A 56,601-nucleotide genomic window follows, 5' to 3' on the forward strand; every position below is an offset into this window, starting at 1 on the left:
AGATTTGAATGGCCCCCACTCTAGGACTCTCCCAGAAGGAGCTGAAAACCTGGTTCTGCCACTGGGAACCCAGAGCGGGATGGAGCACATTAAGTGGCTCATGTGCGGTGCTGTCACCATGGTAGGGGGTTATTTTATTATATTAATTTATTATATGACTCTTCTTCAATAAAAGAATAAAAGAAGAGTTTTATTGTTTTTATATGAGGTTTTATATTTTGTAAGCCGAAAACAGCCAGAGAAGGGGCTCAGCCCTGATACTTAACTCAACAGAAGTATTGAGGCAACAACAAGAGGTTTCCGATAACCACTACTAAAAGTTGTGCTTTTTTTTTATCTAAAAGATACTTGAAGAATAACATTATAGTTGTGTTTGATATTTGAAACAATATAATGAAAAACAATTAGAAATATTTCTACATGCAGAGAAGACCTTTGAGTATTTGGACTTGGAAAAAACCACAAGCAGGATTAGGGATTTGCCGTGTTCTGGTTTGCACTAGAAAGGCAATTTATGAATGCATATCTAAGAAGGTAAACAATTTATTTGAATTATTTATTTATTTTTATTTCATTTATTCAATTTATATGCCGCCTCTCTCCGAAGACCCAGGGCGGCTCACAATACACTCAAAAAATGACTATAAAAGGACTTAAAAATTAAATTACTCAAATGGTACTTGTATGAGATTTTAGACAACTATAGGTAGTCGTCGATTTACTACAGTTCATTTAGTGATTGTTCAAAGTTGCAGCAGCATGGAAAAAAGTGACTTATGACCATTTTTCACACTTTTGCAACATCCCCAAGGTCACCTGATCAAACGACAGATGCTTGGCAACAGATTTATGACATTTGCAGAGTCCCTGGATCATGTGATCACCTTTTGTGAGCTTCTAACAAGCAAATCCAATGGGGAAGCCAGATTCATTTCATAACAGTATTACTAACTTAACAACTATTGTGAGTCACTTAACAAATGTGGCAAGAAAAGTCGTCAAATGGCACAAAACGCAATAACTGTCTCGCTTAGCAACAGAAATTTTGGCCTCAATTGCAGTCATATGACGAGAACTACTTGGAGAAAAAAGAAGCTCACAAAAAGTCCTCTCCACACTGCAGATCTTTATTTGACTTCTATCTTGTGTGGATCCTCTTGTGGCGATGAAGATGACTGCTATAAGTAAAGCTCTTTCCACACTCCATGCATTTATAAGGTCTTTCTCCTGTGTGGCTCCTCTTGTGGCGATGAAGATAACTGCTATAAGTAAAGCTCTTTCCACACTCCATGCATTTATAAGGTCTTTCTCCTGTGTGGATCCTCTTGTGGCGATGAAGATGACTGTTATAAGTAAAGGTCTTTCCACACTCCATGCATTTATAAGGTCTTTCTCCTGTGTGGCTCCTCTTGTGGGAATCAAGGTTACCGCTACAAGTAAATGTCTTTCCACACTCAGTACATTTATAAGGTCTTTCTCCTGTGTGGATCCTCTTGTGGGAATTAAGGTAATGGCTACGAGTAAATGTCTTTCCACACTCACTACATTTATAAGGCTTCTCTCCTGTGTGGATCCTCTTGTGGAAATTAAGACTGCTGCTACAAGTAAATCCCTTTCCACATTCCATGCATTTATAAGGTCTTTCTCCTGTGTGGATCCTTTGATGGATTATAAGGGACTCAGAATAACAGAAGGTCTTTCCACACTCAATGCATTTATACGTTTGTTCTCTTTTGTGGATCCTCTTGTGGGAATTAAGTCTACTCATAGCAGTAAAGGTCTTTCCACACTCAATGCATTCATAAGGTCTCTCTCCTGTGTGGATCCTTTGATGGATTATAAGGGACTCAGAATAACAGAAGGTCTTTCCACACTCAATGCATTTATACGTTTGTTCTCTTTTGTGGATCCTCTTGTGGGAATTAAGTCTACTCATAGCAGTAAAGGTCTTTCCACAGTCCATGCATTCATAAGGTCTCTCTCCTGTGTGGATCCTTTGATGGATTATAAGGGACTCAGAATAACAGAAGGTCTTTCCACACTCAATGCATTTATACGTTTGATCTCTTTTGTGGATCCTCTTGTGGGAATTAAGTCTACTCATAGCAGTAAAGGTCTTTCCACACTCCATGCATTTATAAGGTCTTTCTCCTGTGTGGATCCTCTTGTGGGAATCAAGGTTACTGCTACGAGTAAATGTCTTTCCACACTCACTACATTTATAAGGTCTCTCTCCTGTGTGGATCCTCTTGTGGAAATTAAGACTGCTGCTACAAGTAAAGGTCTTTCCACACTCCATGCATTTATACGGTCTCTCTCCTGTGTGGATCTTCTTGTGGTTATAAAGATTATTGTTACAAGTAAATCCCTTTCCACACTCCATGCATTTATAAGGTCTTTCTCCTGTGTGGATCCTTTGATGGATTATAAGGGACTCAGAATAACAGAAGGTCTTTCCACACTCCATGCATTCATACGTTTGTTCTCTTTTGTGGATCCTCTTGTGGGAATTAAGATGACTGCTTAAATAAAAGGCCTTTCCGCAATCCATGCATTTATAAGGCTTCTCTCCTGCGTGGATCTTCTTGTGGTAATAAAGATTACTGCTACAAGTAAAGGTCTTTCCACACTCCATACATTTATATGTTCGTTCTCCTTTGTGGATCCTCTGGTGGGAATGAAGATGACTGCTACGATTAAAGGACTTTCCACACTCCATGCAGGTAAATCGTTTCCCTTCTGAATGTGTATTTTCATGAGAAAAGAGATTATCGGATATATTGAACCTCTTTCTACACTCCATGGATTTATATGGTCTTTCTCTCTTATTGATCACTGTATGGTTAGGAAGCCAACTGACCTGAGGAAGGCCTTTTTTAACTCCACTTTGTGATTGCTTTGTTTCATCACTCTTTGGTTTCATCTGATCTACAAATTTCCTTTTCCTCCCTTTTGAATGGATCGCTTGGTGTTCCTCCTTGCAATTCTTATTGTCTTCTCTATTACAGCCTTGAAAAAGAAAAATGAAAACTGTACCAAGAATAGGGGAACAAGCAAAACTTTTCTTCTGAATCGTCAATGTATTTCAGCTGTTTTGTTGGCAAACAAAGATAATAGCAAAGACCCATTTCCAAGTGAAATGATCCCCATATAATAGGATTGGATCACAGCCCTGATTTAATCTTTCATATGGGACAATTCCATGCTGCCAAAAACTCCCAAAGTGCACTGGAAACTGTGTCATAATGGGGCAGCAACATACCCAGCACTTCCCAACTTCAATAAAAGTCTCATCTCCACTTGTCTACAGAGCAGAATTTTTGAAAGTCAGAGGGAATTTCTGGATGGCAATACCTCCCTACCCTCAATTTAGGCTAAAGCCAATTCCAGTACACAAGTGGGCATATCTCTAAGAAGGGAACATGCCTCTCAGAGGTCATCTGGTCTTCGTTATAGCAGCTCAGGGCCATCGGGAACACAGTGACCAGGTTCAGGAGGGAATAACGAATCTTGGTAGCCAGGATCTTGCTCTGTCCATTCAGCCTCTTCCTCAGAGTCTTCCTAATATCTTTTATGAAATGAGTATTTTGTATTTCATGAGCAGAATGCTTTTTGAAAAAACAAACAATTTACTTTATGTAAAAAGCCAGGCTATGCTGTTTTTCTTTCAATATATTTCCTTCTTCCATAAAGTCAGTTTGGTCAAAAGGTTAAGACACCGGGCTAGAAACTAATAAAGTAACAGATATTTAAAAAAAAAAATACTTTGTCATTCTTGGGTACCAATAAGGAGAAAAAAATGAATTTCAACAAATATAGAATCAAGCAGTAGCATAACAAAATTGATAAAAGTGAAGGGAGTCTGAATACATTCTGAATGCATTCCATATCCTTCCTTTATTTTTTGTAAATAAAGGCAGCAGACAAACCAAATTTTTTTCTTCCTGCTCTTTTCCATACAACAATCCTGTGAAATGGATTGGAGAGAGTTTTGGCTCAAAGTCACCCAGCCAGCATTCATGCCTAAGGCAGAACAAGTACTCACTCACAGTCACCCAGTTTCTACCCTGGTGTCTTAACCCTTTGACCAAACTGATTTTATGGAAGAAGGAAATGTATTCAAAGAAAAACTGGAAATCTGCAGGTTGTGTCTATGGAGAAGATAATTTTGACTCACTTGGTGCTTTACTGTTTTATCCCATGTATAAATATTTTTCAGCAATGTAATTGCTGAAAAATATTTCATCTTATTTGTTTTGATAAAAAAATAGCATCATGCTTTTTAACACTTAAGAAAAAAAGAAAAGAAATTGTTTTCTTTAAAAAAATGCTTTCTGCTCATAAAACACAAAATAACCCCTTTCAACAACTGTTGAATCATGCTACAGCGTAACAAAATTCTACAAAGTCAGAATCCTTTCTGAATGCATTGTAAATAAATGATTTTTTTCCCCAAAAATAACATTCAAGCCCCTTCTCTACATTCCTGAGCACAGAAAGGAATTCTTACCCAGGTAAGCCAGATTCCTGGAATTCTCCAGCATGACTTCTCTGTGGAGTTCTCTTTGGTCAGGATCCAGTTGAGACCACTCCTCCTTGGAGAAATACACGGCCACTTCCTCAAAAGACACAACATCCTGAACAAGGACACAAGTTTCCTTATTAACAGATAATTCCAAGAATAATGAAATAATTTTCTTCCACCAATTCTAGGAAAGAGATCTAGTGAATAAAATGGGTATTTTCTGCAGTATTAAGAATAAGATCTCACCGCTTTTGGCTGATGGCACAACTAAATCATATTTGATCAAGCTGGAAGTGTTTGGAATGCCTTATGGTATAGGCAAAAATATTCTTGATCAATTGACAGTTGGGTCTTAAATCTACTACTTGTCAGTGACTCCCATTCTTCCTAGGATGGGAAGAGCAAAATACTGGCAAAACCCAGCTGACATGTTTTCCAATGGCTCATTTTATCCATTGAGGGACCAACGTACCCCAACTCCACACCTTCATGAAGAAGTTGGAAGAGCTTGTAATAGAACTCTATATGTCTATGGAGATTCTCAATCACCAGGTCACGGTAGTCCCAAAGATGCTTTTCAAAAGGCAAAAAAAGAATATTTTCTTTATAATGGTGTGTGTGAACAACCCTGGGAGACAGAAGGAAGAGCCCCGATGCTAACAACAGTCTGGTCAATGAAATCTGAAAATGAAGAAGGAGAGGTGGAAAAGGCATCTCACAAAGGATCCCCTCAAAACGGAGAGTGTGAATGTTCAGTGACCTGATGTCAAATTCATATTGCTTAGAAACAACAATTTTATACATTGAACTCTAGAACAAAATAAAATCTATCCAAGATTCATGGACCTTTTCTTATGTTTCTTCTCCTTACCTGAAGTAGCGGTTCAGCTAATCCTTCAACTTCATCAGAAAGAGGTGATTCTAAAAACTCCAAGGACAGCTTCCTACTCTCTGTGAGAAAGAGAAAAATACTGGAAGCAGATTTCTTAAAGAGAGACACTCCAATAAAGCAGAGCAAAAGAATCGGCTAAATATTGAACTCTCACAGTAAGAGCTTGTTACCTGGAGTGGTGTCCTGAGTTTGATCTTTGTGTAAGGTCTCCATGAACAGCAGCTCTTGAGAACATTTGAATGAACTTTTCCTGTTCTTGGGATACTCAGTCACAGCTTCCGTGCATTTCTGGACATGATGTGACACAAGAAAAAAAGGAAAAGTACACAGATAAAAATTATCATACTGCATTTTCAAACTAGCAGGCCTCAATGTCCATTGCTGAAACTCGAAAGAGAACAGAAGAATTGCCCCAAATACATCCTCTGGAAGAATAGAACAGATGCCCTTAGGAATTAATAATCCCAGAAAAATCTGCCAGAAAGAAATTGACAACTTCAGAGAGATCCTCTTTAGAGCTGCCATGATTCCATTCTCCCACCTGCAACTCTTCCTGCATGTTTTCCTCCTCCTGAGTCAGCAAGAAGCCTTCAGCCAGGGACACCGCCTGGGAACTGGTCTCTGCTCCACACTCCCGCACCCATTTTCCCATCTCTGGGGGAAGGACAGCCAGGAATTGTTCCAGGAGCACCAGGTCCAGCATCTGAGCCTTGGTGTGTTTTTCTGGTTGCAGCCACTGACGACAAAGGTAGTGAAGCTGAGTGCAAACATCTCGGGGACGGCTCCCCTCCTGAAACTGCACTTTTGTGAAGTGACAGCATTGGACCTCTGAACTGTTGGATGCCTCTTCCTGGCTCTTCTGCCCAGGACTTGCCTCATTCTTCCCACAGCTCCAAGGCTGAGCAGCTGGAGGGCCTTTTCTAACTTCTGCATCTGCTGGGTGTTGTCCCTCCATCTTCTCTCTGGTCTCTAAAAAAGCTCCAAAATGCACCCATGGGTCTCCACAGGTCTTTCTGTTCACAAGAGGTCTGGCCAAATTTTCCAAGGCTCTCTTCCCAGACAAGATTTTTAAGATTCCCGAAGAACCAGAAATTTTTTTGATGTATCTGAGATGGAAAAATGGGGAGTACGGGAGGGAAGAGAAGATTAAGTAAAGAAATTTGTATGAACCCACCAAGGTTTGAGGGAAAATCTTATTAGCCAGCTTGCTCTCTCTACATATCGGAAAATTTGCCTTCAGGATCAATGTCTATCAAAATATTGGAAAAATACATTTAAATATGTTTTTGATTTCTACTTCCTAGTTTCTATTAAAAATTTAGTTTTTATTCTTATGTCTTCTGTATTACTTTTGTAAATTACTCTAGGCAGAGATTATACATAATGCTCCTTCTTACTCTTTTCCCCCCAACAACAGCCCTGTGAAGTAGATTGGGCTGAGACTGGGATGGGCTGAAGGCTTTCATGCCAAAGGTTGGACTAGAAGTTACTCTCCTGTGTCAGGGCATTGATTAATCCCATAATTGGCTCTGGGACAAATCACCCTGATTAGAGGATGGATCGAGGCTTTATCCAAGTTGCAATACTCTGAAAAGAAAACCCGAAGAAAAGTTCTCTAATAAAACTCATTTATTTGTTATAAAGAAAATAAAACACCTCACTAACTAAGAAAGATAATTCTTACATTTTGAAATAGTTCGGGCCAGCTGCTTTCCAGCAACGGGCACCCGTGGCAAGAGAACAAAGGAAAAAAAGTGTGTGAAGGAATGTGGGTGGATGGACATGCCTAGTAGCTTTTGATAACAATTCTTGGCAAGGTACGGAAAGTCTGATAGTCCAGAAATGATGAAGCTCAGCTGGTAAATAAAATAACGCACTGACATCCTGGTTTCAAAGCCTTGTGCTTTCATCACTGAGCCAAATGGTCTCTCTGGCTAATCATAATGTAATACAGTATAATTTAAAAGACAGTTTAATAGCATTTCTATGGCTGCATAGTTAAGAACAAGTCCTTGCACCCCTTGCACCCAACTCCTTACACACGGAGTTGAAGCCTTGCATGCAAAGCCAGCAGGAGGGACTCACTCAGCTCGCTTCTCTCGGCCCTTATAAAAAGGGGAAGGCGAGGGAAACCCCTTCTGAAAACGGGGCCATGAAATATGCAGGAAACTGTCCAGGAGTCACGACTGACTTGGAGGCAGAAATCTCTGTTTTGCAGAGACGACTTCTCCTCCTCTCCCTCCATGCAAAGCTTTTCCCGTCGAAATGGATTGTAAATCCTCTTTTCTGCGACCCTGGTTTTTTTTTTCCCCCTGGGGGCAAATGGAAGGGCGCGAAGCTTTGCTTTCTCCCCTGCCTGGCCCTTGTATGCATAGCGACGGCAGGGGAACATGGGACCCCTGGCTCTTCCACCCTCTTTCCACGACTCCAAGCCTGATGTGAGCGTCCAGCGCGGGAGAAAAGTCACCCACCCACCCAGTCACTGAACCCCCCACTCACGTCTGGATGTCCAAGTATCTCTGCAGCCTCTTCCCTTTCCTGAAATGCTCACCCAAATGCAGAATCGGAGACGGTAGAAAGAGCGGAGCAGCTTTCAAGCCTCTGCTGCAAAATGCCCCGGGAAGCACGCAGCTCTCCTGACTTGGGAAAGAGGATGGCGCATGCTCAGTTCTAGAAAGGAAGTGGCCTCTCCGGCAGGCGTCAGTTTCTAGATTTTCCCTCTTTTTAATGCCTAAGAACCGTCTGTTATCTTTTGAAGATTGAGAAAATCTCTGTGGAGACTCAAAAATCCCTTTCCTGAAGAGCAGCTTCTCTGAAGGGTCTCTAGGGATTCCCAAGAGGAGACCTCAAAAATGAGGAAAATCCTGTCAGAAATGGCAGGACGGTCAAAAGACAAGGGAGAAAAGTCTCTCTATGAAACCCAGCCTGTGTTTTGTGGCGGATGGCAAACTCAGCCTTGAAGTGAGGGGAGATCAGGGGGCTGGCAGAGACACAGGGAGGAAAGCGACAGGTTGAGGAAAATTAAGATTTGTATTGATTTTTCTATTTCAATTATTACAGCTTCCTTTCCAAATTCATGCCTCTGGGCAGCCAAGGAGGATTAGAAATCCCAAAGGCAGCCTGTAATGATGTGAATAATCTTGAAATATAGATCCTGATGAAAAAGAGGTGTAGGAAGTTAGCACCCACCCCTTTCCTAGAAGAATGAAATATTTTAGGAAATATTAAAAGACAGAATATTATGTTTCCCTGGATGAGAAATGGAGAAGCATGTTTTAAAGACAAAGCAGGTCCCACCTTCCTGCCCCCACCCTTTTGTTAATGGGCCAGAGGCAGAAACTCAATATTTGTCAATGGACCTCATCTGCAAGACAATGGGACCCATCTAGGAGAAAACTCACCACATAGCACTTGGGAAGATTACATCAGCCAGCAAGGCAGTGGTGGGTTCCTCCCGGTTCGGTCGAGCCGGTAGCAGTGATGATATGACATCACCGAACCGGTTCTCCCCCTCCCCGCCCTCCCACCCCCCCCGACCCCCCACCCACGTTATTCTTACCTTTTATTTAATTTAATTTAATTTAATTTCCAATTTATATACCGTCTTTCTCCCTGAGGACTCAGGGCGGTGTACAGCCAAGATAAGAACATAGAATACAAATATTAAAAACAGTTAAAAATATATATAAATTTGGCCCGAAAGTTAAGAAATCACAAACCGATTAAAAGAATTTAAAAATTTCTTCTTAAGCCAGCCCGGCTTGCTGGAAAAGATGGGTTTTAAGGGCATGACGGAAGGCACTGAGGTCATGGATTCTACTTATCTCAGGGGGCAACTGATTCCAGAGGGTAGGAGCCCCCACCGAGAAGGCCCTCCCCCTGGGGGTCACCAGCCTACATTGTTTGGCTGATGGCACCCTGAGGAGGCCCTCTCTGTGGGAGTGCACAGGTCGATGGGAGGTCGTCGGTAGCAGCAGGCGGTCTCGCAGATAGCTAGGCCCTATGCCATGGAGCGCTTTAAAGGTGATAACCAACACCTTGAAGCGCACCCGGAAGACCACCGGGAGCCAGTGCAGCTCGCGCAGAAGCGGTGTTACATGGGAGCGCCATGTTGCTCCCATCACTACCCGCGCTGCTGCGTTCTGGACCAGTTGGAGCCTCCGGGTGCTCTTCAAGGGGAGCCCCATGTAGAGAGCATTGCAGTAGTCAAGGCGAGAGGTGACGAGGGCGTGAGTGACTGTGCACAAGGAATCCCGATCGAGAAAGGGCCGCAACTGGCGAATCAGGCGAACCTGACAGAAGGTCCCCCTGGTAACAGCCGTCAGATGTTCCTCCAAAGACAGCTGCCTATCCAGGAGGACTCCCAGATTGCGAGACCTTTCAGTGGGGGCCAAAGACTCGCCCCCAATAGTCAGTGATGGAGTCAACTGACTATATCGGGATGCCGGGAGCCACAGCCACTCAGTCTTGGAAGAGTTGAGTTTGAGCCTGTTCCTCCCCATCTAGATCTGCACAGCCTCCAGGCACTGGGACATCACTTCAAGGGCATCATTGGCGTGGCCTGGGGTGGAGATGTACAGCTGGGTGTCATCAGCGTACTGATGGTATCTCACCCCGAAGCCACGGATGATCTCACCCAGCGGCTTCACATAAATGTTGAACAGAAGGGGCGAGAGGACCGATCCCTGCGGCACTCCACAGATGAGAGGCCTCGAGGTCGACCTCTGCCCCCCTGCCAACACAAACTGCGACCGGTCAGAGAGAAAGGAGGAGAACCACTGCAACACAGTGCCCCCCACCCCCAACTCTTCCAGTCGGTGCAGCATGATACCATGGTTGATGGTATCAAAAGCCGCTGAGAGATCTAACAGGACCAGAACAGAGGAACAACCCCTGTCCCGAGCCCTCCAGAGATCATCAACCAACGTGACCAATGCCGTTTCCGTGCTGTGCCCAGACCTGAAACCTGACTGGAACGGATCTAGATAAGATGTTTCCTCCAGGAATTGTGGAAACTGTCGTGCGACCACACTCTCAACAACCTTTGCCATAAAGCAAAGGTTGGAGACAGGACGATAGTTAGCCAATATTGCCGGATCCAGGGACGGCTTCTTGAGGAGAGGCCTCACCACCGCCTCTTTCAGGGCAGCGGGGAAGTGACCATCACTCAACGAAGCATTAATAACGCCCTGGAGCCAGCCTCGTGTAACCTCCCGGGAAGCCAGTACCAACCAGGAGGGACACGGGTCCAGTAAACATGTGGCCGCACTAAGTCTCCCCAAAATCCTGTCCACATCATTGGGAGTCACAGCATCAAACTCCTCCCAGATAGCATTCTCAAGACTATTCCTCGTCACCCTGCCCTGATCTACCCAGTCAGAGTCCAAATCCCCCCAGATCTGAGCGATTTTGTCATACAGGTATTGTCCGAAATCCTCCGCCCTGCCTTCTAAGGGATCCTCCCGCACTCCCGGATGGAGCAGGGAGCGAGTCACCCTAAACAGGGCGGCCGGACGATTCCCTGATGACGCAATAGAGGCGGAAAAGTAATTAAACTATTTGGTCCTACCCCCAATCTATTGCTGCCTCCTGAGTCCCAGCTGTTGACTAGAGGGAAAAAAAAACTATTTAAACTCTTGCCAGGGGGCTTCAAAGGGCCGTCCTACAGCTGATCAGTGTTAAAAGCAAACAAATGAGTTGGGCCGTAAGTGTGAGGACTGGTCGTAAGTGTGAGGACCTTCCAGAAATGACTCTGACCAGCTAGCCATGCCCACCTAGTCACATGACCTCCAAGCCACACCCACAAAATAAGCCACGCCCACAGAACCGGTAGTAAAAAAATTTAGAACCCACCCCTGCAGCAAGGCTAGCTATAACCCCCACCCCCTGGGAGTCTGACAACCAATCAGGATACTCTTTCTGGGCCCCAGGAAGTTCAAAGCCAGAGAGAGCATAAAACCCGAAAACTCGCTGTATCTGCCCTTTTTCTGTTCAGGAACTCAAGCCATGTGATCCTGTCCACCATTAAACCATCTTTCCAAGCAGTCTCCATGTCTCCAGTGTCTTTTTCCCCAGTTGGAGCAGAACCCAGAAGGATATTTCTTCCAACAGAGGCATCAAAAGAAAATTCCCAAAATGGAGCGAAAGCTCAAAGTTGCGGACCTTTAAAATTTTTTACCTCAAAACAAGCCACCATGATGGAGAAATGAAGATTGGGAGAATAAAGTCTCATATGTGACTAGAGAAAAAGTGGAATTACAAAATGAAGGAAGGCAAATACTGAAAAATAAATGTAAAGCTCAAATATTACAAGGCAAAAAAGAGAGAGAGAGATGAAGTTTTTTTTTTTTTTAATTTGATTTATATGCCGCCCTTCTCCGGAGACTCAGGGCGGCTTACAATGCGTTAAGCAATAGCCTTCATACTTTTGTATATTTTATACAAAGTCAGCTTATTGCCCCCACAAACTGGGTCCTCATTTTACCTACCTTAGAAAGGATGGAAGGCTGAGTCAACCTTGAGACTGGTAAGATTCGAACCTGCAGTAATTGCAGGCAGCTGTGTTAATAACAGGGTGCTTTAAACCACTGTACTACCAAGGCTCTTATTTTGGTGTTGAGTAACGAATACGCTTCAGGAAATTTTAGTAGGAACCTTAAGGCCTTTGGATTAAAAGAATATTTTTTCTAGCCAAAAGTAATGAAGATTACACTGGTTTGAAAAGATTAGTCTGGATCTGGAGGTGGACAGTGCAAGAAAAAAGAGATTTAGCTACAATTAATGAAAGAAAGATGGAGGGGAAATTGTGCTGAAGAAGAAATTTTAAAAGAATGGCCTTAACTTCTCATTCTGGCTCCATTCTTTCCCGCCCATTTCTCTACTAACCTGTCTAATTAAGTCTTCCATTATGAAAAAATTGACATAATGATTAGGAAACCATAATCAGTGCCTTTTCACCTGTTTGATGCAGAACCATCAATTAACAATATTGCAATAAATATTTTCAAAAAAGCCCGGTTAAATTAATTATATTTAATTCACATTTAGACTTTTTCCTAATCCTTGTCATATAATAGAAAGGCAAAAAGTAGTTGAAAAAGGGTTTTTGAACATGTGTTTCATGGGCTTCCCTTCATTCTGGCTTATTTGTGAGAGCAATTCTTCCCTTCATTCTGGCTTATTTTGTGAGAGGAATGAAGCTTTTTCCATTCACGATATAATGATATATGTGATGAGGCCTTTGACCAAATAAGTTTCAATCAATCACAATATTGGAGGTCTTCTAGTCCGGCCCCCTGCTCGAGCAGGCAATCCTATACCATCTCAGATAAGTGGCTGTCTAGTCCAGTGGTGAAATCCAAATTCTTTTACTACAGGTTCTGTGGGTGTGCTGTGGCTAGGTAGGTGTGGCTTGGTGGGCATGGCAGGGGAAGGATACTGCAAAATTTCCATTCCCATCCCACTCCAAGAGAAGAATACTGCAAAATCTCAATTCCCACCCAACTCGGAGGCCAGCCAGAGATGGTATTTGCCGGTTCTCCGAACTACTCAAAATTTCCACTACCGGTTCTCCGAACTGCTCAAAATTTCTGCTACTGGTTCTCCAGAACCTGTCAGAACCTGCTGGATTTCACCCCGGTCTAGTCTCTTCTTAAAGACCTCCAGTGATGAAGCACCCACAACTTCTGAAGGCAAGCTGTTTCACTAGTTAATTGTCCTCAGTCTTAGGAAGTTTCTCCTTAATTCCAGGTTGCTTCTCTCCTTGACTAATTTCCATCCATTGTTTCTTGTCTTGCCTTCTGGTGCTTTCAAAAATAAGTTGCCTCTTCTTCGTGGCAGCCCCTCAAATAGTGTAGTGCTACTATCATGTCACCCCAGTCCTTCTTTTCGCTAGACCAGGGGTCTGCAACCACAAAACCTGTGGTTTTGGGAATGGTGGGAATGGTCAACTCGATGTCAGTCACTCCAAGTCACATGACACCCCCCCCCAAACCATGCCTAGCCAGGTTTTGTGGCTCCCCGTGTTTTCTTTTCTGAGGGAAACAGGTATCTATGTGTGTGTCTTTCTCTGTCTCTATCTCACTATCTCATTCTCCCTCTCTGTCTCCGTCTCTGTCACCTGTCTCTCTTGCTCTCTGTGTCAGCCCTGGAGGCCATCTTTTTCTTTGGAACTTCAGGGCTGCCACACTTAGTGGATTGGCATGCTGTGGGAAAATGGGAGGGGGGAATGGATGGAGTTGGTGGAAATGTATCACCATAACAACATTCTTTTCTCTGGGAGTCAAGGATGTGCAGCCTGCACCTGGAGAGGTGTGACTGGGAAACATCTCCAGTTGGGACAGTGAGTTGATTGGGCCATGTGACTGACATGTGGGTGCAGGGGAAGGGACTTTGACTTTCTTTTGGGTGGGGAAAATCTGGGGGAACTTTCAGATTTGGGTTTTCCCAGATGTGCCAATATGACATCTCTAATAAAATGGAACTGTGCTTGCCTTGGAGTTTTACTTCTGTTGGGGTGTTACTTGGAACCCTGACACTGTCTCTCCTCTCTCTCTCTCTCTCTCTCTCTCTCTCTCTTCTCTCTTTCTATCCCTATCTGTCTCTCTCTCTCATGTGTCTCTCTGTGTGTTCCCTCTTGAACCATTTCCAAAAACAGGCGAGGGTTGGGCATTTTGCTTTTTGTTTTGCTAATGTCGTTCTTTCTTCTTTGGGTGCTTTTTATCATATGATTTAAATCAAGAGTCATTTCAGGTTCCCAGATAAAGGAAACTTTTTCATCCCCTTGCTGTGGCTCCCTGTCGGCTGAACCCACCACTGGCTGGCCCAGCCCCTCACCCTCCCTTCCCAGTCACTCCTCGCCTGGCCAGAGAAGGTAAGAACGACGGCGGGGAGATGGAGACTCGCTCCATATTCCAGAGCAGGAGCAAAGTGCCCCTGTACTTGCCTCCTCTCGCAGGCGCTTCTTCCGGCCCTTGTTGGCGCTGTGCGCACCTTGGTTGCTTGGGGAGAAGCGCAAGTTGCTCTCTGCCCCGAGATACTGGAACGACTGCAGGCAATGCTCTGCTTCGTAATGGACTCCAGGAGGAGGAGGGGACGCCATCTTTCCTCATTGTTAAGCGCACTAAATTTAGCTGCTGCGCAACTAGGACTCCAAGTTTCCATTCAGTTACTGTTTTTGAGCCAGGTTTTGCCTAACCTGTAACTGTATTTTTTTTTTTCTTTGCTTAAGTGTAAACCCTGGCTTTTTTCCACATTAAATTTCATTTTCTTGGATAAGGCCCATTGTTCACGTTTGTAAATATCTTTTTGGATTCTGAACTTGTCTTCTGGGGGTGTTGGCTATTCCTGCCAGCTTAGTGTCACCTGCAAATTTGATGAGTTCCCCTTCTATTTCCTCATCCAAGTCCTTTATTTATTTATTTATTTATTTATTTATTTATTTATTTATTTATTTATTTATTTATTTATTTATTATTTATTTATTATTTATTTATTTTTGAATTTGTATACCGCCCTTCTCCCTGAGGACTCAGGGCGGTGAACAGCCAGATAAAAACATCAGATACAAATATTAAAACACATTTAAAAATATATATAGATTTGGCCCCATTAATTAAAACGATAAGCAAAACAGAACAATTAAAAAACCCTTAAAAAGAAATTAAGCCAGCCCGGCTTGTTGAAAAAAGAAAGTTTTAAGGGCACGGCGGAAGGCACTGAGGTCATGGATTCTCCTTATCTCAGGGGGCAACTGATTCCAGAGGGTAGGTGCCCCCATAGAGAAGGCCCTCCCCCTGGGGGTCACCAGCCTGCATTGTTTGGCTGATGGCACCCCGAGGAGGCCCTCTCTGTGGGAGCGCACGGGTTGGTGGGAGGTCGTCGGTGGCAGTAGGCGGTCTCGAAGATAGCTAGGCCCTATGCCATGGAGCGCTTTAAAGGTGATAACCAACACCTTGAAGCGCACCCGGAAGACCACCGGGAGCCAGTGCAGTTCACGCAGGAGCGGTGTTACATGGGAGCGCCACGCTGCTCCCGTCACTACCCGCGCTGCTGCGTTCTGGACCAGTTGGAGCCTCTGGGTGCTCCTCAAGGGGAGCCCCATGTAGAGAGCATTGCAGTAATCAAGGCGAGAGGTTACGAGGGCATGAGTGACTGTGCACAAGGAATCCCGATCAAGAAAGGGCCGCAACTGGCGGATCAGGCGAACCTGATAAAAGGTCCCCCTGGTTACAGCCGTCAGATGTTCCTCCAAGGACAGCTGCGTATCCAGGAGGACTCCCAGATTGCGAACCCTCTCTGTGGGGGCCAAAGACTCGCCCCCAATGGTCAGTGATGGAGTCAACTGACCATATCGGGATGCCGGGAACCACAGCCACTCAGTCTTGGAAGGGTTGAGCTTGAGCCTGTTCCTCCCCATCCAGATCCGTACAGCCTCCAGGCACTGGGACATCACTTCAAGGGCATCATTGGCGTGGCCTGGGGTGGAGATGTACAGCTGGGTGTCGCGCGACCACACTCTCAACAACCTTCGCCAGGAAGCGAAGGTTGGAGACAGGACGGTAGTTGGCCAATATTGCTGGATCCAGGGACGGCTTCTTGAGGAGAGGCCTCACCACCGCCTCCTTCAAGGCCGCGGGGAAGTAACCCTCACTCAATGAAGCGTTGATAACACCCTGGAGCCAGCCTCGTGTAACCTCCCGGGAGGCCAGTACCAACCAGGAGGGACACGGGTCCAGTAAACATGTGGCCGCACTAAGTCTCCCCAAAATCCTGTCCACATCATCGGGAGTCACAGCATCAAACTCCTCCCAGATAACATTATCAAGACTATTCCTCGTCACCCTGCCCTGATCTACCCAGTCAGAGTCCAAGTCCCCCCGGATCTGAGCGATTTTGTCATGCAGGTATTGTCCGAAATCCTCCGCCCTGCCTTCCAAGGGATCCTCCCGCGCTCCCAGGTGGAGCAGGGAGCGGGTTACCCTGAACAGGGCGGCCGGACGATTCCCTGATGACGCAATAGAGGCAGAAAAGTAATTGAACTTTGCCGTCTTTATCGCCACTAGGTAGGTCTTAATATGCGACCTTACCAGTGTTCGGTCAGATTCAGCGCGACTGGCCCTCCAACCGCTCTCTAGGCGTCTTTTCCGGCGTTTCATCTCCCTCAGTTCCTCGGTGAACCAAGGAGCCGCGAGGGATCGACACCGGGTCAGAGGCCGCAAAGGCACGACTCGATCCAAGGCCCCACCAGCTGCCCGGTCCCAGGCAGCTACTAGGTCCTCGGCCGAGTCGTGTGCCAGATCATCAGGAATTGGCCCAAGCTCCGTCTGGAACCTATCAGGATCCATCAGGCGCCTGGGGCGGACCCATCTAATTGGGTCCGCCTCCCTGCGGCAGGGTGTAGCGGTACGAAGGTCCAGACGAAGGAGTGAGTGATCTGACCATGACAAGGGTTCCATATCTATATCCCCTATAACAAGATCACTCAACCACTGGCCAGAGACAAAAATCAAGTCTAGAGTGTGTCCCCCCCCGTGAGTGGGGCCATGAACTAACTGAGTCAGGTCCATGGCCGTCATGGAAGCCATGAACTCCCGAGCCATCCCAGACGTTTCACCAATGGATGGCAAGTTGAAATCACCCATGACCATAAGCCTGGGTGTATCAACTGCCACCGCGGCTATCACGTCGAGTAGCTCAGGCAGGGCTGCTGCCACGCGGCAGGGAGCCAGGTACGCAAGCAGCAAGCCCATCTGAACCCCATGACCCCATCTCACGAAGAGGGACTCACATCCGACAATCTGAGGCACAGTGGTCTCCCTTGAACCAAGACCTTCTTTAATAATAACCGCCACCCCCCCCGCCCCGCCCCTGGGCTCTCGGTTGATGGTATGCTCTGAAACCTGGTGGGCACATCTCGACCAGAGGGACACCTCCCTCTGGTCCCAACCAGGTCTCCGTAATACCTGCCAGGTCCGCTCCCCCCTCCTGGATAAGATCGTGAATGAGGGGGGCCTTATTTACCACAGACCTAGCGTTGCACAGCATCAATCGCAGGCCCAGGTCCTGAGTATCTAAGCCACCTAGTATCCGAGGGGAGCCTTGGGGGCCGGGGCGCGCAATTGCTCTCAGACAGCGAGTGCGCATCCCCAACACATGATGTGGCCCCCTGCTCCCGCCATATCTGCCCCTCCCAGCCACCGTGCAGATGGTATTTCCCTCCGCCCCCCCCCCCCCCATATCTTTATGAAGATATTGAAGAGTACTGGGCCTAAGACAGAACCTTATGGTACTCTACTCCTTATTTCCCTTCATGTAGATGTCGTACCATTAAGGACTACTTGTTAGTAGTGTTTGTCAGCCAATTACAAATCCATCTAGTGATGATGATGTCTATCCCACATTTTAGTGTTTACCAATAGGCTTTGGTCTATGTTGTGACTCCGGCCCCGGAGGCTGATTTATCTTCGCATGCTGAGTCGGAGAATGATATGGAGGAAGCTGGCACGAGCTATGTGCTCTATGTGCCGAAGGGGCCATCCTCAGTGGTGAGTCAGCAAGAACTGATAGTTGCTGATGTGCCTCTGGACCCCAGCCAAATTGAGGAGGAAACAGAGGCTGGTAACGAGGAGAGAGAGCCCCTATTGGATGCAAGAGAGAGACGTAGGAGACGTCGTAGAGAACAGCTATTGCCATGTCCCAAGAGGTGTGGTCAGGAGACATAGGGCCACAACCTACAAAGTATAAAAGGGGTGTGGCTGGGCCGGAAAGGCGTGATGAACAATTTGTTGGCGTTTTGGATGTAGTGGAGTTTAGAACTGCTAGTTTTGAGTTTTGAAAAGGAGTCTGCATTCCTTTATTAGCCTGCTGGCTGTCTACCAAGACCTCTGTAACATTGCCCCGTAATTACTGAACTGATATACCTTTGGAACATTGCTGGTAACTACTTAACTCATATACTTTTGAAAGAGAACTGTTTATTAAAGGGCCAGCTTCAATCTCTCCAGCCTGCGTTTGTTAGTGGCGGGCTATATGAGCTTCTGCAAGGGCACTCATGGGAGGGGACAGAACAGTCTACTTCATTTAATACCTTAATGAAGTCTAAATATACTATGTCCACGGCATTTCACTAGTCTACTAATTTTGTCACTTTGTCAAAGAATAAAATGATTGTTTTGGCATGATCTGTTTTAATAAACCTATGCAGCTTTCTGTGATTTGCGAGTGTGATGATCTACACATCCCGGAGCCAGTTCGCCTGACCTGTCTATTTGTCAGTAGAAAGTGAAGTTAGTTTCTGAATATGACCCCAGGACACTGCAACTGGCATAAATAGGAACTAGTTGTCAAGTATTTGATCACATGTTCATGGGGATGGTGCAAAGCAGGGGTGCCAAACTCAATTTCATTGGGGGCCTCATCAGCATAATGGTTGCCCTCAAAGAGCCAGTTGCATGTAAGACTATGACAACTCACATGGTCACTTCGATACCACTCACTGGGTGAGGCTGACTTGGGACAGCTGGGTCAGGATGGAATAAGTTGCACTGGCTAACTCAAGGTGGGGAAAATTCAGTGCCTTCTTCTCAAACCCAGACATGATTGGCAGCTTGCAAGCTCAGATGTAGATAAAAGTCTCCAAGCTTGGATTGGTGTGTGTGTGTGTGTGTCTGTGTGTGCACATACAGAGCATGCCGAAGGAGACGTTCTTTCCAATCTCAGACATCGTTGGGGTTTGGTTCTCTGTCTGGTACCCCCTCCCTGCAAAGCAAGAAGCGGAGGACGACTCTGCTGAGTCATGGAAGAACTGGAGGAGAAAGTTTGCAGGGAGCAGTTTCCTCCGAGTTTAACTTCTGCCTTGATAGATCTCTGGAGACCAAGAGGAGATGGCAGGGGAGCAGCACTCCTCGGTCCTGCAGGAGGGAGGCTGGCCCTTTTCGAAAGGAAATTCTCGTTTCCAGGCTTGTGTGGTAAAGATGCCGGCTGGTTGGGGCAGACTTCCCTCACACAGCTCCCTTGCCACCCTTCCTCCTCTCCAGAGATCTGTCAAGGCAAAAGTTAGACCTGGAGGAAACTGCTTCCTACAAACCTTTCTCCTCCGCGCTTCTACATGCAGCAGCACCCTCCCTCTTCTCTAAGGGGGGCAGGTAAGGCTGGGAGGGGGGATCCAGAGGTCTCCAGCAGAGGAAGGCGAGACCAGGATGAGGACCAAAGCCTCGTCCACCAGAGGAATCTCGCCGTCCCTCTCAGGCCACACGGCTCAGACCAGCTTTGCTTAGGGGTGCTCAGCCACGCTTAACTCCTCCTCGAGGTTGCTGTTGCTGTGCTCGCTCTTCTTGGCCAGGTTGCTCCTGGTGAGTGTGGGAGGGCAAAGTGTAAGTCAGAGAGAGACACACTCCCAATCTATGGAAGGGGACTTGGCTTTCTAAGCAAACCATCCTCACTGTTAGGATGGGAGACCACCAAGAGAGGCCAGGAGGAGGGAGGCAAGGGGATGGCGAGGCAGGCAGGGTTGCTGGCGGCCAAGTACTAAGGCAGGGGTTCACTCAGATCCTCCCTCCCTCTCATTACAATCTCCTTCCTTCCTTCCTCCATCACTCATTTTCATCTCCTTCCTTATTTCCTCCCCCCTTCTCATTCCCATCTCCTTCCTTCTTCCCCCCTCCTTCCCCAGGAAGGGACAAGTGGGTGGCCATGGCTTTCCCATGTGGGGGCAGGCACAGTCCCAGTGAAAAGGAAAGCTCTCGGGGGCAGAGGGCCAGCTGTGAGGCCGGGCTGATGAGCAGGCCGAGGTGGCAGAGAGCCCTAGCAGCAACACTCCAAGGCTCAAGGTTGACTCAGCCTTCCATCCTTTCTAAGGTAGGTGAAATGAGGACCCAGTTTGTGGGGGCAATAAGCTGACTTTGTATAAAAAAAATATACAAAAGAATGAAGGCTATTGCTTAACGCATTGTAAGCCGCCCTGAGTCTCCGGAGAAGGGCGGCATATAAATCAAATTAAAAAAAAACAAAACAAAAAAAAAAAACACAGTGCCCGCCACCAGGGCCTATGCCGCCTCAATGGCCCCCTCGGCACTCCAGATCCCGTGTGCTCGTCACCTCCTGTGCACGTACCCAGGGTAGCGTCCAGCTGGGGCAGGGTGGGCCGAGGCAGCGGGGGCGGTCCCTTGCTGTCTCTAGGGTGGCCCCGTGGGCCACATCTAACCTGCACGGGCCTTGTGTTTTGACATGTCTGATTTAGTATAAAAAACAAACATAAAACGAACTCATTGTTTGTATGTTTCTCTTTTGTATCTCCAATATTTTTTCAAAATAAAACATCTCCACAACCCTTATCGGGAGATAGAAAACTTAAAATCTTTTAGAATCCAGGACTTTTGAGAAACGTTTTTGAGCTCAACTCAATTAAATTGGGTATGATTGATGATTTAAAACAGCAGTCCCTAACCTTTCTGGCTTTGTAGCCCAGGTGGGGGAGGAGGAGGAGGAGGATGGTTCTGTGCAAGCTGCTGGCAGACGCATGCATGCAGAGGTCCATTTGTGGAAGTAGCTGGCCTGTGCACCCACCGCTCAAACAAAGTGTGAGTGCCTGCCACTAGCTACGCTTGCACACGCTCATCCACTGCTTGCACGGCCTAGTTCTGGATAAAGCCTGTGGGTTGGGGACTCCTGGTTTAAAAAGAATCCATGAGAAATTGGTGGCATCCAACATTCTGGATGCAGCAATCAGAACTCTCACCGGAGTTTTCCTCAGACAAGCGGAGATGGAAAGGTAGGACAGGCAGAGAAAGGGAAAGGCCCAGATACTTGGCCCAATATCAGAACAGAAATATTCAGGCAACAGCCAAAGGTATCAGATCACCTCTAACGAAGTTGTGGGTTTTTTCCCTTTAACCAAAGACATAATTGAACAACAATGTGATAAATTGTGTTTGGTATTTTGGAATATTTGAAATAATATAATGAAAAACAATCAGGAATATTTCTACATGTACAAAAGGCCTTTGTCTATTTGAACTTAGCAAAAACCACAAGGAGGATTAGGGATCCACACTGTTCTGGTTTGCACTAGAAAGGCAATTTATGGATGCATATTTAAGAGGAGCTACAGTTTATTTGGATTATTACTCAAATTACAAGGACCCAGATTGTGGGGGCAGTAAGATGATTTTGTATAAAATATACAAAAGTATAAAGGCCATTGCTTAATGCATTGTAAGCCGCCCTGAGTCTCTGGAGAAGGGCGGCATATAAATAAAATTAAAAAAAGAAAATGGTCCTTGCAAGATACTTTAGTCCTCAATTTACTATAGTTCACATAGTGATTATTCAAAGTTATAGAAGCACTGAAAAACATGACTTATGAACATTTTTCACAGTTATGACTGTTGCAGCATCCAGATGGTTAACTGATAAAATTTCAGATGCTTGGCAACTGATTCATGACAGCTGCAGAGTCCCTAGATCATGTGATCACCTTTTGTGAGCTTCTGACAAACAAATCCAATGGGGAAGCCAGATTCATTTCATAACAGTATTACTAACTAAACAACTACAGTGATTCACTTAACAAAAGTGACAAGAAAAATTGTAAAACGGGGCAAAACGCACTTAATAACTGTTTCCCTTAGCAACAGAAATATTGGGCTCAATTGCCGTTATACACGAAGAACTATCTGGATTTCTCTTGGAGCTCTCTCCACAATTCCTTCATTGATTTGGTTTCTCCAGTGTGTGGATGCTTCTCTGGCGAGTAAAAGCATTACTCCTTACAAAACTCCACTCCATGCATTCATATGGTTTTTTCCTCCCGCATGGATCCATTTATGGGACGTGAGATCAGAACTCCTTCTAAAGCCCTCTCCACATTCCACACATTTATAAGGTCTTTCTCCTGTGTGGATACTCATGTGGTAATTAAGATCACTACTACGAGTAAAGGTCTTTCCACATTGCACACATTTATAAGGTCTTTCTCCTGTGTGGATCCTCTTGTGGGAATTAAGACTACTGCTATAAGTAAAGGTCTTTCCACACTCCATGCATTTATAAGGTGTTTCTCCTTTGTGATTCCTTTTATGGGTTTTAAAAGAATGATGATAACAAAAGGTCTTTCCACACTCCATGCATTGATACGGTTTCTCTCCTGTGTGGATCCTCTTGTGGGTATTAAGATTACCACTCTTCCTAAAACCCTTTCCACACTCCATGCAATGATATGGCTTCTCTCCTGTGTGGATCAAATTGTGGGATTTCAGACTACTGCTACAAGTAAAGGTTTTTCCACACTCCATGCATTTATAAGGTCTTTCTCCTGTGTGGATCCTTACATGTCTTCTAAGAGAGTGATTATAAGAGAAGGTTTTTCCACATTCCGTGCAGGTATTTGGTTTCTCTTCTGAATGTGCCTTTTCATGAGAAATGAGATGATCGGATTTATTGAACCTCTTTCCGCACTCCATGAATTTATATGGTCTTTCTCCCATATCGATCACTCTATGGTTAGGAAGCCAACTGACCTGAGAAAGACTTTTTTTAATTCCACTTTGTGATTGCTTTGTTTCATCGCTCTCTGGTTGGGTGTGACCTACAAATTTCCTTTTCCCGCCTTTCGAATGGATCGCTTGGCATTCCTCCTTGCAATTCTTCTTCTCTTGTTCATTAAAGCCTTGAAAAAGAAAAGTGAAAATTGTGTATTTGAATTCCAGTAGGATTGGATCACAAACCTGAATTAATCGTTGACCCGGGACAATTCCATGGTGCCACAAACTCCGGAAGTGCATTGTATACTCTATCATGCTGGGGCAACAATATACCCAGCAACTTCCAACTTCAATAAAAGTTTCATCTCCACTTGTCTGCAGAGCAGAATCTTTGAAAGTCAAAGGGAATTTCTCAATGGCAATAGCTCCCCACCCTCAATTTAAGACTAATGCCAAACTCGGTACACAAGTGGGCATATCTCTAAGAAGGGAACATCCGTCTTAGAGGTCATCCAGTCGGTTATAGCAGCTAAGAAACTAAGGCCATCAGAAACCCAGTGACCAGGTTCAGGAGGGAATACCGAATCCTAGTAGGCAGAACCTGGCTCAAGAGAGGCCACACCATTAGTATATTCAGCCTCGTCCTCAGATTCTTGCTAATATCTTTTGTGAAATCAGTATTATGGTTTATGAGCAGAAAGCATTAAAAAAAAACAATTTTCTTTATGTACAAAGCCAGGCTATGCAGTTTTCCAATTTTTCTTTCAATAAATTTCCTTCTTCCATGTCAGTTTGGTCAAAGGGCTAAAACACCAGGCTAGAAACCGGGGGGGCTCTGAGTACTAGTTTTGTCTTAGACATGAATGCTGGCTGGGTGGCTTTGGGCCAATCTCTCTCAGCTCAACCCATTTCACAGGATTTTTTTTCCTAGGGAAAACAGCAGGAGGAAGGAATATTGGGGTATGTCCACTGCCTATATTATTTTTAAAAAATAAAGGAAGTATATAGAGTGCATTCAGAATGTATTCAGGCTCCCTTCACTTTTGTTAATTTTATTATGCTGCCGCTTGATTCTATGACTGTAGAAATTCATTTTTTTCCTCATTAATCTACACTAAGTACCTCATGATGACAAAGTGAAAACAGAATTTTAGAAATGTCTGTAAGTTTCTTAAAAAGGACTGAAATATCACATTATTATATCCGCCGTGCCCTGAAAACATTTCTATTCCAACAAGCTGGTCTGGCCTAACTCTCCCTTTTTAATTGGCTTTTAAACTGGCTTTTAAATTGGGTTTTAAACCTCTTTAGATAAATTTAGATGTTTTTAATCTTTGAGCCTAAATTACTTAATCTGTTTCTTAATAGTTTTTAACTTCTATATGTATTTGTATTTATTATGGCTGTTCACCGCCCTGAGTCCTTCGGGAGTAGGGCGGTATACAAATATGAAAAATAAAATAAAATAAAATAAAATAATGTAAGTATTCAGACTCTTTGCAATGCTTGAAATATAGCTCAGGTGCCTCCCATTTCTTGTGATTGTTGCTGACATGTTTCTATGCCTTGAATGGAGTCTACCTGTGGTAAATTAAATTGATTGGACGAGATTCAGAAAGGCACACAGCTCTCCATAAATGGCCTCACAGCTGAGAATGCATACAGTAGCAGACCAAAAGCCATGAGGTCAAAGCAACTGCCTGCAGAGCTCAGAGATAGGATTATTGAGAAGGAACAGATCTAGGGAACGCTACCATAAAATTTCTGCTCCACTGATTCTTACCCAGAGAAAACAGATTCCTGAAATTCTCCAACATGACTTCTCCGTGGAGCACTTTTTGGTCAGCATCCAGTTGAGACCACTCCTCCTTGGAGAAATACACGGCTACTTCCTCAAAAGAAACAACATCCTGAAAAAGGACACAAATTTATTTATTAACAAATAATTCCAAGAATAATGGGATAATTTTCTTCCACTAATTTTAGGAAAGAGATCACGTGAACAAAATGGGCACCTTCTGCAATATTAAAAATAAGATTGCACCGCTTTTGGCTGATGGCCCAACTAAATCATGTTTGATCAAGATGGAATGCTTTACGGTGTAACCAACTAAAATAATCTTGGTCAATTGACAGTTGGGTCTTAAATCCAATACTTATCAGTGACTCCCACTCTTCCTAGGATGGGCAGAGCAAAATACTGGCAAAACCCACCTGATATGTTTTCCAATGGCTCATTTTATACACTGAGGGACCAACGTACCCCAACTCCACACCTTCATGAAGAAGTTGGAAGAGCTTGTAATAGAACTCTATATGTGTATGGAGATTCTCAATCACCAGGTCACGGTAGTCCCAAAGATGCTTTTCAAAAGGCAAAAAAGAATATTTTCTTTATAATGGTGTGTGAGAATAACCCTGGGGGACAAGGAAGAGGACTGATATTGACAACAGTCTGGTTGATGAAATCTGATGGTGAAGGAGGAGGGGTGGAGAAAGCGACTCACAAAGGATCCCCTCAGAAGGGAGAAGGTAGGTAAACTGAGTGTGAATGTTCAATGACCTGATGTCAAATTCATATTGCTTAGAAACAACAAATTTATAAATTGAACTCTAGAACAAAATGAAATCCATCCAAGATTCATGGACCTTTTCCAATGTTTCTCCTCCTTACCTGAAGTAGCGGTTCAGCTAATCCTTCATCTCCAGGACAAAGAGGTGATTGTAAAAAGTACAAGGACGGCTTTCTACTCTCTATGAGAAAGATAAAAATACTGGAAGCAGATTTTTTTTTTTTTTGCTTTAATTTATATGCCGCCCTTCTCTGGAGACTCAGGGCGGCTTACAATGCGTTAAGCCAGTGTTTCCCAAACTTGACCCTTTGAAGATGTATGGACTTCAACTCCCAGAATTCCTCAACCAGGCATACTATTCCTCAACCAGGCATACTGGCTGGGGAATTCTGGGAGTTGAAGTCCATGCATCTTAAAATAGCCAAGTTTGGGAAACACTGCGTTAAGCAATAACATTCATACTTTTGTATATTTATACAAAGTCATCTTATTGCCCCCACAAACTGGCTCCTCAATCTACCTACCTTAGAAAGGATGGAAGGCTGAGTCAACCTTGAGCCTTGGAGATATTCGAACCAGCAGTAAATTGCAGGCAGCTGTGTTAATAACAGTGCTTAGTCCACTGTACTACAGGCTCTGTAGTACAGAGTACAAATCTCTCAGATTTGTTAAAAAGAGACACTCCAATAAACTTGAGCAAAAGAATCAGCTAAATCACACAGAAAGAGCTTTTCTTACCTTGCGTAGTGTCTTGATTTTGATCTTTCTGGAAGTTCTCCCTGAAGATCAGATCTTGTGAAGTTCTGAATGAATCTTTCCCCCTCTTGGGATACTCAATCAAAGCCTCCACGGATTTCTAGACATGATGTGATATGAGAAACAAAGGAAGAGCAGAGAGATAGAAATGAATGATCATACTGCACGTTTAAACTAGTAGCCCCCAATGTCCATTGCTGAAACAGAATGGAGGAATTGCTCGAAATACATCCTCTGGAAGAATAGAAAAAATGCCCCTAGGAGTTAATAATCCCAGAAAACTCTGTCACAAAGGAATTGAGAACTTCAGAGAGATCCTCCTTAGAGCTGCCATGATTCCATTCTCCCACCTGCAACTCTTCTTGCATGTTTTCCTCCTCCTGAGTCAGCAAGAAGCCTTCAGCCAGGGACACCGCCTGGGAACTGGTCTCTGCTCCACACTCCCGCACCCATTTTGCCATCTCTGGGGGAAGAACAGCCAGGAATTGTTCCAGGAGCACCAGGTCCAGCATCTGAGCCTTGGTGTGTTTTTCTGGTTGCAGCCACTGACAGCAAAGGTAGTGAAGCTGAGTGCAAACATCTCGAGGACGGCTCCCCTCCTGAAACTGCACTTTTGTGAAGTGACAGCATTGGACCTCTGAACTATTGGATGCCTCTTTGTGGCTCTTCTGCCCAGGACTTGCCCCATTCTTCCCACAGCTCCAAGGCTCAGCAGCTGGAGGGACTTTTCTAACTTCTGCATCTTCTGGGTGTTGTCCCTCCATCTTCTTTCTGGTCTCTAATACAGCTCCAAAATGGACTCAAGGATCTCCACAGGTCTTTCTGTTCACAAGAGGTCTGGCCAAATTTTCCAAAGCCATTCAGCTCTCTTCCCAGACAAGATACCTAAGATTCCTGAAGAAGGAAAAATTTCCAGCTTACACACCTGAAATGGAAAAGAAATAATTCAGGGTGTTTACTAGGGTGATTAATTGAACTACTGACCATCCATATCAAGAGAGGAAATGGGAAGGGGAAACGGAAGGAAAAATTTAAAAAAAAAAATTGGATGAACCTACCAATGTCTGGGATGGGTGGGGGGTAGGTGAAATCTTTTTAGTTAGCTTGCTCTCTCTACATATGGGGAAAATTGCAGAGAACCCTTCAGGGATGTCAATGTCTATCAAAATATTGGAAAACTACATTTAAATATGTTTTTTCCCTAATTCCTAGTTTTTATTAAAATTTATTTTTTTATGTCTTCTGTATTATTATTATTATTATTATTATTATTATTATTATTATTATTATTATTATTATTATTTACTCTAGGCAGCAATTATACACAATGTTCCTTTTTATTATTTTCCCTATAACAACAGCCCTGTGAAGTAGATTGGGCTGAGAGTTGGGATGGGCTCAAGGATTTCATTCCGAAGGTTGGACTAGAAAGTTAATCTCCTGGTTTCAAAGCCTTGTGCTTTCATCACTGAACCAAATGGCTCTCTCTGGCTAACTATAATTTTATCATTTCTATGGCTTCATAGTTAAGAGCAACCATTTGCACAATTCAAATCATAAACATCCCAGGACACAAACAGCAATTGACATGAGGAGCTCCGTAAATCCACTTAATAAGTAAATAAATAAACAATGGATTGCAACATCCAGGCTTTACAAAGGCGAAACTTGACAAAAATACTGGCCTATTCTGGGACATAGTGACAATGAGGCATCTTCCTTCTTTACCTGCAGGCAGAGCCAGCTGGTGACTGGGGGGGAAAGGTGGGAAAGCAGGAAACAGTCCAGGAGTCAAGTCTGACTTGGAGGCAGAAATCTCTGTTTTGCAAAGGCGACCTCTCCTCCTCCCCCTCCCGTGCAGAGGTTTTCCCATCCAAATGGAGGTTAAATAAATGACTCCCTCCTTTCTGAGGCCCTGGCTTTCTTCTCTCTAGTCTAAGGGCAACGGGGAGGATCCGAAGCTTTGCTTTCTCCCCTGCCTGGCCTGTGCATGCATAGGGGCGGCAGGGGAACATGGGACCACTGCTTCCCCCCCTCCCTCCATCCCAGGACTCCGAATCTGGTGCAAGTTTTGCATGTCTCCATACGAGCCCCCATCACTAAACACCGAATCACGTCTGGATCTCGGACCGTGCAAGAATTCCCTGCAGCCTCTTCCCTTTGCTAGAAAGGCTCACCCGAAAGTTCACAGCGAAGGTGGGGAGCAGAATCGGAGACCGTAGAAAGAGCGGAAAAGCTTTCAAGCCTCTGCTGGAAAATGCCTCGGGAAGCACGCAGCTCTCTTGTGAAAGAGGCCGGCGCATGCTCAGTTCTCCTGTTAGTGGTGGGGGAGTTGCAGGGAGCCCCCTAGAGGATCCTGTGCGCATTGCGTGGAGACCGTACAAAGGCGTAGGACGTCGTATTCAATGCGGGTTTAAAATGATGGGCATTAAACTTGAAGGAAACCTTCCCTCTAACATTGCCTATCTAGAAAGGAAGTGGCATCTCCAGCAGGTGTCACTTTCTAGATTTTCCCTCTTTTTAATCTCTAAGAACCGTCTGTGATCTTGTGAAGATTGAGAAAATCTCTGTGGAGACTCAAAAATCCCTTTCCTGAAGAGCAACTTCTCTGAAGGGTCTCTAGGGATTCCCAAGAGGAGACCTCAAAAATGAGCAAAATCCTGTCAGAAATGGCACGGCGGTCAAAAGACAAGGAAGAAAAGTCTCTCTATGAAACCCAGCCTGTGTCTTGTGGCTGATGGCAAACTCAGCCTTGAAGTGAGGGAAGATCAGGGGGCTGGCAGAGACACAGGGAGGAAAGCGACCGGTTGAGGAAAATTAAGATTTGTATTGATTTTTTTCCAATTAAATTAAAATAATATTTTTTTCTAGTCAAAAGTCATGAAGATTTCATTGGTTTGAAAAGATTAGTCTGGATTTGGAGATGACAGTTCAAGAAAAAAGAGATTTAACTACAATTAATGAAATAAAGGATGAAGGGAAAGTTGTGGTTAAGAAGCAATTTTAAAAGATTATCCGTAATTTCTCATTCTGGCTCTGTTTTTTCCAGCCCATTTTTCTATATAGCAAGGCTCCTTCTAAATCCAACCTGTTTAATTTTTTGTGCCTTCCGTTATGAAAAAATTGACATGATTAGAAAACCATAATCAGTGCCCTTTCAGCTGTTTCATTCTGAACCATCAATGAACAATATTTGAATAAATATTTTCAAAGAAGCCAGGTCCTCTGAAAGTCTGAAGTATTGCCTCCCACAAATCTTTCAAAAAGTTTCATGTATTTTTAATTTTTACAGTTAAAACAAAATGGAATTTAATAATGTTTCATGAATAACCATACCAGTGATGTTTAATTAAATTTAATTCACATTTAGACTTTTTCCTAAAAAGAATTGTTGTAAGTCAGGGACTCCCATTATTTTTGAGTTGCAGCATACACTCATTACCCTTTGACTCACAGAGCTGTTTGGAGATATTTTCAGGTGAAGATGAAGGGAATGCTTGCTTACCTGGATTTTCTAATCTTTTAAAAATTCCAAAGAGGATTTTGTGTTTGGGATAGGGGCTTTTTATCAGGTTCGCCTGATACGCCAGTTGCGCCCCTTTCTGGATCGGGACTCCCTACGCACGGTCATTCAAGCACTCGTCACTTCCCGCCTGGACTATTGCAATGCTCTTTACATGGGGCTCCCCTTGGGGTGCACCCGGAGGCTCCAGCTGGTGCAGAATGCGGCCGCGCGGGGGATTATGGGAGCGACGGGGCGCTCACATATAACACCTCTCCTGCGCGAGCTGCACTGGCTTCCTGTGGTCTTCCGGGTGCGCTTCAAGGTGTTGGTGACCACCTTTAAAGCGCTCCATGGCTTAGGGCCGGGGTATTTGCGAGACCGCCTTCTGCCGCCGATAGCCTCCCACTGACTGGTTCATTCACACAGAGAGGGCCTCCTCAGGGTGCCGTCGGCCAGGCAGTGCTGGCTGATGACCCCCAGGGGGAGAGCCTTCTCTGTGGCAGCGCCTGCCCTCTGGAATGACCTGCCTCCTGAGATACGCACGATATCAGACCTCCGGACTTTTCGTCGGGCCCTGAAGACACACTTGTTCCATCTAGCTGGGCTGGCTTGATCCCATCCTCTTAGTTTTTAATCGAATTTCGGTTTTAATTGGGTTGTTTTAAATTCGGGCCAATATTATTTAATTGTTTTTTAAAATGTTTTTAAATTTTATATGCTATGTTTTATCCTGGCTGTACACCGCCCTGAGTCCTGCAGGAGAAGGGCGGTATAGAAATATAATAAAATAAATAAATAAATAAATAAATAAATAAATAGTAACTACTACATTTCACTCTCAAATATTGTTCAATTATAAAACACTCTCCTTAAGAGAAGTAATAAAACTTCATGGCAGAGTGGTAAGGCATTGCTGTAGTAAATTATTTTTTGCTTTTTTAAAACCTCCTTATGACTTTAAACAGCCTTTCTTGTGGATTTTGAGTGCATGGGCTGCCTTCTCACAACTCACTGGAGCAATGAAGAATAATGAATTTCTTTAGGGAATACAGTAAATGCCAAGGGTTGGTGATACCATTCAAAAGGTAGATCATACATCTTACCGTATAAGTACTCATTACATTTTGCGAGTCTCCCCACCTGCAGCCCCTTTTTGGCCGGCAGAGGCACTGCGTGTCAGTCCTTTGATATTTCCAGGCCGGTCCCATGGCCAGATCTAAGCAGCCAGTGGGCCAAATCCGGCCCGCAGGCCTTGAGTTTGACACCCCAGTCCTATACCCTTTGAGACAAGTGGCTGTCCAGTTTCTTCTTAAAAACCTCCAGTGATGAAACACCCATAACTTCTAAAGGCAAGCTGTTCCAAAAATAGTGGAATACTGTTATCATGTCACCTCTGTCCTTCTTTTCTCTTGGTAAACCATACCCAATTCCTGCAAACATTCATATTTTAAACTCCAGGACCATATTCACCTTTGTTGCTATTCTCTACACTTTTTCCAAAGTCTCAAAATCTTTTTTGAAATCTAAGTAACCAGAACTGAATGCAGTATTTCAGGTGTGCTCTTACTAAGGTTTTATAAAGTGGTACTAATACGTCACAATTTTTGATTCTATGCCTCTATGCAATCTATGCAATCAAGGATTCTATTCACTTTTTTGGTTGCTGCCACACACTGCTGGCTGATATTTAAGTGATCGTCCACTAGGACTCCAAGGTTCCTCTCACAGTTACTGTTTTTGAGCTAGGTTTCGCCTAATCTGTACTCCTGAGCTGCAGGTCTGTCCCCCTTTACATCGTACACTCCTCCCAAATCCCATTCCCAGCCCGCCAGCCCTCGTGTTAGCGAGGCTGGCATCATCCACAATCGGGTTGGGCCAGTGTCTCGGGACGGAGAGCAGGTTGTGTGACCGAGTCGGCAGGGAGTTGCAGAAGAGGGGTCAAAGAGTCACATGCGACTCTTGAGCCGCGGGTTGCCAACACCTGCCCTATATCATTTCAGACAAATGGTTGTACAATATCTTCTTAAAAACTTCCAGTGTTGGAGCATTCACAACCTCTGGAGGCAAGTTATTATTTATTATTTATTACTTTTCTGGGAAAAGTAAAGAGGTGTATAGGCCTGTCTTAGGAAAAAGATGTAAGAGCACTTCTCATCCAAAGCTCACACCTTCTGCACAGAGAAGCTCAAGCAGTGTGAGCAGGATGCAATTAGTAAAGGACTGGATAAGATGACAGGAAAGTATTTAGGTAGTACTTGTCGAGTATTCAATATAGTTTAGGACCTGGCCCAAAGATCAAAATCATTTTCTGATGTCGAAGGTGAGATAGAATCACAAATTAAAAATGGAGCAGATCTGGGAATAGGATTGCATTCACGTAAAACTGCAGTGAAAATAGTTGATTTCAACTATTGCAAAAGACATTAGAAAACAATTATTTACTAAAATTGTTGAAAACAATTTTATTGAAAAAGAATCTGAAAATATGTTTGATTGTTGACGAAGTCTCAACAATATCTTGCAAACCAGTTCATCGATTTGTTAGCCTTCCTCGGGAAAGATTTTTAGAAAGCATCATAACCAATTTAAAGAAAAGACTAATGGAGTGTGAACATTTAAAAACAGGTAGCCAATTTCAAGACATGAATAAATTACAATTTTCTAAATTTTTTGGAGCCAGATTACAGGAATATTGAAGAACTAGTAGTTCCATGGAAGGTAGCTGAAAAAGAATTGGTTGCATTTAGTGACATTTTAATTACAAAATTAATATCAATGACTATAGAGATTTTATAGAAAATGTTTTGAAAGATTCGGAGAAATATGCAATTCCTGACAGTATTTAAAAAGTGAAAGCTTTTGTCAGAACAATTGTGTTAAATTCAGCAGAAGCGGAAAGGGATTTTTCACAAATGAACATCATATGTTCAGAGAGCATAAGTCACCTAACCGTTTCTATTATAACCAACTTAATGACCATTAATTTGGTCATTAATTAATGACCCTAATCCTGTAGTTAAGAAATGGTTGAGAGCAAATCACAGTGCCGATGATGCTCGTGTGAAAGTGAAAAAAAAGGGTAATTGAGGACGCCAATAAAACTGCAATTTGGTAATACCTTAAATAAGTTTTATAGTTTTTTGTTAAGTATTTAATAGTTTTTCATTAATATTTTAAAACTCTTGTAACAATCTAGTTTTGTGTACCTCTTTTATAATAAACTAATAATAAACTATCTGTATATGATATCTTTTTTTATACTTAAAACTGCCATTAGGGCAAAGAAGTGATGTTGGTCAAGTTGGCCACACCCACCTGGTCACATGACCACTTAGCCATGCTGTCACATGACCACCTAGCCACATCCCCCAAGCCATGCCCCCAGAACCGGTTTTTAAAAAATTTGAATCCCACCACTGCATGCAGGCCACACCCACCCAGGCTCTGCAAAAGCAAAAAACATCGCAATACGTCACGGTATGTCACATGATGCGATCAAGTTTGACACCCGTGCCCTAGGAGGAGCCTAACAAGCTCAGGAATTCACACCAAAACTTTGATGTGAATTGCATTCCCCGATCTGAGATTAAATGTTTCAGAACACCATGCAACCAGTACACTAGCAATAGTTAACAATATACCATATTTTCCAGCGTATAAGACGACTTTTTAACACATGAAAATCTTCTCAAAAGTCGGGGGTCGTCTTATACGCTGGGTGTTGTTCTCCTGTAACCAGGCAGACCAGCCCCAAAGACTCTGACGAGCCTTAAATGGCTCTGGCGATTGAAGCTCTGACGAGCCCAGCTTTGCCTGCTAATCAGGCAACTCAGCTGGGATCGCCAGAGCCCAGAGCCCTGTAAAAGGAAAAAAGTTTTCCCCCTCCAGCTTGCTTACCTTAGCTGCTAATCGCAACGCTTGCCTTGCTTCGCTTGCCTGAATCCATTCCATCAGCAAGCCACTCCCTGCCTGCAATCAAGCAAGCAGGGAGTTGTGGACTTCAACTCCCAGAATTCCTCAGCCAGCAAAGCAAAGCTGGCTAAGGAATTCTGGGAGTTGAAGTCTACAAGTCTTAAAGTTGCCAAGGTTGGAGACCCCTGTTCTATTGGGTAAGTTTTTTTTCCCCTTTGGGAGCTTTAAAAAAAATAGTTAATTGGGGTTTTTTTTAGTTGTTCTTTTTTAGACCTAGCCATTTAAAGTTTAGGAAGTTTTAAATTTAGTTTTTATATAAAAATAAAAATAAAAAAAAATAATATTTGTGCAGCTTTCTGAGATTTAGTGTGTTTCTGTAGTGTTTCACTCTAACTACACAAACACACAAAATCTCACAAAGCTGTATGTGGAATTTTGTGTGTGTAAAGTGTGAAAGTTGTTTTTTTGGGCTTTTTGTGGCTGTGTGAGGTTCCTGCTTGTTGCAGGGGCCATTTTGGGTCTAGCACAGCTGCTTTTACATTGTGGGTGAGCCAGTTGTGTTGTGTTGTGTTGTGTTGTGTGTGTGTGTGTAAAGTGTGAAAGTTGTTTTTTTGGGGGCTTTTTGTGGCTGTGTGAGGTTCCTGCTTGTTGCAGGGGCCATTTTGGGTCTAGCACAGCTGCTTTTACATTGTGGGTGAGCCAGTTGATGTTTTTTAATTTTTATTTGGTGTGCATTGGAAGAGGGGTAGTTTTATACGGTGAGTATAGCCCAAACTCTATATTTTAACAGGAAAAGTCGGGGGTCGTCTTATACGCCCAGTCGTCTTATACGCCGGAAAATACGGTATTTGCTGAAGAAATAGTATATCAGAGATCAGCAATCCCCAACATTTTTGGCTTGGCGGCCCAGCTGGGGGGGGAGAAGGGATGGTTATTTTTGAGCGGAAACTATACAGAACATGTGCAGCACCATTTGCACGAGTGGCAGGCGTGCAAATGGAGCTTCACACACATGCGAACCTGTCTGCACTCATGCAAGTGGAGCTACGCTCGTGCTCACCCACTATGTGTGCACACCTGCCACTCATCCAAAACCATCCCCTCTTCCCCCTCCCCGCCGGGCACCAAGCCGCCAAGGGTGGGGACCGCTGTAGTATAATATAAATATACTGAAAAGAAGAAGAGAAAGAAAACAGAGAAAGAACTTGCACACTGTATGTTTCTCTTTTGCACCTTGGATAAAATATCCACACAACCCTCATCGGGAGACAGAAAGCTTAAGATGTCTAGAATCTAGAACTTTTGATGAATGTTTGGGCTCAATTCAGACTTAAAACAGCAATACCCAAACGCTGTAGTTTGGTAGCCCAGCGACTGGGGGTGGGGCATGGGGAGAGGATGGTTCTCTACAAGCAGCAGGAACTCGCGTGCGCAGCTCCATTCATGGAAGCAGCCGGCGCACACATACGCCACTCACACAAATGGAGCTTTCTGTGTGAGCCTGCCACGTGTGCAAGTGGACCTATGCATGTGCACACTCACCCACTACTTACGCATCCCAATTCTGAACAGGCAGCAGCCTGCATGTTGGGGACCCTGCTTTAAAAAGAACCCATGGCAAATCAGTGGCAGTAGTGGGATCAGACTTATGAGGCTCATTAAGTAACTACTATGTATGAAAACAAATCTTAGCTGCTATAGGAACAGAATTTAGCTGGATGGAGCAATCAGACCTCTCACTTGAGCCTTTCTCAGACAAGCAGATGGGAAAGGTAGAACAGCCAGAGAAGGGACTCGGCCCAGATACTAAGAAGTATTGAGGCAACAACAAGAGGTATCAGATAACCTTTAATAAAGTTGTGGTTTGTTGTTTTTAATCTAAAAGATACTTGAAGAATAACGTGATAATTGTGTTTGATATTTTGGAATATCAGGAACAATATAATGAAAAGCAACCAGGAATATTTCTACATGTAGAGAACATCTTTGGAGTATTTGGACGTGGCAAAAACCATAAGCAGGATTAGGGATTCACCTTGTATGCACTAGAAAGGAAATTTATGAATGCATATCTAAGAAGGTATACAATTATTGAATTATTAATCAAATGAATAAGATTTTAGGCAACTATAGGTACTCCTCGATATACTAGAGTTCATATAGTGATTATTCAAAGTTATAGAAGCACTGAAAAACGTGACTTATGATCATTCTTCACATTTATGACCATTGCAAAATCCCCATGGTCACCGGATAAAACTTCAGATGCTTGGCAACGGATTCAAGACGGTTGCAGTGTCCCTGGGTCATGTAATCACATTTTGAGGGTTTATGACAAGCAAATTCAGTGGGGAAGCCAGATTCATTTTATAACAATGTCACTAGCTTAACAAATACAGTGATTCGCTTAACAAATGTGACAGGAAAAGTCATAAAATGGGGCAAAATGCACTTAATAACTGTTTCGCTTAGCAACAGAAATTTTGGGCTCAATTGCAGTCCTACGGCGAGAACTATCTGGATTTCTATTGAAGATTTTCACATTCTATGTTTTTATATAGCTTCTCTCCCGTGTGGATCCTCTTGTGCACATTAAGACAATTGCTACGAGCAAAGCTCTTTCCACACTCCATGCATTTATAAGGTCTTTCTCCTGTGTGGATCCTCTTGTGGGAATTAAAATCACTGCTATAAGTAAAAGTCTTTCCACATTCCATGCATTTATATAGCTTCTCTCCCGTGTGGATCCTCTTGTGCACATTAAGACAATTGCTACGAGCAAAGCTCTTTCCACACTCCATGCATTTATAAGGTCTTTCTCCCGTGTGGATCGTCTTGTGGGAATTAAGATGACTGCTACGAGCAAAGCTCTTTCCACACTCCATGCATTTATAAGGTCTTTCTCCTGTGTGGATCCTCTTGTGAGAATTAAAATCACTGCTATAAATAAAAGTCTTTCCACATTCCATGCATTTATAAGGTCTCTCTCCTGTGTGATTCCTTTGATGGATTATAAGAGAGTAATTATAACAAAAGGTCTTTCCACATTCCATACATTGATATGGCTTCTCCTCTGTATGGATAGTTTTATGGTGAATCAGAGCACTCATTTGCCTAAAACCCTTTCCACACTCCAAACATTCATAAGGTCTTTCTCCTGAGTGGATCCCCTTGTGGGAATTAAGATGACTGCTACAAGTAAAGGTCTTTCCACACTCCATGCATTTATAAGGTCTTTCTCCTGTGTGGATCCTCTTGTGGGATTTAAGATAACTGCTACGAGCAAAGTTCTTTCCACACTCCATGCATTCATAAGGTCTTTCTGCTGAGTGGATCCTCTTGTGGGAATTAAGATAACTGCTATGAGCAAAGCTCTTTCCACACTCCGTGCATTCATAAGGTCTTTCTCCTGAGTGGATCCGCTTGTGGGAATTAAGATGACTGCTACGAATAAAGGTTTTTCCACACTCCGTGCATTTATAAGGTCTTACTCCTGTGTGATTCCTCTGATGTCTTTTAAGAGAGTAATTATAACGGAAGGTCTTTCCACACTCCATACAAGTAAATTGTTTCTCTTCAGAATGTTTCTTTTTATGAGAAATGAGATGATCGGATTTATTAAACATCTTTCCACACTCCATGCATTTATTTAGTCTTTCTCCCGAATTGATCACTGTATTGTTAGGAAGCCAACTGACCACAGGAAGATCTTTTTTAATTCCACTTTGTGATTTCTTTGTGTCATCACTCTTTAGTTTCATCTGAGCTACAAATTTCCTTTCCCCCCCTTTCAAATGGATCGCTTGGCATTCTTCCTTGCAATTTTTATTCTCTTGCCCATTAAAGCCTTGAAAAAGAAAAGTGAAAACTGTAGCCAGAATAGGGGAACAATCAAAACTTTTCTTCTGAAATTTAGCCAAAGAATCATCAATGTATTTCAGCTGTTTTGTTGGCAAACACAAAGAGTCCAAACGAAGATTATAGCAAAGACTCATTTCCAAGTGATCCCCATATAATAGGTTTGGATCACAGCCCTTATTAAATCTTTCATCTGGGACAATTCCATGCTGCCACAAACTCCAGAAGTGTATTGGACACTGTATCATGCTGGGGCAGCAACACACCCAGTTCCTCCCAGCTTCAATAAAAGACTCATCTCCACTTGTCTGCAGAGCAGAATCTTTGAAAGTCAAAGGGAATTTCCTCTATGTAAAAAGCCAGGCCAATTTTTCTTTCAATAAATTTCCTTCTTCTATAAAGTCAGTTTGGTCAACAGGTTAAGACACCAGGCTAGAAACTAATCAATTTACAGACATTTCTAAAATTTTGTTTTCATTTTGTCATTATTGGGTACCCAGTGTTGATTAATGAGAAAAAAATGAATTTCAACAACTATAGAATCAGGCTGCAGCATAACAAAATTGATAAAAGTGAAGGGAGTCTGAATACATTCTGAATGCATTCCATATCCTTCCTTTATTTTTTTTGTAAATAAAGGTAGCGGACAAACCCAAAATTCTTTCTTCCTGCTGTTTTCCATACAACAATCCTGTGAAATGGATTGGAGAGAGTTTTGGCCCAAAGTCACCCAGCCAGCATTCATGCCTAAGGCAAAACAAGTACTCACTCACAGTCACCCAGTTTCTACCCTGGTGTCTTAACCCTTTGACCAAACTAATTTTATGGAAGAAGGAAATGTATTCAAAGAAATTATTAGATAAACGAAATTGTTTTCTATAAAAGAATACTTTCTGCTCATAAAATACAAAATACTCGTTTCTGAATACTTTATCAATACACTATAAATAAATGATATTTTTTCCAGAAATAACATGTAAGCCTCTTCTCTACATTCCTGAACATAGAAAGGGATTCTTACCCAGGTAAGCCAGATTCCTGGAATTCTCCAGCATGACTTCTCTGTAGAACTCTCTTTGATAAGCATCCAGTTGAGACCACTCCTCCTTGGAGAAATGCACGGCCACTTCCTCAAAAGACACAACATCCTGAACAAGGAAACAATTTTCCCTATTAAAAGATAATCCCAAGAATAATGGGATAATTTTCTTCCACCAATTCCAGGGAAGAGATCACGTGAACAAAATGGGCATCTTCTGCAGTATTAAGAATAAGATCTCACCGCTTTTGGCTGATGGCACAACTAAATCATGAAGACCGATGCTGACAACAGTCTGGTCAATGAAATCTGATGGTGAAGCAGGAGGGGTAGAGAAAGCAACTCACAAAAGATCCCCTCAGAAGAAAGAGGGTAGTCTAAACTGAGTGTGAATGTTCAATGACCTGATATCAAATTCATATTCCTTAGAAACAACAATTTTATACCTTGAACTCTAGAAGATGATGAAATCCATCCCAGATTGATGGACCTTTTCCGATCTTATTTCACCTTACCTGAAGTAGCGGTTCAGCTATACCTGTAGCGTCTTGACTTTGATCTTTCTCGAAGTTCTCCCTGAACAGCAGCTCTTGAGAAGATTTGAATGAATCTTTCCCCTCCTTAGGATACTCAGTCACAGCTTCCATGCATTTCTGGATATGATATGATATGATATGAGAAACAAAGGAAGAGCACAGAGATAGAAGTAAATTATCATACTGCACTTTCAAACTAGCAGACCCCAATGTCCATTGCTGAAAGAATTGCCCCAAATACATCCTCTGGAAGAATAGAACTGATGCCCTTAGGAGTTTATAATCCCAGAAAATTCAGCCAGAAAGAAGTTGGCAAATTCAGAAAGATCCTCTTTAGAGCTGCCATGATTACATTCTCCCACCTGCAACTCTTCTTGCATGTTTTCCTCCTCCTGAGTCAGCAAGAAGCCTTCAGCCAGGGACACCGCCTGGGAACTGGTCTCTGCTCCACACTCCCGCACCCATCTTGCCATCTCTGGGGGAAGGACAGCCAGCAATTGTTCCAGGAGCACCAGGTCCAGCATCTGAGCCTTGGTGTGTTTTTCTGGTTGGAGCCACTGACGACAAAGGTAGTGAAGCTGAGTGCAAACATCTCGGGGACGGCTCCCCTCCTGAAACTGCACTTTTGTGAAGTGACAGCATTGGACCTCTGAACTATTGGATGCCTCTTCGTGGCTCTTCTGCCCAGGACTTGCCCCATTCTTCCCACAGCTCCAAGGCTGAGCAGCTGGAGGGCCCTTTCTAACTTCTGCATCTGCTGGGTGTTGTCCCTCCATCTTCTCTCTGGTCTCTAATAAAGCTCCAAAATGCACCCATGGATCTCCACAGGTCTTTCTGTTCACAAGAGGTCTGGCCAAATTTTCCAAAGCCATTCAGCTCTCTTCCCAGACAAGATACCTAAGATTCCAGAAGAAGCAAAAAAAAAATTCCAGTTTACATGCCTGAGATGGAAAACAAATAATTCCGGGTATTTACTAGGGTGATTAATTGAACTACTGAGCATCCTTATTAAGAGAGGGAAGAGAAGAGGGAAGGGAAAAATTTTTTTGGATGAACCTACCAATGTCTGGGGTGGGGGGGAATCTTATTAATTAGCTTGATCTCTCTACATATGGGCAAAATTGCAGATAAATTATTAAAATTTAATTTTAATTTTTATGTCTTCTGTATTATTATTACTATTGTATAAATTACTCTAGGCAGCAATTATACACAATGCTTCTTCTTACTATCCCCCCCCCCCAAACAGTCCTGTGGGCTGAGAACTGGTGGGATGGGCTCAAGGCTTTCATGCCAAAGGTTGGACTAGAAGTTAACCTCTTGGTTTCAAGCCTAATTCTAACACCCAGGATTTACAACAAAGGCCAAGCTGGCCTGATCCCTTCTGAAAACGGAGCCACGAGATTTGCAAGAAACAATCCCGGAGAAAAAGTCTGACTTGGAGGCAGAAATCTCTCTTTTGCAAAGGCGACCTCTCCTCCTCCCCCTGCCATGCAGAGGTTTTCCCATCCAAATGGAGGGTAAATAAATGGCTCCCTCCTTTCTGAGATTCTGATATATTTTTTTTCCTCTAGGGGCAACGGGAAGGATCCGAAGCTTTGCTTTCTCCCCTGCCTGGCCCGCGGATGCACAGGGGCGGCAGGGGAACATGGAATCAGGGGATCCCCACTTTCCCACGACTCCAAGTCTGATGAAGTTTTAAATGTCTCCAATGTGAGCCTCCAGCGCGGGAGAAAAGTCCCATCACTGAACCCCAAATCACGTCACCCCAAATCTGGAATCATGAAAACCTCCCTGCAGCCTCTTCCCTTTGCTAGAAAGGCTCACCCAAAGGTCCACAGTTTGGGGGGGGGGCAGAATCGGAGACCGTAGAAAGAGCGGACAACCTTTCAAGTCTTTATGGGAAAATGCCTCGGGAAGCAAGTATCTCCTCTCTTGACTTGGGAAAGAGGCCGGCGCATGCTCAGTTCTCTTGTAAGGGGGGAGGGAGGGAACTGTACCGGTTTTCCAGGGAGCCCCCTAGAGGATCCTGTGCGCATTGCATGAAGACGCTGCAATGGCGCGGGACGTCACGTTCCACGCGGGCCTGGGATGATGGGCATTAAACTTGAAGGAAACCTTCCCTCTAACATTGCCTATCTAGAAAGGAAATGGCATCTCCGGCAAGCATCAGTTTCTAGATTTTCCACGTTTTAATGCCTAAGAACCGTCTTGTGAAGATTGAGAAAATCTCTGTGGAGACTCAAAAATCCCTTTCCTGAAGGGTCTCTAGGGATTCCCAAGAGGAGGCCTCAAAAATGAGGAAAATCCTGTCAGAAATGGCAGGGCGGTCAAAAGACAAGGAAGAAAAGTCTCTCTATGAAACCCAGCCTGTGTCTTGTGGCTGATGGCAAACTCAGCCTTAAAGTGAGGGGAGATCAGGGGGCTGGCAGAGATACAGGGAGGAAAGTGACAGGTTGAGGAAAATTGAGATTTGTATTGATTTTTCTTTTTCAGTTATTACAGCTTCCTTTTCAAATTCATGTCTGTGGGCAGTCAAGGAGAGTTAGAAACACCAAATGCAGTTTGTAATGATGTGAATAATCCTGAAGTATAGATCCTGATGAAAAAGAGGCATTAAAAGAAAATTCCCAAAATGGAGTGAAAGCTCAAAATTCTGGACCTTTAAATTTTTTTACCTCAAAACAAGCCACCATGATGGAGAAATGAAGATTGGGAGAATGTGTGTCTCATATGTGACTAGAGAAAAAGTAGAATTACAAAAAGAAGGAAGGCAAATACTGAAAAATAAATATAAAGTTCAAATACTACAAGGCAAAAAAAAAAGAGAGAGACATGAATAGTTTTATTTTGGTGTTGAGTAACGAATATGCTTCAGGAAATTTTAGTAGGAACCTTAAGGCCTTTGGAGAAAAAGAATGTTTTTTTCTAGCCAAAAGTAATAAAGATTTCACTGGTTTTATAAACTGGTACTAATACTTCACGATTTTTGATTCTATGTCTCGGTTTATGCAACCAAGGATTTTTTGGTTGCTGCCACACATTGCTGGCTGATATTTAAGTGATTGTCCACCAAGACTCCAAGGTTCCTCTCACAGTTACTGTTTTTGAGCTAGGTTTCACCTAATCTATACTTGTACCTTTCTCCTTTTTTTTTTTTTTACTTAAGTGTAAACCCTTCTCTCCACATTAAATTTCATTTTCTTGGATAAGGCCCATAGTTCATGTTTGTCAAGATCTTTTTGGATTCTGAACATGTCTTCTGGGGTGTTGGCTATTCCTGCCAGTTTAGTGTTATCTGCAAATTTGATGAGTTCCCCTTCTATTCCCTCATCTAAGTCCTTTACGAAGATATTGAAGAGTGCTGGGCCTAAGACAGAACCTGGTGGTAATCTACTCCTTACTTTTTTTTTTTATTATTTGATTTATATGCCACCCTTTTCCGGAGACTCAGGGCAGCTTACAGTGCGTTAAGCAATAGCCTTCATACTTTTGTATAGTTTATACAAAGTCAGCTTATTGCCCTCACAAACTGGGTCCTCTATTTACCTACCTTAGAAAGGATGGAAGGCTGAGTCAACCTTGAGCCTGGCAGGATTTGAACTTACTTTAATTGCAGACAGCTGGTGTTAAATTACAGTGCTTAGTCTGCAGAGCTATCCAGGCTCTTACTTCCCTTCATGTAGATGTCGTACCATTAAGGACTACTCGGTCAGTAGTGTTTGTCAGCCAATTACAAATCCATCTAGTGGTGATGATGTCTATCCCACATTTTTCCAGTTTACCAAGAAATAAGTTGTGGTCTACTTTGTTGAATACCTTACTGAAATCTAAATATACTATGTCCACAGCAATGGTGGGTTTCACTTACTTTTGCTACTGGTTTGCTTGTGTGCGCGCCACTTCTGCACATGCCCAAACCGGGGCGAACCAGTAGCAACCCACCACTGGTCCACAGCATTTCACTGGTCTACTAATTTAGTCTCGTCAAAGAATAAAATGATGTTTTGGCATAATCTGTTTTAACAAACCCATACAGGCTTTCTGTGATTTGTAAATATGATCTACACATCCCAGAGCCAGTTATCCTGACCTCTGTCTATTTGTCAAGAGAAACTGAAGTTAGTTTCTGAATATGACCCCAGGACACTGCAATTGGCATTAATAGGAACCAGTTGTCAAGCATTTGATCATGTGTTCATGGAAATGGTGCAAAGCAGGGGTGTCAAACTCAATTTCATTAAGGACCATATCAGCATTATGGTTGTCCTCAAAGGGCCAGTTGCATGTAAGGCTATGATAACTCAGAGAGGCCGAGTGGGCATGGTCAATTCGATACCACTCACTGGGCGCGAGTGACTTGGGACAGCTGGGTCAGGATGGAATAAGTTGCACTGGCTAACTCAAGGTGGGTGGCCATATGAGAAGGCAGTTCCTGTAATCGTGAGGGAATATTGATCCTTCTGAGATGAGATCAGCCTACAAAATGGTATCTTGTATAAGGGTCCAAGAGTCATAGTGCCAAAGTCAGTTAAAGCAGGAATGTTATTTGCACATACATCCAAGCCACATTAGTGGTGAGGCATGCTACAGGCAAGCTCATTAAACTCTTTACTGGCCTAACATGCAAGGCGAAATCAAAGACTTTGTTAGCAATTGTCCCACTTTCAATGAATATGCACATTTGCAACAAAAAGAAACCATGATGTCATGAGATACCATCACGTCCTTGGCAGATTGTCAGTACAGATTTGTTCAACTATGCCAGAAAAGAGTACCTGATCTTAGTTGATCATTATTCACACTTTTGTGAAATTGAACTTCTTCCTGACCGCTCAGCTGAAAATACCATTAAGAGATGCAAGGCTCAGTTTGCACGTCATGGCCAACCAGATAAAGTGATCTCTGATGATGGAACTCAGTTCACAAGCCTACAATTTAGGAAATTTGCCGCTGAGTGGGACTTTCAGCATGTGACTTCCTCACCATGTCATCCACAAGCAAATCGCAAAGCTGAATCAGCTGTGAAGATTGTTAAGAATGTATGCAAGAAAGCACATAGTGATGGTAAAGACCAGTGGTGGGTTGCCTCCAGTTCAGACTGGTTTGCAAGAACCAGTAGTAAAACCGGAAGGAGGCCCTGCTCGCTGCCCCTGATGTCATCATCAGCGATCTGTGCATGCATAGATCGCATGCGCGATCCCGTTGCGAACTGACAGTAAAGGTAAGTAGAACCCACCCCTGGTAAAGACCCATGGAAAGCCATTCTACATTGGATAAATACTCCAACTAAGGGCATGGACAGTAGTCCAGCACAGAGACTGATGTCAAGGAGACTAATGACATCCTTACCAGTGGCAAATAAGCTGCTTGGGCCCTCTGTGATACAAGGGGTACCAGAAAAGTTATGGCTTAAGAGACAAGTATTCAAGGAAAGATATGACAAGAGATTTGCCAAAATTGAATATTGGGGAACAAATCCGTATAAGACCACTGCCTGGAGATCGAACAGGTCGCTGGAAAATGGGTATCTGTTTACAACAGGTGGCTCCTATCTAGTGGACATTGAAGGAACTCTCTATCATTGCAATTGTGTTGATTTGCATGTGGCTGAGCAGCTGGACTCTCCATATCCAGTGGACAGGCCAGATTCACCTGGTATTACCTTCTCAAGCCCAGGCATGATTGGCAGTTTACAAGCTCAGATGTGGATAAAAGTCTCCAAGCTTGGATTGGTGTGTGTGTGTGTGTGTGTGTGTGTGTGTGTGTGCGTGTGCGTGCACAGCATGCCAAAAGACATGTTCTCCCAATCTCAGACATCATTGCTGTTTGTTTCTCTGTCCGGTACCCCGTAGAATCCAGTACTTTTGATAAATGTTTTGAGCTCAATTCTTTTCAAATTGGGTATGATGATTCGAAACAGCAGTCCCTAACCTTTCTGGCTTGGTAGATGTTTAGAATAACAGAGTTGGAAGGAACCTTGGAGGTCTTCTAGTCCAACCCCGTGCTTAGGCAGGAAACTTTACACCACTTCAGACAAATGGCTATCCAACATCTTCTTAAAAACTTCCAGTGTTGGAACACTCACAACCTCTGGAGGCAAGTTGTTTCACTGATTAATTTTTCTGTCAGGAAATTTCTCCTTAGTTCTAGGTTGCTTCTCTCCTTGATTAGTTTCCACCCATTGCTTCTTATCCTACCCACAGGTGCTCTGGAGAATAGCTTCACTCCCTCTTCTTTGTGGCAGCCTCTGTGATATCGGAACACTGCTTTCTTGTCACCCCCCCCTTCTTCTTTTTGTCAGACTAGACATACCCAGTTCCTGCAACCATTCTTTTGTTTTAGCCTCCAGTCCCCTAATCATCTTTGTTGCTTTACTCTGCACTTTCTAGAGTCTCCACATCTTTTTTACATCGTGATGACCAAAACTGGATGCAATATTCCAAGTGTGGCCTTACCAAGGCATCATAAAGTGGTATTAACACTTCATTCTTGATTCTATCCGTTTATGCAGCCTAGAACTGTGTTGGCTTTTTTGGCAGGTACAGCACATTGTTGGCTCATATTTAAATGATTGTCCATTAGAATTCCAAGATCCCTCTCAGTTACTACTATTGAGCAAAGCACCACATATACTGTTTGTCAGGAATCTGTTGGCTCTTCCACTTGGTACAGAATTTGTTTCCCAGTTGATGGTAGGGTAACCGTTAAAATTCCCCATTACTATTGTGATGCATTTCCTACATACCTTAGTTAACTGACTAGCAAAAGGTTCATCTATTCTCTCTGGTTGGTTGGATGGCCTATAGTATACACCTATGTCAATTTAATTTTCCCCCCTTTAATGTTGACCCAAATGCATTCAAGACAGTTTTTGTCATTGTTGTGTTCTATTTCTGTAGAGAAGTAGTTATTTCTTATATATAGTGCAACTCCTCCTCTTTTATTTGGTCAATTTCTTTTAAAGAATTTAAATCCCTCTAGCTGTTATGTACCATTTGTGGGTTTAATCCCACCAAGTTTCTGTAATGGCAACAATATCATATCTGCCCTCATTTAATTGAATTTCTAATTCACCCTGTTTATTCCTCAAACTCTGCATTGGTGTATAGATATTTGAGTCCAGCAAGGTGGTGGTGGTGAGGGGGAGAGAAAGGACGGTTCTGTGCAAGTAGCCAGCAGACACATGCATGCACAGCTCCATTTGTACTTGGCCTGTGCACCCACCGCTCACACAAATGGAGCTTTGCACATCAGCATGAGTGCCTACCCTTGCGCAAGTGGAGATACGTGCGCACACACTCACTGACTGCTTCCGCGGTCTAGTTCCGAACAGGCCACAGCCTGTGGGTTGGGGACTCCTGGTTTAAAAAGAATCCATGAGAAATTGGTGGTATCCAACATTCTGGATGCGGCAATCAGAACTCTCACTGGAGTCTTCTTCAGACAAACGGAGATGGAAAAGGTAGGAAAAGGCAGAGAAAGGGGCCCAGATACTTGGCCCAATATCAAAACAGAAATATTCAGGCAATAGCAAAAGGTATCAGATAACCTCTAACAAAGTTGTGGGTTTTTTTTTCTTTTTAAACCTAAGACATAATTGAAGAATAATGTGATAATTGTGTTTGGTATTTTGGAATATTTGAAACAATATAATGAAAAACAACCTGGAATATTTCTACATGTAGAGAAGGCCTTTGTCTATTTGAATTTGGGAAAAACCACAAGCAGGATTAGGGATCCACACTGTTCTGGTTTGCACCAGAAAGGCAATTTATGCATGCACATCTAAGAAGAGCTACAGCTTCTTTGGATTATTACTCAGATGGTCCTTGCATGAGATTTTAGACAACTACAGGTAGTCGTCAATTTACTAAAATTCATTTAGTGATTATTCAAAGTTACAGCAACACTGAAAAAAGTGACTTATTACCATTTTTCACATTTATGACTTGCAGCATCCCGATGGTCACCTGATCAAACTTCAGATGCTTTGCAACTGATTCATGACAATTGCAGTGTCCCTGGATCATGTGATCACATTTTGTGAGCTTCTGACAAGCAAATTGAATGGGGAAGCCAGATTCATTTCACAGCAGTGTTATTAATTTAACAACTACAGTCATTCACTTAACAAATGTGGCAAGAAATGTCGTAAAATGGGGCAAAATGCACAATGACTGTTTCACTAAGCAACAGAAACTTTGGGCACAATTGCAGTCGTAAGGTGAGAACTATCTGGATTTGAAGCTCTCTCCACAATTCCTTTACTGATATGGTTTCTCCCATGTGTGGATGCTTCTATGGCGAGTAAAAGCGTTACTACTTCAAAAGCTCCACTCCATGCATTCATATAGTTTTTTCTCCAGTGTGGATCCTTTTATGGGACATGAGATCACAACTCCTTTTAAAGCCATCTCCACATTCCACACATTGATAAGGTCTTTCTCCTGTATGGATCTTCTTGTGAGAATTAAGATAACTGCTACAAATAAAGGTCTTTTCACACTCCATGCATTTATAAGGTCTTTCTCGTGAGTGGATTCTCTTGTGGGAATTAAGGTAACTCCTACAAGCAAAGGTCTTTCCACACTCCGTGCATTCATAAGGTCTTTCTCCTTTGTGATTCATTTGATGGGTTATGAAAGAACGATTGTAACAGAAGGTCTTTCCACAATCCATGCATTGATACGGCTTCTCTCCTGTGTGGATCCTCTTGTGGGTATTAAGATTACCACTCTTCCTAAAACCCTTTCCACACTCCATGCATTGATATGGCTTCTCTCCCGTGTGGATCAAATTGTGGGAATTAAGACTACTGCTACAAGTAAAGGTTTTCCCACATTTCATGCATTTATAAGGTCTTTCTCCTTTGTGATTCCTTTGATGTCTTATAAAAGAATGATTAAAACAGAAGGTCTTTCCACACTCCATGCATTCATATAGCTTCTCTGTTGTGTGGATCCTCTTGTGGGAATTAAGATGACTGCCCCGAGTAAAGGTCTTTCCACACTCCAAGCATTTATAAGGTCTTTCTCTTTTGTGAATCCTATTATGGGAGGCAAGATGATTACTTTTCTTAAAACCCTTTCCACACTCCATGCACTTATAAGGTCGTTCTCCTTTGTGAATCATTTCATGTCTTCTAAGAGAGTGATTATCACAGAAAGTCTTTCCACACTCCCTGCAGGTAGTTGGTTTCTCTTCTGAATGTGTCCTTTTATGAGAAAAGAGATGATCGTATTTATTGAACTTCTTTCCACACTCCATGGATTTATATGGTCTTTCTCCCATATCTATGATTGTATGATAAGGAAGCCAACTGACCAGAGAAAAACCATTGTTAATTCCACTTCGTGATTGCTTTGTTTCATCACTCTTCGGTTGCATCTGATCTTCAAATTTCGTTTCCTCCCCTTTCGAATGGATCGCTTGGCATTTCTGCTTGCAATTCTTATTCTTTTGACCATTAAAGCCTTGAAAAAGGAAAAGGAAAACTGTATATTTTCATTCCAAAAGGATAGGATCACAATCCTGAACTAACCGTTGACCTGGGACAATTCCATAGTGCCCCAAACTCCTGAAGTATATTGGATACCATATCATGCTGGGGCAGCAACATACCCAGCACCTCCCAACTACCATAAAAGTCTTATCTCCACTTGTTTGCAGAGCAGAATCTTTGAAAGTCAAAGGGAATTTCTGGATGGCAATAGCTCCCCACCCTCAACTTGGACTTATCTCAAACTTGGCACATAAATAGGCACATCTCTAAGAAGGGAACATCCCAGAAAAGTGAAAACTGTAGCAAGAATAGGTAACAATCAAACCTTTTCTTCTGAAATTTAGTCGAAATAACATCAATATATTTGGGCTGTTTTTGTTGGCAAACATGAAGATTCCAGACTACGATTACAGCAAGGACCCCTTTCTAAGTGTACCCATACTGATCCTCATATATCAAGATTGGATTACATCACAATGAACCAAATACAGCACCATGATCTAATCTTTGACCTGGGACAATTCCATGCTTCCACAAATTCCAGAAGTGCATTGGACACTGTATCATGCTGGGGCAGCAACATACCCACCAGCTCCCAACTTCAAAACATGTCTCATCTCCACTTGTCTGCAGAGCAGAATCTTTGAAGGTAAAATGGAATTTCTGGATGGCAATAGCTCCCCACACTCAACTTAGGCTAATGCCAAACTCGGTACACGACTGGGCATATCTCTAAGAAGGGAACCTCCCTCTCAGAAGTCACCCGGTCTTGTTATAGCAGTTCAGGGCCATCAGGAACCCAGTGACCAGGTTCAGGAGGGAATACCGAATCCTGGTAGCCAGAACCTGGCTCAAGAGAGGCCACAACATCCCTGCATGGAGCCTGTCCCTCCAAGTCTTGCTAATGTCTTCTATGAAACGAGTATTGTGTATTTTATGAGCAGAAAGTATTTCTTTTATGTAAAATGCCAGGCTACGCAGTTTTCCAATTTTCAGTTCACTTGTGGTCAATTCAATTGATTGGACGAGATTTGGAAAGACACACAGCTCTCCATAAATGGCCTCACAGCTGAGAATGCATACGGTAGCAGACCAAAAGCCATGAGGTCAAAGGAACTGCCTGCAGAGCTCAGACATAGGATTATTGCAAAGGAACAGATCTAGGGAAGGCTACCATAAAATTTCTGCTGCACTGAAGGTTCCTAAGAGCAAAATGGACTCCATAATTCTCAAATGGAAGAAGTTTGGCACAACCAGGACTCTTCCAAGAGCTGGTTGCCCACTCAAACTCAGCGACTGAGATAGAAGGGCCTTAGTAAGAGAGGTGACCGAGAAATCGAAGGTCACTCTGACTGAGCTCCAGACAGCAGAAGTACTGCATTCTAACCACTGTGCCACCACGGTTCATGAAAGTCCTAGAGTGGCCCAGCCTGACTTGAACCTTTCAGGGACCTGAAAATGGCTGTCCACCGATAATCGCCATGGAACCTGACTTAGCCTGAGAGAATTTGCTAGCAAGAATGGCAGAAAATCCCCCAATTCAGGTGTGCAAAGCTTGTAGTGTCATACCCAAAAAGACATGATTCTACATGCTTGCCAACGGTGCTTCAACAAACTATTGAGTGAAAAGATCTGAATACTTATGCCAATGTGATATTTCAGTTTTTTTCTTTTTACTAAATTTATAGACATTTCTAAAATTTTGTTTTCACTTTATCATTATCAGATACTGAGTGTAGATAAATGAGAGAAAAGTGAATTTCAACAACTAGAGAATCAGGCTGCACCATAACAAAATTGACGAAAGTGAAGAGGTTATGAATGCTTTCTGAACGCACTGTAAATCAATGAATTTTTTTCCAGAAATAACATTCAAGCCCCTTCTCCATGTTCCTGAGCACAGACAGTGGTTCTTACCCAGAAAAAGGAGATTCCTGGAATTCTCCAGCATGACTTCTCTGTAGAGCTCTCTTTGATCAGCATCCAGTTGAGACCACTCTTCCTCCGAGAAATACATGGCCACTTCCTCAAAAGAAACAACATCCTGGACAAGGAAACAAGTTTCCTTATTAACAGATAATCCGAAGAAAAATGGGATAATTTTCTTCCACCAATTCTAGGACAAAGATCACGTAAACAAAACGGGCACCCTCTGCCCATTAAGAATAAGGTCTCACCACTTTTGGCTGATGGCACAACTAAATCATGTTTGATGAAGCTGGAAGTGTTTGGAATGCCTTACAGTTTAACCAACTAAAATATTCTTGGTGAATTGGTAGTTGGCTCTTAAATCCACTACTTATCAATGACTCCCTTTCTTCCTAGGCTAGACAGAGCAAAATACTGGCAAAACACACCTGATATGTTTTCCAATGGCTCATTTTATCCACTGAAGGACCAACGTACTCCAACTCCAAACCTTCATGAAGGAAATGGAAGAGCTTGTAATAGTACTCTATATTTCTATGGAGATTCTCAATCACCAGGTCACATTTGTCCCAAAGATGCTTTTCAAAAGGCAAAAAAGAGTATTTTTTAAAATTGTCTTTGTGAACAACCCTGGGGGACCGAAGGAACAGCCCTGATGCTGACAACAGTCTGGTCAATGAAATCTGATGGTGAAGAAAGAGGTAGGGGGGAGAAAGCAACTCACAAAGGATCCGCTCAGAAGGGAGAAGGTAGGCTAAGCTGAGTGTGACTGTTCAATGACCTGATGTCAAATTTGTAGTGCTTAGAAACAACAAATTTATACATTGAATTCTAGAACAAAATGAAATCCATCCAAGATTTATGGACCTTTTCCATGTTTCTTCTCCTTATCTGAAGTGGTGGTTCAGCTAATCCTTCAGCTCCAGCACAAAGAGGTGATTCTAAAAAGTCCAAGGACAGCTTTCTACTCTCTATGAGAAAGAGAAAAATAGTGGAATCAGATTTGTTAAAGGGAGAAACTCCAATGAAGTGGAGCAAAAGAATCAGCTAAATGTTGAAATCTCACCTCACATAGAAAGAACTTTTCTTACCTTGCATAGCGTCTTGATTTTGATCTTTCTGGAAGTTCTCCCTGAAGAGCAGCTCTTGAGAAGACCTGAATGAATCTTTCCCCTCCTTAGAATACTCAGTCACAGTTTCCACAGATTTCTAGACATGATGTGATATAAGAAACAAATAAAGAGCAGAGAGATAGAAATGAATTATCATACTGCACCTTCAAACTAGCAGACCCTAATGTCCATTGTTGAAACAGAATGGAGGAATGGCCCCAAATACATCCTCTAGAAGAATAGAACAAATACCCTTAGGAATTAATAATCCCAGAAAATTCAACCAGATAGAAATTGGCAAATTCAGAGAGATCCTCTTTAGAGCTGCCATGATTACAGTCTCCCACCTGCAACTCTTCTTGCATGTTTTCCTCCTGAGTCAGCAAAAAGCCTTCAGCCAGGGACACCGCCTGGGAACTGGTCTCTGCTCCACACTCCCGCACCCATCTTGCCATCTCTGGGGGAAGGACAGCCAGCAATTGTTCCAGGAGCACCAGGTCCAGCATCTGAGCCTTGGTGTGTTTTTCTGGTTGCAGCCACTGACGACAAAGGTAGTGAAGCTGAGTGCAAACATCTCGAGGACAGCTCCCCTCCTGAAACTGCACTTTTCTGAAGTGACAACATTGGTCCTCTGAACTATTGGATGCCTCTTTGTGGCTCTTCTGCCCAGGACTTGCCCCATTCTTCCCACAGCTCCAAGGCTGAGCAGCTGGAGGAACTTTTCTAACTTCTGCATCTGCTGGGTGTTGTCCCTCCATCTTCTCTCTGGTCTCTAATAAAGCTCCAAAATGGACCCATGGATCTCCACAGGTCTTTCTGTTCACAAGAGGTCTGGCCAAATTTTCCAAGGCCATTCAGCTCTCTTCCCAGACAAGATACTTAAGATTCCAGAAGAAGCAGAAAAAATTTCCAGCTTACATGCCTGAAATGGAACAAATAATTTAGGATGTTTACTAATGTGATTAATTGAACGACTGTGCATCCTTATCAAGAGAGGGAAGAGAAGGGGGAAGGAAAAATAAAATAAAAAAAAAATTGAATGTACCTACCAATAACGGGGTAGGTCTGTGTCTTAATTACCTTGATCTCTACATATGGGGGAAATTGCTGAGAAATTATTAAAATTTATTTTTTATTTTTATGTCTTCTGTATTATTATTATTATTAATTACTCTAGGCAGCAATTATACACAATGTTCCTTTTCATTCTTTTCCCCACAACAACAGCCCTGTGAAGTAGATTGGGCTGAGAGTTGGGATGGGCTCAAGGATTTCATTCTGAAGGTTGGATTAGATCTAGAAGTTAATCTCCTGGTTTCAAGCCTTGTGCTTCCATCACTAAACCAAATGGCTCTCTATGGCGAACTATAATTTTATCATTTCTATGGCTTCATAGTTAAGACCAACCATTTGCACAATTCAAATCATAAATGTCCCAGGTCACAAATAGCAATTGACATGAGGAGCTCCCTAAATCCACTTAATAAGTAAATAGATAAACAATAGATTGCAACACCCAGCATTTACAACGAAGGCCAAGCTGGCCTAATCCTTTATCAAAACGGAGCCACGAGATTTGCAGGAAACAGTCCCGGAGAAAAAGTCTGACTTGGAGGCAGAAATCTCTCTTTTGCAAAGGCGACCTCTCCTCCTCTCCCTCCCGTGCAGAGGTTTTCCCATCCAAATGGAGGGTAAATAAATGGCTCCCTCCTTTCTGAGGCCCTGGCTTTCTTCTCTCTAGTCTAAGGGCAACGGGAAGGATCCGAAGCTTTGCTTTCTCCCCTGCCTGCCCTGTGCATGCACAGGGGCGGCAGGGGAACATGGGACCACTGCTCCCCCCACCCCCCACCTCCATCCCAGGACTCCGAATCTGGTGCAAGTTTTGCATGTCTCCATGCGAGTCTCCATCACTAAACCCCCAACTCACATCTGGGTCTTGGACCGTGCAAGTTTCTCTGCAGCCTCTTCCCTTCGCTAGAAAGGCTCACCCGAAAGTTCACAGCGAGGGTGGGAAGCAGAATCGGAGACCGTAGAAAGAGCAGAGAAGCTTTCAAGCCTCTGCTGGAAAATGCCTCGGGAACCACGCAGCTCCCCTGATTTGAGAAAGAGGCCGGCGCATGCTCAGTTCTCCTGTAAGGGGGGGAGGGAGGGAGCTTCACCGCTTTTCCAGGGAGCCCCCTAGAGGATCCTGGGCGCATTGCATGATGACTCTGCAAGGGCGCAGGACGTCATGTTCCATGCGGGTCCGGGATGATGGGTATTAAACTTGAAGGAAAGGTTCCCTCTAACATTGCCTATCTAGAAATGAAATGACCTCTCCAGCAGGCGTCAGTTTCTAGATTTTCCCTCTTTTTAATCTCTAAGAACCGTCTGTGATCTTGTGAAGATTGAGAAAATCTCTGTGGAGACTCAAAATTCCCTTTCCTGAAGAGCAGCTTCTCTGAAGGGTCTCTAGGGATTCCCAAGAGGAGGCCTCAAAAATGAGCAAAATCCTGTCAGAAATGGCAGGGCGGTCAAAACACAAGGGAGAAAAGTCTCTCGATGAAACTCAGCCTGTGTCTTGTGGCTGATGGCAAATTCGGCCTTGAAGTGAGGGGAGATCAGGGGGCTGGCAGAGACACAGGGAGCAAAGCGACAGGTTGAGGAAAATTGAGATTTGTATTGATTTTTTTTTTCAATTATTACAGCTTCCTTTTCAAATTCATGCCTATGGGTAGTCAAGGAGGGTTAGAAACACCAAAGGCAGTTTGTAATGATGTGAATAATCCTGAACTATAGATCCTGATGAAAAAGAGGCATCAAAAGAAAATTCAGAAAATGGAACGAAAGCTCAAACTTCTGGACCTTTAAATTTTTTTACCTCAAAACAAACCATCATGATGGAGAAATGAAGATTGGGAGAATAAAGTCTCATATGTGATTAGAGAAAAAGTATAATTACAAAAGAAGGAAGGCAAATACTGAAAAATAAATATAAAGCTCAAATACTACAAGGCAAAAAAAAAGAGAGACATGAATAGTTTTATTTTGGTGTTGAGTAAGGAATACGCTTCAGGAAATTTTAGTAGGAACTTTGGAGTAAAAGAATATTTTTTTCTAGCCAAAAGTAATGAAGATTTCACTGGCTTTATAAAGTGGTACCAATACTTCATAATTTTTGATTCTATGCCTCTGTTTATGCAAAAGGATTTTTTGGTTGCTGCCACACATTGCTGGCTAATATTTAAGTGATTGTCCACCAGGACTCCAAGGTTCTTCTCAGTTACTGTTTTTGAGCTAGGTTTCACCTAATTTATACTCGTACTTTTTGGCTTTTTTTTTTACTTAAGTATAAACCCTTCTCTCCACATTAAATTTCATTTTCTTGGATGAAGCCCATTGTTCATGTTTGTCAAGATCTTTTTGGATTCTGAACATGTGTTGTGGGGTATTGGCTATTCCTGCCAGCTTAATGTCATCTGCAAATTTGATGAGTTCCCCTTCTATTCCCTCCTCTAAGTCCTTTATGAAGATATTGAAGAGTACTGGGCCCAAGACAGAACCTTGTGGTACTCTACTGCTTACTTCCCTTCATGTAGATGTAGTACCATTAAGGACTACTCGTTCAGTACAGCTTGTTATCCAATTACAAATCCATCTAGTGGTGATGATGTCTATCCCACATTTTTCCAGTTTACCAAGAAATAGGTTGTGGTCTACTTTGTTGAATACCTTACTGAAATCTAAATATACTATGTCCACAGCAGTGGTGGGTTTCACTTACCTTTGCTACTGGTTTGCTCGTGTGCACGCTGCTTCTGCACATGCCCAAACCGGTGCAAACCAGTAGCAACCCACCACTGGTCCACAGCATTTTTTGCTGGTCTACTAATTTAGTCTCCTTGTCAAAGAATAAAATGATGTTGAAAAATAAGGAAGTTAAATGAATGAAGAAAGGAGGGGGAAAATGTGGACGATCAACTTATAGGATAGAGGGAATGAAAGAAAGTAGAAAATGAATGTTAAATAAGTTAATACTAAAATATCTGTAAATATTGATATATGGAAAGGATCACTGCATACAGCCGAAAAGAAAGTGATATTTTCTCTTTTTTTGTTTTTATTTTTCTTCTATAAATGTTGTATGTCTATTTTGTTTTTAATGTGTTTAAAATAAAAAACTTTTTTTTTAAAAAATAAAATGTTTTGGCATGATCTGTTTCAACAAACCCATAAAGGCTTTCTGTGATTTGCAAGTATGATGATCTACACATCCCAGAGCCAGTTATCCTGACCTCCATCTGCCTATTTGTCAAGAGAAACTGAAGTTAGTTTCTGAATATGATCCCAGGGCACTGCAACTGGCATTAATCTATCTGGACCCGTGCTAGTCGGGTTTCAGGCAGGGGTACAGCACAGAAACGGCATTGGTCGCGTGGGTGGATGATCTCTGGAGGGCTCGGGACAGGGGTTGCTCCTCTGTCCTAGTCCTATTAGATCTCTCAGCGGCTTTTGATACCATCGACCATGGTATCATGCTGCAGCAGTTGAGGGGGTTAGGAATAGGGGGCACTGTTCTGCGGTGGTTCTCCTCCTTCCTCTCCGACTGCTCGCAGTTTGTGTTGGCAGGGGGACAGAGGTTGACCTCGAGGCATCTCGCATGGGGAGTGCCGCAAGGGTCGGTCCTCTCGCCCCTCCTGTTCAGCATTTATGTGAAGCCACTGGGTGAGATCATCCGTGGTTTTGGGGTGAAGTGTCATCTGTATGCTGATGACACTCAGCTGTACATCTCCACCCCAGACCACCCCAATGATGCCCTTGATGTGATGTCTCTCTGCCTGGAGGCCGTGCGGGTCTGGATGGGGAGGAACAGGCTCAGACTCAACCCTTCCAAGACCGAGTGGCTGTGGCTTCCGGCGTGCCCATATAGTCAGCAGGTGCCATCGCTGACTATTGGGGGTGAATCTTTGCCCCCCCCAGAGAGGGCTCGCAATCTGGGT

General features: G+C 43.3%; 1 protein-coding gene across 1 annotated transcript; it reads right to left on the bottom strand.

The window, feature by feature from the left end:
* Window positions 1–526: 526 nt before the first annotated feature.
* LOC139311897 (zinc finger protein 721-like) lies at window positions 527–52,476 on the bottom strand. The gene is made up of 10 exons (XM_070936418.1): window positions 51,970–52,476; window positions 51,602–51,719; window positions 51,412–51,481; window positions 50,499–50,635; window positions 39,439–39,875; window positions 39,056–39,193; window positions 38,523–38,649; window positions 36,206–37,490; window positions 22,225–22,721; window positions 527–2,823 (listed from the first exon to the last, which is right to left on the bottom strand). The coding sequence occupies exons 1-10, from the start codon at window positions 52,474–52,476 to the stop codon at window positions 1,139–1,141; spliced, it is 5,001 nt and encodes a 1,666-aa protein (XP_070792519.1). The 3' UTR covers window positions 527–1,138.
* Window positions 52,477–56,601: the final 4,125 nt, after the last annotated feature.

This window comes from Pituophis catenifer, unplaced genomic scaffold (assembly GCF_029215685.1).
Source record: "Pituophis catenifer annectens isolate HBS135680 unplaced genomic scaffold, rPitCat1.0.hap2 SCAF_2, whole genome shotgun sequence".
NCBI lineage: Eukaryota > Metazoa > Chordata > Lepidosauria > Squamata > Colubridae > Pituophis > Pituophis catenifer.

Excerpts from the sequence above, each read along its gene's own strand:
- LOC139311897 (XM_070936418.1), bottom strand. The coding sequence starts at position 52,476 with ATGGCCTTGGAAAATTTGGCCAGACCTCTTGTGAACAGAAAGACCTGT. Across the intron at positions 51,482-51,601 it reads AAATCAAGACGCTATGCAAG|AGAGTAGAAAGCTGTCCTTG; the intron begins GTAAGAAAAGTT and ends TCTTTCTCATAG. Across the intron at positions 39,194-39,438 it reads ACATGCAAGAAGAGTTGCAG|AAATGCATGGAAGCTGTGAC; the intron begins GTGGGAGAATGT and ends TATCATATCCAG.